Genomic DNA, 72089 nt, shown 5'->3' with positions numbered 1-72089 from the left:
TGAATGACCAAGACACATGGTTTCCTCTCCCAAATGCAAGGGCTGGGCAATATGATTCTCTCTCCGGTTGAAGTTCATGTTGTCGTGGCTCAGGTGGATAAGGTGCCATACCATAAATCCGGGGGCCTGGGTTTGATTCTGATCTGAGATCATTTCCTGATCTCTCTCTCTCCTGCTCATTTCCTGTCTCTACACTGTCCTATCCAAATAAAGGTGAAAAAAGCCCCCCCCAAAAATTGTGATAACCTCAATTGCCTTTTTGTACTACTGTGAATGCCACTGTTCAGCAAAAAGAGAAATCTATGTTGGCAGAATGAGGAATTGAAAATTGACTTAATTAAGAATTCTTAATAAAGATAACAGTGTTATCATAGTTTGGATTATCATGGGCACATCGTTGGCAAAACATAAAATTATTAATGCAGACTGTTGCCTTGAAATTTCAAGTATTCTCAACTATTCTTTTTTACAGTGCACTTCAAGCTTCTTGGTGTAACTATCTCTTTCAACCTTACCTGGAATTCCCATATCAATGACATATGTACTAAAGCCAGCAAACGGTTGTATGCTTTGCGTATCCTGAAACGCTCTGGCGCCCCACCAAAAGATCTGGTAACCGTCTACTGTGCATTCATTCGTCCTGTTCTTGAGTATGCCTGCCAGGTTTGGCACTTTGCTCTGCCACAATTCCTTGCTGAAGAACTAGAATCCATTCAACGTCGAGCACTAAAGATCGCTCTACCAAGCTTATCTTACAATGATGCTCTCTACCATACTAAGTTATCCATCCTCAGCCAATGAAGACTGGCTCAATGCCAGAGACTCTATAAAGAAGTCACTCTTCAAGAATCTAACAAACTGAGGGATCTGTTATCAGATACAAAAAAACTTTCATACCATCTCCGGAATCCACGCAACTATCAGACGTTCAAGAGCAGGACTAAGCGATTTCAAAGTAGCTTTGTACCTAGCTGTGTTAAGATATGGGATAATGATTTATAGGACTTGATTTTTTGATTATTATATTTTTATAGAGTAACAATGATTTTTAATTGTACATTTGTAAATATCTATTTTTCAAACTTATGGTTTGCAATTGATATTAATAAAAAAAATATTATTATTATTACTTTTTGCTGTGTCTCACTTGGCAGGTAGACTTGAATGTTTTATTACCTTCACAGTGAGTTGGCCTAGTGGTTAGCATGTCCATCTCTTGACTGGGAAATCATGAGTTCTACTCACGGTTGGGTCATACCTATGACGATTATAAAAATGGTGCCATCTGGCAAGGCACGCCATAATACAGATGTGATTAGGGAGTCAAACTCTCGCATTTACCAGAGGAGTAGACCCCCACTGTAACCCTGGCTACATAATAGGCAAGAGGCCGAGGGCTACTGAAACGGAGATTGGTGCCGTCCGATGTGCCTTGTGTCATGGGAAAGACTTTTATATTGCCTTCGCCAACTTTGTTGGAGGAGGTTATGTTTTCGCCTCCGTTTGTTTGTTTGCCTGTTCCCAACATAACTCAAAAAGTAGTGAACAGATTTTGATGAAACTTGGAGGAAAAGTGAGCCATGGGCCAAGGAACAATTGATTAGATTTTGATGCAAATCCAGATATGTATGTGGATCGAAGGTTTTTTTTTTATCTGTTCCCAACCTAATTCAAAAAGTAGTGAACAGATCTTAATGAAAGTTTGAGGAAAGGTGGACCATGAGCCAATGAACAATTTATTAGATTTTGATGCAAATCCGAATATGTGGCTTGGCGGAGTTATGCACTCTACCGAGTGCCCTTCTAGTCTTGAGTATATTCCCAAGACAGAGACATGACCTGAGGATTTACTTCTCTGCCCAGAATATGAATCCAGGCATTACAAATCACATAAACAATCTGCTGAATTTGAAAATCTCCCATTGTCTTCAATCCTCATGGTTCAAATTATTAAATCACATTACTGTGAGAAGTGTAAAGTGCGGAGTGCGTTTTATGACCTCAGTATTATACAGTACGGTTCTCTTCTGGTTTTTGAGATATCAGCATTATCTCAACTCGGGTACTCCGAAGATAATAAGACCTCTCATGTTCGCACTTCACTTTTAGAATGGGCGTATTAATATAAATCTTGCACCCAGGAACTGTTGCTGCTATAAAAAATTAATCAGCACCTTCTGGCTAATCAGCGCTGTGGTATGACAGCTGCTATAAAATGGGTTTAGATGTAGTACATTTAAGTCAATAATCTAATATTACAAGTAGAAATCCCCTTTGGTAGGATAGGAATATGAAAAGAGGGTTATAGTGTTATAGAGTATTAATAGCATCCTTTAATATCTTGGTGGTGGTGTTGATTAGCAGCAGCCCGTTCTTGACAGATGTTTTGGAAAATGAAGATAGGAGAAGGAGAGACGCACTGGGATCATTTATCTCTAGAGACATTCATCTGTAGCTGACAGTTTGCACATTGGATGAGATGGATGGAATTATTTGGCTTGTAAGATTAGGGATGAATGTGTATTTCTGAAGATGGTGAAATGTACGCCTATTGTAATTGAACCACTGTGCAAAATACTGGCCTTAGTCTCAGTTTCATGAGTAAATCATTATTTATCTTGCAAAATCCCCAGATGACACTACTGTTGTGAGTGAATAGGATTTAGATTTTTGGAAAAGAGCGTATTTATTCATTAAGATTTCAAGGCTGGTGGTACGGTGGTGTAGTGGTTAGTACTGTCGCCTCACAGCAAGAAGGTCCGGGTTCGAGCCTAGTGGCCAACAGGGGCTTTTCTGTGTGGAGTTTGCATGTTCTCCCCGTGTCTGCGTGGGTTTCCTCTGGGTGCTCCGGTTTCCCCCACATTCCAAAGACATGCAGGTTAGGCTAATTGGTGGCTCTAAATTGACCGTAGGTGTGAATGTGAGTGCGAATGGTTGTTTGTGTCAGCCCTGCGATGATCTGGCGACTTGTCCAGGGTGTATCCCGCCTCTCGCCCATAGTCAGCTGGGATAGGCTCCAGCTTGCCCGCGACCCTGCACAGGATAAGTGGTTACGGATAATGGAAGTCATGGAACAGCATTTGCCATCTGGCAAAATACTGTTCCTCTATAAAAAGCTTCAAGAGATGTTGTTTTGTAATTGATTTTCTTATATATTATTTGTTTATGGATGGATTTTTTTTGTGATTGTTATTTTTTGTGACTAATGGTTTGCCATCACTATTATGAAGTTTATCTTCATTATTTTCAATATATTAAAGTAAAATTTTGCAAAATGTTATTAGATTTTGTTATAGCTGGAGGCTTCAAATAAGCCTGTTGGGCATTCTGCCTCTCCCTGCACTATACTGCTTTCTTTTATCTCCTTTGTCTAATGTGTTGTTTAAATTGTTCTAAAAAAAAAAAAAAGTACAAGTCTTGTCAAACAGACCTGACAGGGAAGATGAGACATAGAACATTCATTAATGTGAATAATAAATAATGTTGATTCATATATTTTCTCTACCGCTTATCCATTACAGGTCACAGGGAAGCTGGAGGCAATCCCAGCTGATCGGGCGAGAGGCGGGATACATCCTGGACGGGTCGCCAATACATCGCAGGGCTGACACAGAGAGATAGACAGCCATTCACACTCACATACACACCTATAGGCAATTTAGAGTATCTCAGTGAACTAATCGGCATGTCTTTGGACTGTGGGAAGAAACTGGAGCGCCCGGAGGAACCCCAAGCAGGCATGAAGAGAGCATGCAAACTCCACACATAGAAAGGCCCCAGTTGGCCACAGGGCTTGAACCCAGAACCTTCTTGCTGTGAGGCAACAGTGCTAACCACTGCACCATCATGCCAATGCTAGTATATAAGAATAGCTAATATATTAGCCTTAATTACTGTCATTTCAGTGGTTCTTTACCAGCTTATCAACCAACTTGTGTGAAAGTTTTACTCGCAAAGTATTTTTGTTTTGTTGTTTTCTGAGATGATGTTAGGCCTAAAGCTTTCTGAACTGCACTGATTTCTTTTTTTAGTGTTGACCTTTACACAATGTGCAAAAAATCATAAATATTTTATTCACCTTCAGTAAGGCAGAGACGGCTACTGGATGGAATGCCAGTCCATCACAGTGCATCACACACACACACACACACACACACACACACACACACACACACACACACACACACACACACACTCATTCACACTTACAGGGGCATTTTATAGTTGCCAATCCATGTATCAACATGTTTTTTGTTGTTGTTGTTGGTGGTGGTGGTGGTTTTTTTTTTTTTTTTGGAAAACCAAGAACCCACAGGAAGCACATGTGGTATGGGGTATAACGCAATACAACATTCAGTGTTTCAAATATCCATATCTTATCTGTATTCAGATTTAAACCTGCAGTGGGTGTGGCCTAAACTGGAAAGTTTTTTTCCCCTTTCATTTTCCGTACCACGACTACCGCAACCTTGTAAAACTCAGAGGTAGAAAGTATTGTCAGCATAGTGTGTGATTTCTGCCAGTGACAGTTCCTCAACCTCAGCTACATCACTCAAGTTCATAATTCGTCTCATAAATTCTGTAAAGCAGCTTTACAGAAATTTAAAGACTTTAAACATGAGCTAATTTTATCCCTAATTTATCCCCGATGAGCAAGTCTGTGGTGACGGTGGCAAGGAAAAACTCCCTCAGATGACATGAGGAAGAAACCTCGAGAGGAACCAGACTCAAAAGGGAACCCATCCTCATTTGGGTGATAACAGATAGCGTGATTATAAATAACTTGCTTCTACAGTATAACAGTGTCCTATATACAACCCCAATTCCAAAAAAGTTGGGACAAAGTACAAATTGTAAATAAAAACAGAATGCAATGATGTGGAAGTTTCAAAATTCCATATTTTATTCAGAATAGAACATAGATGACATATCAAATGTTTAAACTGAGAAAATGTATCATTTAAAGAGAAAAATTAGGTGATTTTAAATTTCATGACAACAACACATCTCAAAAAAGGTGGGACAAGGCCATGTTTACCACTGTGAGACATCCCCTTTTATCTTTACAACAGTCTGTAAACGTCTGGGGGCTGAGGAGACAAGTTGCTCAAGTTTAGGGATAGGAATGTTAACCCATTCTTGTCTAATGTAGGATTCTAGTTGCTCAACTGTCTTAGGTCTTTTTTGTCGTATCTTCCGTTTTATGATGCGCCAAATGTTTTCTATGGGTGAAAGATCTGGACTGCAGGCTGGCCAGTTCAGTACCCGGACCCTTCTTCTACGCAGCCATGATGCTGTAATTGATGCAGTATGTGGTTTGGCATTGTCATGTTGGAAAATGCAAGGTCTTCCCTGAAAGAGACGTCGTCTGGATGGGAGCATATGTTGCTCTAGAACCTGGATATACCTTTCAGCATTGATGGTGTCTTTCCAGATGTGTAAGCTGCCCATGCCACACGCACTAATGCAACCCCATACCATCAGAGATGCAGGCTTCTGAACTGAGCGCTGATAACAACTTGGGTCGTCCTTCTTCTCTTTAGTCCGAATGACACGGCGTCCCTGATTTCCATAAAGAACTTCAAATTTTGATTTGTCTGACCACAGAACAGTTTTCCACTTTGCCACAGTCCATTTTAAATGAGCCTTGGCCCAGAGAAGACGTCTGCGGTTCTGGATCGTGTTTAGATACGGCTTCTTCTTTGAACTACAGAGTTTTAGCTGGCAACGGCGGATGGCACGGTGAATTGTGTTCACAGATAATGTTCTCTGGAAATATTCCTGAGCCCATTTTGTGATTTCCAATACAGAAGCATGCCTGTATGTGATGCAGTGCCATCTAAGGGCCCGAAGATCATGGGCACCCAGTATGGTTTTCTGGCCTTGACCCTTACGCACAGAGATTCTTCCAGATTCTCTGAATCTTTTGATGATATTATGCACTGTAGATTATGATATGTTCAAACTCTTTGCAATTTTACACTGTCGAACTCCTTTCTGATATTGCTCCACTATTTGTCGGCGCAGAATTAGGGGGATTGGTGATCCTCTTCCCATCTTTACTTCTGAAAGCCGCTGCCACTCCATGATGCTCTTTTTATACCCAGTCATGTTAATGACCTATTGTCAATTGACCTAATGAGTTGCAATTTAGTCCTCCAGCTGTTCCTTTTTTGTACCTTTAACTTTTCCAGCCTCTTATTGCCCATGTCCCAACTTTTTTAAGATGTGTTGCTGTCATGAAATTTCAAATTAGCCAATATTTGGCATGAAATTTCAAAATGTCTCACTTTCGACATTTGATATGTTGTCTATGTTCTATTGTGAATACAATATCAGTTTTTGAGATTTGTAAATTATTGCATCCCGTTTTTATTTACAATTTGTACTTTGTCCCAACTTTTTTGGAATCGGGGTTGTACCGTAATCACAAAGTATAACTGTGTAAACAGGAAATTCATTATAGTTTTAACATGAAGTCTGTTTTGTTGAAGTTGTAAACTATTCATTGATGGAAACTTGGGTGGAAAACTGTTCATGACATCTGCAGTCCAAAAGTTAGCAAGTTAACTGTAGTCGTCATCCATAAAAGCATTACTGTAAGTGACCAGAGCATCTTCCAAGTGCGACTTTCGACTGTCCATATGGGGCCGTCCTCCACAGGAGCGATGTGATGAGACTCTAGCCAAACGTAGGGCATCAGGATGGATTGGGCAGAGTTCTCTTTAATTCTTAACAATAGTTGCTTCTATTTCTGACAGATATAAATAAACTAGTGGCTTAATTTAAACTAAGAATGAATGAACAAACACTGCAAATCCATTGGACAGGTTATTATGTTAACAAATGTGGTCTTTCATTGCTGATCACTCACTCAGCCCTTGTGAAAGTAAAACTTTCCTATTTAAGCAACATTTTTGGCCTGATGATCACCTGTAGACTCCATCCATCCATTATCTATGCCGCTTATCCATCAGGGTCATAGAGCCCGGATCTCAGCTGACTTCAAGCAAGAGGTGGGGTACACCCTGGGCAAGTCACCAATCTATCGCCGGGCTAACACAGAGATGAACAACTATTCACACTCACATTCACACCTATAAGCAATTTAGAGTAGCCAGTTGACCTAATCTTTGGAGTGTGGGAGGAAACTGGAGAAAACCCACGCAAGCACAGTGGGAAAACATGCAAACTCCATACAGAAAGGCCTCATTCGGGTACAAGGTTCAAACCCAGAACCTTCTTGCTTTGATGCAACAGTTCTAACCACTGCCCAACCTCGAGACTCAACCTGTGAAAAAAAAAGAAATACAGTAGTCTGACTCATATTTCTATCTGTATTTATATCTGTTCACACCAAATAATATATTCATATTGAGTTATATGCTGAGCGGCATGGTTGTGTAGTGGCTAGCGCTGTCGCCTCACAGCAAGAAGGTCCGGGTTCGAGCCCCGTGGCCGGCGAGGGCCTTTCTGTGCGGAGTTTGCATGTTCTCCCCGTGTCCGCGTGGGTTTCCTCCGGGTGCTTCGGTTTCCCCCACAGTCCAAAGACATGCAGGTTAGGTTAACTGGTGACTCTAAATTGATCGTAGGTGTGAATGTGAGTGTGAATGATTGTCTTTGTCTATGTGTCAGCTCTGTGATGACCTGGCGACTTGTCCAGGGTGTACCCCGCCTTTCGCCCGTAGTCAGCTGGGATAGGCTCCAGCTAGAGGTCTGCGCGGGTCGGATATTTCAGTCCCGCTCCCGCCCACGCCCTCATTGTGCAGTCCCACTCCCGCCCGCGCCCGCAAAGAATTATGATTTTCAGTCTCGCTCCCGCCCGCGCCCACAAAAAAATTATGATTTTCAGTCCCGCTCCCGCTCGCGCCCACAAAAAAATTCTGATTTTTCAGTCCCGCTCCCGCCCGCGCCTGCCATATTTTGTCCCGCTCCCGCCCGCAAATCCCGCATGATGCAGACGTTCGCGTTATTTCTCAGAAAAGTTCTTGTCTTGACACAGCGTGATGGTGCCCCGCCCCCTACTTTGAGTGGATTTGAGCATAAATATCTACAGCTCATGTTTGTTATTGTTTGTCTTGTTTCTGAATTCAGCATGTAGTATCTCTAATAATAATAATTAGTGCTGTCAAACGATTAAAATATCTACAGCTCATGTTTGTTATTGTTTGTCTTGTTTCTGAATTCAGCATGTAGTATCTCTAATAATAATAATTAGTGCTGTCAAACGATTAAAATATTTAATTGCAAATCACACATTTTTATCACATGAGAAACCATTGTAATTCTCTGATCAGCATAAAAAAGTGAATAGGCTTGCTTTGTACCAATGTTTTTTTTTTTTTATTGCAACGCAGAGTTAGTAAAAGAAATGAATTGATATACTGCTTGCGTTAGTCTACAACTTTAATCAGAGAGACATGTTACACAGTGACAGTAGGCTTGACTCAATGCTATCCCAGAAATCCTTCCTGTAATATGCAAATTTGGCTGTCCGATCAGAGGCGGCCAAATTTGCATATTACAGGAAGGATTTCTGGGATAGCATTGAGTCAAGCCTACTGTCACTGTGTAACATGTCTCTCTGATTAAAGTTGTAGACTAACGCAACAAGTAAATCAATTCGCTCATGGTTCACTTGCTAGCTGGGTGTGAACTGCGAGTCATTAGAGTGATCAATAGGAATTTTAAGACGCCATTTCTCACTCAATCTGACTTTCTCTGCAAATTTAGGTATCTTAAAATGTTTTTATTAATGCCAAATAAAATATCCAGCATAAATTATATATGATAGACATAAATTAATAATTTATAAATTTTATTACAAGCACGTTTTTAGTTAGCGGGACTGCAGCTTATCACCGCTCCCACCCACGCGTGCATATGTGCACTTCCGGTCCCGCCCGCGCCCGCAATGAGCTTTCAAAATTTGTCCCGCGCCGCACTGCTTTGTGGCGGGTCCCATGAGTCCCGCGGGACTCCCGCGGGAGTGCAGGGCTCTAGCTCCAGCTTGCCTGCGACCCTGTAGAACAGGATAAAGCAGCTAGAGATGAGTTATATGCCTAACATGGACATTCACAACAACAATAACCTGAGCTCAGGATTGAACCCCAGACCTTGGACCTGCACCCCTCTGCTTAATAACAATTTATTCCATATGATCACAAGAACTATTTCCAAGACATTCCGATTATATGGTTAAAAATGACGATGTCAAAACTTTTTGAAAAAGTGATCATGGTCTGGTGCTATCCCTGATATCAGCCTCTCTCTGTCTGTCTTTCTGATCTCTATTTCTTCTATCACGTATTCTCCCCCTCATCGCTTTCAGTCTTTCTCTGGACATGTACCCAATTTCCTCACTTCTCACCTACCCGTGCAGTTGCATCTATTATTTATCCACTTCATTTTATTTCACAGAGGTCCTAAAAAAGGTCGCAGTGGCCCTCCCTGATGCTTTATTCATAAATCTGTGGTTTGCTATCATCAACATTTCTATCGATGGAAGACCCTGTGCTGTTTGAGGGGCTGCCCCCGCATGCACTTTCTGAATGTTGTAAGGAAGCTGCACTGTGACTTTTCCCATCAGCTGCCTAATATTCTTGCTTTATCTGATTAAAAAGTCAATGAAGTGTTTGGCTTTTATCACATTGTTTTGGCTGTACACATACAGTTACCTAGTGACAACGTAAACCAGATGGCATGCACTCCAAACACGTGGTTAATACTCCACACTCCCCCGCTAGAGTCCTCCACGTCAAATAAATGATAATGCAATGAGAGCATACTTCAGACTCTATCAAGGAACTCAAGAGTGTGTGTCTAGAGAAAGTTTCAGTACTGTTTTTTATACCCCCGCTCCGAGGGGGGGGGGGGGTATACTGGTTTATTTATCTCTGTCCGTCCGTATCTCTGTATTTCCATCTATCCGAAACATCCTTTTTCTCAGCAACCACAAATCATAGCCACTTGGTGCTTGGTACCAAACTTCAGCTTGGGGTTCTATACCGTGTATACTGTTTTCAGGTCTGTTACACATCAACTTCCTGTTTACTGACTGAAGGTATTTTCGAAACATACGTATAGGGTGGATTTACAAAATTTTCGAAACATTTTTCTCAGAAACTGCAAATCACAACTGCTTGATATTTGGTACTGAGCTTCAGCTTGGGGTTCTATACCATGTATACCATTTCCAGGTCTGTCGCACATCAACTTCCTGTTTACCGACTGAAGGTATTTTCGAAACATACGTACAGTATAGGGTGGATTTACAAAATTTTCTAAACATTTTTCTCAGAAACTACAAATCACAACTGCTTGATATTTGGTACTGAGCTTCAGCTTGGGTTCTATACTGTGTATACCATTTTCAGGTCTGTTGCACATCGACTTCCTGTTTACTAACTTAATGTATTTACGAAACATATAGGGTGGATTTACAGAATTTTTCTCAGCTACTACAAATCACAGCTGCTTGATATTTGGTTCCGAGCTTCAGCTTGGGGTTCTATACCATGTGTACCGTTTTCAGGTCTGTCGCACATCGACTTCCTGTTTACCAACTGAATGTGTTTACGCAACATGTAGGGTGGATTTTGACGCTATTTCAAGAAGCAAAATGCTATTTCAAAATGACAGTTTACCAGGATGCTATTTGAAATCCCTGGGGAGAGACACTGCTCTTTACTTACTTGTTTCGAGGTTAATTATTTGTTGAAGTCAACGTTCATAATAAGTGTCCTATTCCTTTGACTGCTTGCATTCTGATATAAGCGAGAGCGGGGGGGATACGTAAGTGAGCAGTAGCTCACAGTTGATCTTGTTAGCATTAATGTTTACTCATGATGTCAACAGAATCACGTTAATGACCACTACAATGAATTTTCACTAGGCAGGAAAAAAGGTGTGACTTAAGCAAGTTTCTTGCCAATTTATGTCACCGAATACATTACCGTTCAAAAGTTTGGGGTCACCCAGACAATTTTGTGTTTTCCATGAAAAGTCACACTTTTATTTCCCACCATAAGTTGTAAAATGAATAGAAAATATAGTCAAGACATTTTTCTGGCCATTTTGAGCATTTAATCGACCCCACAAATGTGATGCTCCAGAAACTCAATCTCCTCAAAGGAAGGTCAGTTTTGTAGCTTCTCTAAAGAGCTAAACTGTTTTCAGCTGTGCTAACATGATTGTACAAGGGTTTTCTAATCATCCATTAGCCTTCTGAGGCAATGAGCAAACACATTGTACCATTAGAACACTGGAGTGAGAGTTGCTGGAAATGGGCCTCTATACACCTATGGAGATATTGCACCAAAAACCAGACATTTGCAGCTAGAATAGTCATTTACCACATTAGCAATGTATAGAGTGGATTTCTGATTAGTTTAAAGTGATCTTCATTGAAAAGAACAGTGCTTTTCTTTCAAAAATAAGGACATTTCAAAGTGACCCCAAACTTCTGAATGGTAGTGTATATATTTATTATTGGGAAAGACCAGTGTTCTAAACAGATATAAGGGTAATTCTTCAGCACAGAGGTCAAAATTATGAAATTATTAAGCTTGCCTTAACTTGTCAGCTCAGTGATATTGCTAAAATATGGAATCCAAGGTAAAATGTACCGAAAACCATGTTTAAAAATCATCACCCCAATTATAGCAATGTTGCTTCAGAGAAATCTTGGTTTGAATTTTAAGAAACAAAGGTTGAGTTTTTTCCTGACATAATTCCGTTACTGACTTTTTTCCCTCATAAAAGATTTTGCGTTCAGAGTTAAACATAGCCAATTTTTCTATGCTTTCTTTAGAGTCAAAAGATACTCCATACAGTATGAAAATTTTATTTAATACCATTATCTTGAGTACTGCAACTAAAAATGATCACATTTTGCTGTGAATGTAATTCTGTTACCAAAGAACTATGTTTTTTTCCATACAAATTTTGTTCACTATAAATAGTAGAAGTCATGCTGATTACATAAAACACCACCGTGTGTGTGTGTGTGTGTGTGTGTGTGTGTGTGTGTGTGTGTGTGTGTGTGTGTGTGTGTCACCATCTGTGTGACTTCTTGTAGACGCAAAAATTGATATCAGAGTATTCCCAAGTGCATTTAATTTATTCTAGGAAGCAGGAAGGGATTATTGCTGTAATACGGTTTCTTGCTCATGATCTTTCTCATCTTCCAGAGACAAATTGAAAGAAGGAGAGACATTTCGGTTTTATGATTGTAGTGGAAAATGGATATCTCACACCAGCTGTCAAACTCAATCGTTATCAAAGTAAGAGCTATTGGTTTTGGCATTTTGCCTCCAACATATTAACTAGGGGTACTGCCTGATGACATTCCAAGATAAAGTAATTTGTACTGATAATTATTTCACAAAAATATTGTCTTGGTGTTCACTGCATGCAGATTTTGGTGAAAATCAGAGCATAGTCTTTCTTTCTTTCTTTCTTTCTTTCTTTCTTTCTTTCTTTCTTTCTTTCTTTCTTTCTTTCAAATTAACCATTCAAGTAGTTTCGACAAGTGACTACAAGCACAGATTGTCATTTATCTTTGATCATTTTTTAATGATAATATAAAATATGAAAAGCATTCATACATTATCTATGATGCTTATCCATCAGGGGAAGCTGAAGCCAATCCCAGCTGACTTCGGGTGAGAAGTTGGATACACCCTGGGCAAGTCATCAATCTATCGCAGGGTTAACACAGAGACATCTATGGGCAATATATAGTAGCCAGTAGAGCAGCCAAATTGGAGGAAAGCCACGCAGATATAGGGAGAGCATGCAAACTCCACACAGATCATCATCATCATCATCACGTTTTCCCTATTGGCCAAGCTTGGCCTTAGGGCACCGACTGTAGGTTGAGTCTTATATTTAGGAGTCGGTTCAGCTCCGATTTGCTCATTAGTGTTCTCCATGCCTGGGAGACATCTGTGCCTAATACAGAAAGGCCCCAGTTGGCTGCAAGGTTCGAACCTGGAACCTTTATGCTGTGAGGCGACAGTGCTAACCACAGCCCAAAAGCAGATACTGTGGAATCCTGTTACAAATGCCGCTTTTCCACTACCATCGCGGCTGAGTTGGGCTGAGCCGTGCCGTGCTGAGTTGGGCTGAGTCGAGCTGAGTGGGGCTGTTGGAGTTGCATTTCAACTACAACCGCGCTGAACCGTGCTGGCTGGAAGTGGGTGGACACATTGGGTGGAGTTAGCGAAAGTGGGTGGACGTCACGTGATGTCGTTAGGTGGCGCAAACAGTGACATCAGTGACCTTTTAAGCGGTAGTCTCATGACCCGGATAGTAAACAATAAACATGGAGGACATGGAGTCGTTAGTGTTGCTGGTCTTGGTGCTGTGGCTTGTTGTCACCGACAACGCCAACAGATACTGGCAAGAGCGTATAGATGAGGCGAGGCGCATAAGGCTTCAGAAATTCTCATAATAAGTAATTCTTCTTCTTCCGGGTTTACGGTGTTTACAGATCCCAGCGTGCTCACGGGGCATGTGTGGGCATGTGAGGACACGCCTCCTCACCAATCAGTGCACAGGGGAGTGTCTGCTCACACACCTAGCCCCACTCGGCTCGGTTTGGCTCGCTTCAGCCCCACTCCAAAACCGTGCGAGTTTTGGGTGCTGAGTAGGGCTGAAGCGAGCTGAGTCGTGCTGCTCTGAGGTAGTCGAAACGCGAGCCTGGTTGGGCTGAAGTGAGCTGAAAAAGGGTAGTGGAAAAGGGCCATAAGTGTAATCATGGGTGAAAAAACTCATCTTATCTCATCTCATTATCTCTAGCCGCTTTATCCTGTTCTACAGGGTCGCAGGCAAGCTGGAGCCTATCCCAGCTGACTACGGGCGAAAGGCGGGGTACACCCTGGACAAGTCGCCAGGTCATCACAGGGCTGACACATAGACACAGACAACCATTCACACTCACATTCACACCTACGGTCAATTTAGAGTCACCAGTTAACCTAACCTGCATGTCTTTGGACTGTGGGGGAAACCGGAGCACCCGGAGGAAACCCACGCGGACACGGGGAGAACATACAAACTCCGCACAGAGAGGCCCTCGCTGGCCACGGGGCTCGAACCCGGACCTTCTTGCTGTGAGGCGACAGCGCTAACCACTACACCACCGTGCCACCCCGGGTGAAAAAAATGAATTCGGATATCAATTCACAATCTTTCTCTAGGTTCTCTAAACTCTCTAGAATGCTCTGCTTGAATAACAATTTTGTATTGGTCAGAGTAGGCTTAAATTAAAGGCTTGATGTTTAAAAAGGCACAGAAAAGGCTGAGACACAAAAAGTGCAGTAGAGCACTGAGAGCCCAATCTGGAGTGCTGGGCTGAACGGATCATTCAGAAGGGCTGTTACAACACCTAACAATATAACCAACAAGTGTTGCCAGACAAAACAAACCTCGCCCGGCAGCACTTATTTTATACCTACATGTTGATCATGGGAATATTTCTCAATCATCAGCTGACAGGTTATAGTCCTATGTAAATCAATGACCTTGAGTTTGACATTTCAAAGTCATTCAAGGTCAAAGGTCATAGCGGCAATTGAAAGCCCATATGGGACTTCTTATAAGTTGATAAGGGTAAACATCTGGCTATCATGAACCATTTTAAATTTATAGCCCTTTGAAAACCCATGACCTTCAGTTTGACCTTTCAAGGTCAAAGATCATGGTGCCAAATGAAAGCCCATATGGCACTTCCTATAAGTTGGTAAGGGTAAATATCTGTCTACCATCAACCATTTTCAAGTTACAGCCCTCTGAAAATCCATGACCTTGAGTTTGACCTTTCAAGATCACTCAAGGTCAAAGATCATTGTGCCAAATGAAAGGCCATATGGGAGTTCTTACATGAACATTTGTCTATTGGCAACCGTTTTTGAGTTACAATGGAAAATATGTTATTTTGACCGAAAGGTTGACCTTTCCGGTGACCTTAACCTTCACCTTGACCCGATTACCTCCAAAATTTAAGCAGGTAATCTACAGACCATTGCCCACCTACCATGAAAATTTGAAGTCAATCGGCGCAACACACACAAACAAACCACACTGATTACAATACCTCGCCCCGCTTACTCCGTCGTGGGCGAGGTAATTAACAACTCAGGTCTCTTTGAATCAAGAATCTCAGCTAGTATCTCTTGAGATGCTCTACAACTCCATTGCTGGAGTCTTCCATAACACTCAGAAGCAGCTGAGCTCGTGCTTATTCAGAATTTATTAGTAACCAACCCAAAATCTCCAACATGGGAAACAAGAGTGACGAAACAGGCAGATGTCATAAAAAGTGCAGAAAAAGCACTGCAGGGATTCCAGAAATTAAAAGACTAAGGGAGGCAAAAAAATCACGAGAAAAACACACACACACACACACAGAACAAGGAAGATTAAATAACAAAAGGCAAAGCAAGGCTTTACAAAAAAGAACGGAATCAAAACTTTTTAAACAAACCAAGAAAGACCATAAATTAATTACAAATAAATTAGAACTAATGACAAATAAGGAAATGAGAAGGATAAGTACATAAAAAACAGGCAAGCTGAATGTGGAGAGCCGTGAGAATAAAATAGGGTGACCAGACGTCCCGGTTTTACCGGGACAGTCCCGATTTGGGGTTGTGTGTCCCGAGTCCCGACAAAAGTCTGTCGGGACACGGATATGTCCCGGTTTTCGCCACTCGCGACGTTTGCGACTGAGTAGCGTGGGAATCATGAGCGGAGAAATGTCTGCATTTACTATTTTGATGAATTGACAGGAATCGCAAACTTTCCTGGTTACTGCCCCCTGGCCCTGTGGCATGGGTGTTTATTTAGCCACATTATTCCAGACAACAGAACAGGTTGCCATGCAACAATAAAATAAACATTAACTGGCGCGAATGTTCTTTGTCTAGCAGCTAGCTGCAGTAATGCCGCAGCAATTATGCCGAAAAGAAAATGTACCTTTTCCAAAGATTTACAGGGCACCTACCCCTTCCTCCGAGAGGTGCAGAACAATGCGCATGAAGCCTACACACACTGTAAGTGCTTTGTTCTTGTACTGAGTTGGGTAGCCTATGCTGCAAATGCTGTGCGCTCCTGTGGGGGCTTTCCTCAGGCTGTCGCCCCTCTCCTCCTTTACTGCTGTTTTGTTTGAGTGTATATTTACGGAAGCCAAGAGAGGCCCTTCATATAATCTTTTTTTATTCACCTTGTTATCCCGAGATAACGACATAATTAATTCAGGATCTCGAGAAAACAACACAACTAATTCGAGATCTCGAGAAAACAAAACCGTTATTCCGAGATAACGACATAATTAATTCAGGATCTCGAGGAAACGAAGCCGGGCCAGTCTTCTGCGGAGGTGCCGCGGACTAATTTTGAAATTATCCCTTATTAAAAGACTTAATGCAGTCTCTCCCTGTGTCAACCCCTGATCAAAATATTGCCTTATTAGGTGATCGATTATTCCAGACATTCTAATGACCAAAGTTGCGTCTATACAGAATGAGAAATAGCCCCAAAGTCAGCATATCACAAGTCTCTTGGCACACCTGAATGAACCATTTCTCAGCTGTTTACTCGAGATCATGAAATAATTGTTTTGTTTTTTCGAGATCACGGAATAATTGTTTTGTTTTCTTGAGATCTCGAAATAATGGTTTTGTTTTCTCGAGATCTCGAATTAGTTGTGTTGTTTTCTCGAGATCCTGAATTAATTATGTCGTTATCTCAGGATAACAAGGTGAATAAAAAAAAGGATTATATGAAGGGCCTCTCGCGGCTTCCGTAGTGTATATTCTCAAATCACTTGTCTCTTTTTTGTTTCTGTTTAACATACCATTCTGACAGTTTGGCCATATTGCTGTGTTGAACAGCTTGTTGCACCTTCCATTAAAGTGTTCACTTTTGTACACATCTTCTTGCTTTATTCATTCAGTTGTGGGGAATGGTTAGTAAGGTTGATTCTGACCTAGGCTATGTTGAGGTCACATATCTACTTTTTAAGTTCATGCTATAGTGCATACAATTTTAGAGATATAGCCTACATGTGCATATGCATTCTTCTTGGTGTTCTCACAAACAGGTGAAATAAATCAGTTTAAATTTGGCCTATGGACATAGCCTGGCCTATTCTCAGCCATTACAAAATCTGTTGTCTGACCATAATTTAACTGATCTGTATACCACTATGCTACTAGATAACAAAATGCCTGTTTGTTTTATTTCATGTGAGATGTTGATAAATGTGAGCTTCAACAAAATGATAAGAGCACCTCTCCGAGTGTCACGTTTACGTAAAAAAAAGGTGTGCGTGCACGAGCATGGTCGCGCGCAAAAGTGTCCCGGTTTCAGACTAGGGAAATCTGGTCACCCTAGAATAAAACCAAGAAGAGAATGCGTCTCTGAGTTACGCTCATTGAATTACTGTGCTTTTTCGTCCATGGATCATTTGTTTACCTGTTTTCCAACATAAGCCATAGCGTAAAAGAATAGCTCCTCTTTAAATACAGTGTAATGCCACAGGTAGCAATATGAACATGCATTTTTGTTAATATCCATCCATTATCTGTAACCACTTATCCTGTGCAGGGTCGCGGGCAAGCTGGAGCTTATCCCAGCTGACTATGGGCGAAAGGCGGGGTACACCCTGGACAAGTCACCAAATCATCACAGGGCTCACACATAGAGACAAACAACCATTCACACTCACGGTCAATTTAGAGCCACCAATTAGCCTAACCTGCATGTCTTTGGACTGTGGGGGAAACCGGAGCACCCAGAGGAAACCCACGGGGAGAACATGCAAACTCCACACAGAAAGGCCCCCGTCAGCCACTGGGCTCGAACCCAGAACCTTCTTGCTGTGAGGTGAGAAATGTTAGCACTGTCACCTCACAGCAAGAAGGTTCTGGGTTTGAGCCCAGTGGCCGACGGTGTCCTTTCTGTGTAGAGTTTGCATGTTCTCCCCGTGTCTCTGCAGGTTTCCTCCGGGTGCTCCGGTTTCCCCAACAGTCCAAAGACATGCAGGTTAGGTTAACTGGTGGCTCTAAATTGACTGTGAGTGTGAATGGTTGTTTGTCTCTTTGTGTCGGACCTGCGATGACCTGGCGACTTGTCCAGGGTGTACCTCACCTCTCGCCCATAGTCAGCTGGGATAGGATCCAGCTTGCCCGCGACCCTGCACAGGATAAGCGGTTACGGTTAATGGATGGATGATTGCATCTGGATTCACCAGAACGAATTTGTGGGTTTCACAGCAGCAGGAGTGAATTTGCAAATAAATTTGCTAACTATATTGATTTTGTGGTGGCACGGTGGTGTAGTGGTTAGCGCTGTCACCTCACAGCAAGAAAGTCTGGATTCGAGCCCCATGGCCGGCGAGGGCCTTTCTGTGCGGAGTTTGCATGTTCTCCCCGTGTCCGCGTGGGTTTCCTCCGGGTGCTCCGGTTTCCCCCACAGTCCAAAGACATGCAGGTTAGGTTAACTGGTGACTCTAAATTGACCGTAGGTGTGAATGTGAGTGTGAATGGTTGTCTGTGTCTATGTGTCAGCCCTGTGATGGCCTGGCGACTTGTCCAGGGTGTACCCCGCCTTTCGCCCGTAGTCAGCTGGGATAGGCTCCAGCTTGCCTGCGACCCTGTAGAACAGGATAAAGCGGCTACAGATAATGAGATGAAATGAGACTATATTGATTTTTTCCCCTCCCAATTCAATGTAAACTGGTATTTTGTGTAGTTTCGATTACAGGACTTCCAAATGATCCTTAAATATATTCCAGTGTTTCTCATGCACCTCGTCCATCATCCACTCAGGTAGATAATGTGTTATATTTTAGGATGTGTATTTATTTAATATAAAAGATTGTTTCATTGGATCGGGTTTCACTGGAATGGATTGCATTAGATTCAGCCAAAGTCATTTCAATGTTTGGCTGAGTGTTTATGCGGAGGGAGGGCTGTCGACATGCCAGGAATTCACGTACGCACCCTTATCTGCTCTGATAATTGCGACAAACTGTTTTGAAAAGCTTTATGAAGCAGATGATCCTAGATGATTTTTTATTAAAGTGCCATTCCACCATTGGATGTATTCTTTGGCATAAAATACAATATATTTTATGACAACATGACTAGACAGAGAAATCTTTTAGCTTCAAAATGATATATCAAACATAATTTTTTGACAACGACAAGTATATTAATTTTGCGACCAAAGTCACCTACCCTTTTAATTTCCGCGCGGTAGTGAAACATGATGTCATCGGCAGGTTCCCCTTCTTGTGTACCACGTGTCGGTCTATTTTTAGACCAGGAAACCCCCAAAGTGAGAGAGTCATTTCTCCTCGTATATGGGGGCCAAAAAAATTGCGAAAAATTTTGAGTTAATCTTTCAGTTAGCTAGATTTATTGGTATTAGCTAGATTTATTGGTATTATTTTTATCGCGTTCTATCCGCCATTGCTGATAATCTGTGCCACGTCACACGTCACGTGGTACACAAGAAGGGGAACCTGCCGATGACATCACGCGCGGAAATTAAAAGGGTAGGTGACTTTGGTCGCAAAATTAATATACTTGTCGTTGTCAAAAAATTATGTTTGATATATTATTTTGAAGCTAAAAGATTTCTCTATCTAGTGATACCGTTTATATATGTTGTCAAAATATATTGTATTTTATGCCAAAGAATGCATCCAATGGTGGAATGGCACTTTAAGGTAATTTTTCCACAAATATTGAATTCATGCGAAATCAAATGTTGCTTCATGTTCTAAACTTAGATCATTAATACCAATGAAAAAAAGAAGACGTGATGAACGATTCATGAAGACAATTTCCTCCATGTTGAGTTTTCATGGTCTCACTGGAAGAGTTAATCCGCAATGCAGTGTTTGATGTTGAAGAAAAGATTTATAAGACCATCTGAGAGGTTCAGCGCTAAATACAGCTTGCAAACGGGTCAGGTAGAAGCCTTTCTCCCTCCATGACTCTGTATCAAAAACAAAGTGCACACCATTTGTCCATGGATCACCTTATCTCATTTATTCTTCAAGAAGATAATACTCAGTTTTCCTTACCCAAACATAGAGACGTGCACAATGGGAAACTTCCCTATATCTGGTGGACAAATTATCAACAATGTACACTGAGACATGCGATTATCTGTGTTTGCAGACCATGTGAGCAGTTACAGACATGAACTGACATTTTGAAAAACAGCATTTTTTTGGCAGAAGATAAGATTATGGTCACGATGTAAGACTCACTCAGCTGTAAACAGGATATTATCATTTGTTGCCTGTTTAAAGTGTTTCATTAACTCTATTTCAGTTTGTCAAAAAGGGAGGGAAAAAGGCAGCATGAGTGCAAACAGTCTTATTTGACATTTAATTAGGTTATTAGTTTTGCCTTATCTCTGGATCGTGTTATTAGGCCAAATGGCTATGGGTAATGGGGAACTACACCTGGAAGCAGAAGTGCAATTGTGGGCGGAATTGTGTAAAAATGGCAGCACTTTGATGGCTCATGATTTCCATCATGCTTTGGAAATATTACAGTTTAATGATTTATGCAGAAATTAATTTTCCTCCACGATATAATTGTGTAATCAGTTGCTCTATTCATTTGAGCAATAAATTCACAACTTGCGTTTTATTACGTTTGTGTCACTAAACCCAATGCCCATTGACCCTGTCTACTACTGTGCCAAGTAATGAATTAGATGTAGTTTACCTCTGTTTATTTAACAGTACCCCAGCGTTTTGTATTTGCACAGGCTTTCATGAAAACTCTACAGCCTAGCTGTAAAAATAATAATGATTGATGAGGTGTTTAAAATAAAACACAGCCTGTGCCCAAAGCTTATGTGGACAAAATCCAATATTTAACTAAGCAAAGATAACACATTCTTCTTCCTTTGGCACTGAACAACAAAAATGGGACGTTTCGATGATAATTTATGGTGAGACTGAACAGCACACTAAGCATATTCTAGTTCTTTATATCCCCTTCTTTTGTATATTCTTCCCCCTGTGAAGTCTTTCCTGCTCTAAAACACTTCATTTAACTCATCGAGTCTGGATCAAGCCCTTCACGAGGTTGAAACAGACTGTGCAAAATGAGCAGGGCAGTTTGAAAAGAGAGTGCTGGTCAATGATATGTTCCCATCTGCCATCTAGTGGAGAAAACACCTGTTTTGCTAGGGGTCTAATGGTACAGTATGAAGTAAGTTGAGTGGGTAATTATCCATCCATCTGTTATCCATAACTGCTTATCCTGTGCAGGGTCGCGGGCAAGCTGGAGCCTATCCCAGCTGACTATGGGCAAGACGTGGGGTACACCCTGGACAAGTCACCAGGTCATCACAGGGCTGACACATAGAGACAAACAACCATTCACACTCTTGGTCAATTTAGATCCACCAATTAACCTAACCTGCATGTCTTTGGACTGTGGGGGAAACCGGAGGAAACCCACGCGGACACTGGGAGAACATGCAAACTCCACACAGAAAGGCCCCTGTTGGCCACTGGGCTTGAACCCAGAACCTTCTTGCTGTGAGGCGACAGTGCTAACCACGACACCATTGTGCCACCAGTGGGTAATTATATCATTAATAAATAATTGTTATATGTGTTGTACCAAAGAGCTGTTGAATTTTCAAATCTGGTTGGTCAGAAGGTGTTGACTGGGCAGCACAGTGGTGCAGTGCAATGGTTAGCACTGTCGCCTCACAGCAAGAAGGTCCTGGGTTCGAGCCCAGCAGCCAAAGAGGGCCTTTCTGTGTGGAATTTGCATGGTTTTCCTCTGAGTGCTCTGGTTTTCCTCACAGTCCAAAGACATGCAGTTAGGTTAACTGGCTACTCTAAATTGTACACAGGTGTGAATGGTTGTTTCCCAAGACTAGAAATGGGAGGGTTGTGGCAGGAAGAGTATCTGGTGTAAATCTATACTCCAATTAATGTGACGTGGATCAATAGGGTCCACGCAGCAATGACCCCGGATACATAAGTGGGACAAGCTGGAAGGAGTGACTGGTCAGAAGGTGTTGATTAGTTTAGTTTTCTATAAAAGCAGTCGTTCCAGCTGCAAGGTTTATATTAACAAACTCATTCTAATATTTTATCACTCAAACAAATTGATTTTTTAAATGTTTTGTGGAACATGGAAAGTCGTCTCTCTTGCATACGGTACTGTACTGGAAAACTTACTGACTATTACAAATCAAGCACAAATTAAGCCATATTTTTCAAGAGCGGCCAGTTGGCGGGGCGGTACGGTGGTGTAGTGGTTGGCGCTGTCGCCTCACAGCAAGAAGGTCCGGGTTCGAGCCCCGTGGCCGGCGAGGGCCTTTCTGTGCGGAGTTTGCATGTTCTCCCCGTGTCCGCGTGGGTTTCCTCCAGGTGCTCCGGTTTCCCCCACAGTCCAAAGACATGCAGGTTAGGTTAACTGGTGACTCTAAATTGATCGTAGGTGTGAATGTGAGTGTGAATGGTTGTCTTTGTCTATGTGTCAGCCCTGTGATGACCTGGCGACTTGTCCAGGGTGTACCCCGCCTTTCGCCCGTAGTCAGCTGGGATAGGCTCCAGCTTGCCTGCGACCCTGTAGAACAGGATAAAGCGGCTAGAGATAATGAGATGAGATGAGATGGGCAGTTGGCGGTTTTTCAAAAGAGCACTCACCTCACACAAACCTGGTGGTCGACTGGGGACTTTCTGTGTGGAGTTTGCATGTTCTCTTCGTACCTCCAGGTGCTTCAGTTTCCTCTCACTGCCCAAAGACATGCAGATTAGGTCAAATAGTTACTGTAAATTGCTCATACAGTGGGGCAAAAAAGTATTTAGTCAGCCACCAATTGTGCAAGTTCTCCCACTTAAAAAGATGAGAGAGGCCTGTAATATTCATCATAGGTACACTTCAACTATAAGAGACAGAATGGGGGGAAAGAATCCAGGAAATCACATTGTAGGATTTTTAATGAATTAATTGGTAAATTCCTCAGTAAAATAAATATTTGGTCACCTACAAACAAGCAAGATTTCTGGCTCTCACAGACCTGTAACTTCTTCTTTAAGAGGCTCCTCTGTCCTCCACTCGTTACCTGTATTAATGGCACCTGTTTGAACTCGTTATCAGTATAAAAGACACCTGTCCACAACCTCAAACAGTCACACTCCAAACTCCACTATGGCCAAGACCAAAGAGCTGTCAAAGGACACCAGAAACAAAACTGTAGACCTGCACCAGGCTGGGAAGACTGAATCTGCAATAGGTAAGCAGCTTGGTGTGAAGAAATCAACTGTGGGAGCAATTATTAGAAAATGGAAGACATACAAGACCACTGATAATCTCCCTCGATCTGGGGCTCCACGCAAGATCTCACCCCGTGGGGTCAAAATGATCACAAGAACGGTGAGCAAAAATCCCAGAACCACACGGGGGGACCTAGTGAATGACCTGCAGAGAGCTGGGACCAAAGTAACAAAGGCTACCATCAGTAACACACTACGCCGCCAGGGACTCAAATCCTGCAGTGCCAGACGTGTCCCCCTGCTTAAGCCAGTACATGTCCAGGCCTGTCTGAAGTTTGCTAGAGAGCATTTGGATGATCCAGAAGAGGATTGGGAGAATGTCATATGGTCAGATGAAACCAAAATAGAACTTTTTGGTAAAAACTCAACTTGTCGTGTTTGGAGGAGAAAGAATGCTGAGTTGCATCCAAAGAACACCATACCTACTGTACTGTGAAGCATGGGGGTGGAAACATCATGCTTCGGGGCTGTTTTTCTGCAAAGGGACCAGGACGACTGATCCGTGTAAAGGAAAGAATGAATGGGGCCATGTATCGTGAGATTTTGAGTGAAAACCTCCTTCCATCAGCAAGGGCATTGAAGATGAAACGTGGCTGGGTCTTTCAGTATGACAATGATCCCAAACACACCACCCGGGCAACGAAGGAGTGGCTTCGTAAGAAGCATTTCAAGGTCCTGGAGTGGCCTAGCCAGTCTCCAGATCTCAACCCCATAGAAAATCTTTGGAGGGAGTTGAAAGTCCGTGTTGCCCAGTGACAGCCCCAAAACATCACTGCTCTAAAGGAGCTCTGCATGGAGGAATGGGCCAAAATACCAGCAACAGTGTGTGAAAACCTTGTGAAGACTTACAGAAAACGTTTGACCTCTGTCATTGCCAACAAAGGGTATATAACAAAGTACTGAGTTGAACTTTTGTTATTGACCAAATACTTATTTTCCACCATAATTTGCAAATAAATTCTTTAAAAATCAGACAATGTGATTTTCTGGATTTTTTTTTCTCATTTTGTCTCTCATAGTTGAGGTATATCTATGATGAAAATTACAGGCCTCTCTCATCTTTTTAAGTGGGAGAACTTGCACAATTGGTGACTGACTAAATACTTTTTTGCCCCACTGTAGGTGTGAAAACGAGTGTGAATGGCTATCTGTGTCTCTGTCTGTGTCAGCCCTGTGATAGATTGGCGACCTGTCCAGGGTGTACCCCGTCTCTCGCTCAATGGCAGCTGGTATTGGCTCCAGCTCACCCACTACCCACGACGAATAAGTCCATCCATCCATTATCCATAACCGCTTATCCTGTGCAGGGTTACAGGCAAGCTGGAGCCTATCCCAGTACGCCCGACTTGACTATGGGTGAGAGGCAGGGTACACCCTGGACAAATCGCCAGATCAACACAGGGCTGACACATAGAGACAAACAACCATTCACACCTACGGTCAATTTAGAGTCACCAGTTAACCTAACCTGCATGTCTTTGGACTGTGGGGGAAACCGGAGCACCCAGAGGAAACCCACGCAGACATGGGGAGAACATGCAAACTCCGCACAGAAAGGCCCTCGCCGGCCACTGAGCTCGAACCCAGGACCTTCTTGCTGTGAGGCAACAGTGCTAACCACTACACCATCGTGCCGCCCTCCTGTATGTATAATAATGTCTCATACTGTCTGGATATGGCTTCAGTGCTATTCCCAGAGACAGATTGAGAGGTTTATATCGTACTTTGTCAATTCAACTTTCTCCAGTACAGACAGATCAAACCCTATCACCTGGGTTGAGTTTCTTAAAAGCACCTTATACCAGTCAGGCTTATTATTTAACATTATGAATAGCATTTTATAATTAGGTTGTATGATTAACTTTTCCTCCCACGCAGCATTAACCCTTTGATGCAAAACATAATGCACACCCCTTCTAATGCACAGCATGGGTCAAAAATGACCCGCATTCATTTTCCAGGTTATTTCATGCTGACTGAGTTTTTCTTTGCTCTATCTTTTGAAATCAATTTATTTTAAGATTGAATATTCCAAGTATTCTTTAAATATCTTGTTTTTAATTACCACAAATTATTAATTTAATTTTTTCTTTCATACTTTATGAACAAAAATACTTTTTATATTACTACACATGGGTCATCCAAGTGTGATTTAAAATTAAATGCCTTAATACTATAATAATAATTTGTTTCAAGTAATTACTTTAGCAGTGAATGGGGCCAGTTATTTATTTATTAACTATGTAGTTAGCTAAGCCAACTACAATAAAATTAGCTAACTAAAGTAGAATATGTCAACAGCTTGGTAGCTAATAGTAATTACTTGTAACTTTCTGACAAGTAATCTATTCACTCTCAAGGTAACCTAAACATAATAAATTTTTTTCTAAGGTAATGTTAGAACAATTGAAAAACATTACTTGCATGTATTAGATGGGCAAAGGGCGCTGTGCTGAGCTGTGAAACGTCTGACACAAGCACAATTCACAGTTCCCACCAAACGCTGTAGTAAATGCATGCGGGTCGTTTCTGACCCATGTGTGTAAACTTGATGTAGAATTACAAAAGCTGTGCTTGTTCATAACTTAAGAAAGGAAAAATAAAAATGATGATTTGTGCTAAACAAAAACAAGATATTTACTGCATCTTTGGAAAAGTAAATGACAAAATGAATTTATTTCAAAAGTATATCCTAGAAACAGGGCGGCACGGTGGTGTAGTGGTTAGCGCTGTCGCCTCACAGCAAGAAGGTCCGGGTTCGAGCCCCGTGGCCGGCGAGGGCCTTTCTGTGCGGAGTTTGCATGTTCTCCCCGTGTCCGTGTGGGTTTCCTCCGGGTGCTCCGGTTTCCCCCACAGTCCAAAGACATGCAGGTTAGGTTAACTGGTGACTCTAAATTGACCGTAGGTGTGAATGTGAGTGTGAATGGTTGTCTGTGTCTATGTGTCAGCCCTGTGATGACCTGGTGACTTGTCCAGGGTGTACCCCGCCTTTTGCCCGTAGTCAGCTGGGATAGGCTCCAGCTTGCCTGCGACCCTGTAGAACAGGATAAAGCGGCTAGAGATAATGAGATGAGATCATAGAAACACTCAGCTATACATGAAATAACCTGGAAAATGAACGCAGGTCGTTTTTGACCCATGTTGTGCATTAGAAGGGTAGTGATACAAAAAGGGTTTTTATTCAAAAAGTAAGAAAGGAAAAAAATAAAATAAGGATCAAAAACAAGTTAATTGAGGAATACCTTGAATACTGAATGATGGAATTAATTTATTGCAAAGATATAGAAGATAAAAACTCAGCCGGGTCACTTTTGACCCATGTTTTGCATCAAAGGGTTAAGAAACAGGAGCAGCAAGCCACTGAAGCACCACTCCCACACTGAATCCACTATTACCCTTGCAAATTCCTCATGAGTGAAGTTACACCTCAATTGTGTCTGATTGGTTAGTGGAGCACTTCCGGCAGCGTGATGCTGCATTGTGATTGGTACAACGTTTACCTTGGTAACAATGAGAGCGCTCTGATTGGACAACCGCTCTGTAATCGGAATACAATGTAGGTTGTTGCTGTGAGTTTTTTTTTTCTCTTTTCCTTTAATAGGGATGTTTGTAGTAGTGAACTCGTATGTAGGTAATAAATTGTCTGTGTATTGTAAACGCAATAGTGTAAATAATTTTATTTCGCGCAAATAATGCGAAGGGTTACGCTTTTTGTAAACGGGTCCTCCAAAAACGGCAAGGTGAGTTAGCTCTGAGTTTCAGTTCATTCTTAGCGGTGTTTTAGAATTAGCTTAGCTTAGCTAGCACGTCTATGTTTTGGTTATGTATCCTGAAACATAACCGGTTTTGTTTGTATTATGGGTGTGTGTGAATACATTCTTATTCTTCTAGTTCAGCTACAGTATGTGGGAAGGTGATCCGCTAAACACTAAATGCTGGCTAAAGTAATGGCAGCTTTAATGGCTAACTGGTTGATGGTGAAACGTTAGCGTTATCAATGCGCGTGACTTTTCACAAATAACTACAAAATTCTACTTTCTTCCGAATTAAACTAGCTGAGTTCTATGCCTACGTTTTGTGGTGTTTTGTCTGTTTCATGCCTGTTAGCTAGCTAAACCTAGCTAGCTGGGTAACTAACTACGGTCCTGGCAAGCGCACAGTTCATTATTTGAAATCTCGCGAGATGTAACTATGTTGCCCGAGATTCACGTTACCATAGCAATGAAGTCCAATTACTCCACAGGGGTGGGCAATTATTTTTTCTATGGGGCCACATGAGAAACAGAAAATTTTGTGGAGAGCCGGACCAAAAGGCTGAACTAAATTCTGCATAATATTCATTGTATTTCTTTATATAAAGCAATAAATCACATTGTTTTTACAAGCTGGTAAGAGTATGGAAAAAACGAGGTTGCCTTACAAAAAATGTCATTTATTCAATCAAATTTCCCAAAACAATGGTTAACAAAATGTGAACGTTTGTACCATTTTATTTTCAGTCACATTCACCCCAAAACACAATAAAGACATCACAATATTGTCTTTCTACTCCAAATATCAAGCAAGATACATCATATTATAATAATGGTGCCCACATTTGTAGTCTAATCACCTCATTTGGTGTCTTTCAGTTTTTTATTTGTTCAGTGAGAGAAATCTAGTCTCTGTTGGTCTTTAACGAGTGCATCAGAGTCAGGTTGAATGTCTGTCTGAGGTGGAGATGCGAAGCACAGCTGACAGATGATCATCAGTCGATTCGGTGTAGGTATCAGATCGGCTCGGGCTCCGGCGCCTGCTGGTGATGTCACGCTATGTGATTGGCTGGACCGTTTGAAGGATGACGTACAAGTTTGTGGTTGGTCTGGACAAATTACGGAAGTAGTTATCGCGGGATTAGGTTTCGTGGGATTTCATGTCCTGTTCATGTCGCGTGCATTGCGTTTTTGTTGAACACAACTTCAAAATAAAAGCAATGCACATTCAGTCCATGCATGAGGTAAAATTAGAAAATACGTTTATTTTGTAATTTCTAATTAACCTTACGCCGGCCGGTCAGAATGAACCAAAGGGCTGGATGTGGCCCGCGGGCCGTAAAATGCCCAGGTCTGCACTATAGTATAGATTCCCACAGAGTGCAGAGCAGATGCTCTATATTTGCTTTACATTTTTGGAAGGAGTCTCCAGTGTCAGGTTTTCCGGCACAGGAAAGTCTTCATGATGGAAGGATTTGGTGGTATTTATTTATTCATTCATTCATCCATCTATCCACCCTAACCTAAAGAGGCTGGCAAGATAACAAATATTGATAACCATTGTAGTGTGTGTGTGTGTGTGTGTGTGTGTGTATACACGAGCACAAAGTAACTTGTTTTGCGTACAACTTTTTTGTTCTTTAATAAAGTGTTATTAATTTAATAAAGTATTATTAGTTTAAATACGTGCCTTAGCAGAGCTAAGAATATTATCAAGGACAGCTCCCACCCTGGCTTTGATCTGTTCGACCTGTTGCCCTCAGGTAGGCGCTACAGGTGCATCAGGACAAAGACAAATCGATTAAAAAACAGCTTCTTTCCAAAAGCCATAACCGCCCTGAACTCGGATATGCTCTGACTTTTTATAGTCTATTTTATTTTACTAATTTATAAATGTGCAGTACTTTATAAGGTGACTCTCTATGCAATACTTTTATAATGTGCAATACCACACTCCATAATGTGAAACGCAACACATTCACCTCAGGACTGTGCACCTTACACACAACACGTACACCTCAAGTCTGTGCACCTTACACACAACACGTACACCTCAAGTCTGTGCACCTTACACACAATACATACACCTCAAGTCTGTGCACCTTACCTTGCAGTAATTCATAATGTGTAATATTTTATCTTATAATGTGACTCTCTCGTGCAATAATGTATAATGTGACTGTCTCTGTGCAATACTTTTATATGTGCAATACCTCACTCCATAATGTGTAACACAACACATACACCTCAGACTGTGCACCTTACACCCCCCTTTTTTTTCTCCCTCCCTTCCTTTCTCTCTCCCTCTCTACACGCTGTTTGCACTGTTATTGGAGATGCTTTAATCTCATTGTACATGTGTATAGTGACAGTAAAGGCATTCTATGCTATTCTTTGTTGTGGTATAAGATGAGAGAAATATCTCATGCTGTCATAGGAAAATTTATTAACTTCAGGATGGTAGCTCACTTCTCATTGTACCGGATCACGCTCATTATGACCATGTCATTGATTTGATTTGATTTTTTTTTCGATAACATCCTGTCCTGTTTTACTCATTACACACAATACAGCACTGTTTTAAGAAAAATCAAATGACCCTATTTATCAGTGCAAAGTTTAAAATTTGACAAGTGGGGATTCCTATTTTATTAGTCTTTTCCTTAATTATTATTATTTATACGTTTCTTTATAACGACATTGACATGCAAACACCATCCATAGCTATAATTACTTCAAGGTAAGAACAAGTTTTGCGAAACCTTTGATGGTGTTGTGAAATATAAGTTTGTCTGTGCAGCTCAGACCAGTGTTGTAGTCGAGTCACTAAACCTCGAGTCCCCAGTGTTCAAGTCCGAGTCGTTAAAAAAAATTTCAGGTCGAGTCCGACAAAACGACTCCAACCGCACCATTTGACGGTGGCTGTTTCAGCGCCGTTAACGTTTAGCTTGTTCCTGAACGTGACGTATGAACAGGTGAATGTGCTTCTCTTTGTCAGGGAGCGTGAAGTATTCTATCAGAGATGGTTAGGAAACGGATGTGAATGCAGAAGGTGTGTTTATTAATACAGGTGAAGACAGGTAAACAATCCAGAACGGCAGGCAAAATCGTGAAACGGGCAATAGGTTGAGCGAGGCACAAACAGGCTATCGTAGACTCGGCAGAATCAAAGACGAGAAACAAGAAATCAGGGATCAGGAAACCAAACAAAGAAATACGGCTCGGTAATGTCAGCAGTGCAGCTCAATATTTCGCAAAGTAAGTGCGTTTTCAGTTTTTATATAGCTGCACTGATTTGCGCCTTTTAATCCTGTGCAGGTGCGAGTCGTTTACAGCGTGCACGCAAGAGTCCGCTTGGCACGTATGTGTGCTGTCCGGAGCGCGCCCGAGAGTCTATCTGATACACACGCCAAGCTTGTGCAAAATTAGTGCAAAAATTTTAATGCAGATATAAATATCTTATGCCAAATTATTATGGCATGTTACAAAAAATAAAGTAAAAATCCAAGTCCTCGTCTCCAATTTACGAGTCCTAATGCAGTTAATGCACGAGTCCTTAAAATTAGGGCACAAGTCTGACTTGAGTACTAAAAGCCTGGTTCAGACCGAAGAAAGCGTGAACTTTTTTTTTTTTTTCCTCTTTCCCACAGGTTGTAGCAGTGTACGGGACTCTGTCTGATCTCTTATCTGTTGCCAGCAATAAACTGGGAATCAGGGCCACTAATTTGTACAATGGAAAAGGCGGCCTCATTGACGACATCGCCCTAATTAGGTAAGAACCTTAGTTGGAAAACTTGCCAAACTTCTAATAATTTTCTCTCCCCTCGCAGACATCTCATCTCGTCATCTCTAGCCGCTTTATCCTGTTCTACAGGGTCGTAGGCAAGCTGGAGCCTATCCCAGCTGACTACGGGCGAAAGGCGGGGTACACCCTGGACAAGTCGCCAGGTCATCACAGGGCTGACACAGACAACCATTCACACACTCATTCACACCTACGGTCAATTTAGAGCCACCAGTTAACCTAACCTGCATGTCTTTGGACTGTGGGGGAAACCGGAGCACCCGGAGGAAACCCACGCGGACACGGGGAGAACATGCAAACTCCACACAGAAAGGCCGTCGCCGGCCACGGGGCTCAAACCCGGACCTTCTTGCTGTGAGGCGACAGCGCTAACCACTACACCACCGTGCCGCCCACCTGAATTATTTATTTTAATTTTTTTTTTATTCTTATTTTCTTTTACAGAGATGATGACGTGTTATATGTGTCAGAGGGAGATGCCTTCATTGGTGAGTCATCATGATTAATGTCTCCTGTTCCCTTTTTAATCATCTTCCTCCTTTTGTATAACCTGAAACCAGACATGTCCGCTGAAAACACTCCTAGTGCCATGGAATTGATGTCCTCATGTAATGATGTTTTTGTTTGTGCTTTTGTACATTTCAGATCCTCAGAGTGAAGGGAGAGCTGCTGATGACCGCTCAGGTTCTCACAGCGATTGGCTGACTTTGAACATCGGCGGGCGGCTCTTCACAACCACACGGTACAGAGTTTATTCCTAACGACATGTAAGGAATATATGAGCCATTCCACCGAATCGGTGCCATTTCCATCCCTAGAAAATAATATATAAAAATGTACTTTAAAATGCATTTCCTTATTACGCAGAATGTCCTGCACATTGATCTGATTTCAAATTTAATATATATATATAATTGTAAGGATTAATAAAAACTACCTAAAACACTGAAAAATAGCATGTGTTACCTGTCCCTGCACTCTAACTTTATACTTAACTGTGAAATATTATGATTAAAATCCTTCAGAAACAGTATTTCTTTTGCACTGTTGTGTGACTCCATATCCTATCCATGGTTTAAATATATTTTTTTCATAAGAAATCCACAATATCTTAGTTAAAATACACATTTTACTCGTGTCCCTGAGTTTTCACTCAGTCCTGCAGTGTTTTCCCCAGAAAAAAACTAAAGCCCTAGATTCTGGCATGATAAAACAGACAATTGAGTGCCAAAGGCGCGAAGCGAAACTAGGGGGGTGCGGGGGCATGCCCCCCTGGAAAATTTTTTGAAAATAGATGCTCTCAGGTGCATTTTCAGGGTCTCGGAGGTTTTAGAATAGATCGATGATTATAGGATAGGTTTTAACAGTGCTTCAATGATTTCTGACCTAAATAGTATTATGTAGACTACGGTTCAAAAGTTTGGGGTCACTTTGAAATGTCCTTATTTTTGAAAGAAAAGCACTGTTCTTTTCAATGAAGATCACTTTAAACTAATCAGAAATCCACTCTATACATTGCTAATGTGGTAAATGACTATTCTAGCTGCAAATGTCTGGTTTTTGGTGCAATATCTCCATAGGTGTATAGAGGCCCATTTCCAGCAACTCTCACTCCAGTGTTCTAATGGTACAATGTGTTTGCTCATTGCCTCAGAAGGCTAATGGATGATTAGAAAACCCTTGTACAATCATGTTAGCACAGCTGAAAACAGTTGAGCTCTTTAGAGAAGCTATAAAACTGACCTTCCTTTGAGCAGATGGAGTTTCTGGAGCATCACATTTGTGGGGTCGATTAAATGCTCAAAATGGCCAGAAAAATGTCTTGACTATATTTTCTATTCATTTTACAACTTATGGTGGTAAATAAGTGTGACTTTTCATGGAAAACACAAAATTGTCTGGGTGACCCCAAACTTTTGAACGGTAGTGTATACACATTTGAAATTTCACCTTAAAGTTCAACATGCAAGTTAAACTGTTTTGTTATAGATTACTTAGGTATATGATAGATTTGAAGATCTATGGGGATCCCTTGCACTTTAATTACCTATGATCAAGTTGTGTTGTAACAAAAATGTGCATGAAAACATGAGCAGTGGTTTTGCTCCATCTTATGCAATCCAATGAAGAGAATCGATCATCATGACCTCCTGTTGATCACAAAGGGATCTGAACCTAAGAACTGCCGCCTTAAAATAAGTTGCTGTATTACTATAACTGTAATGATTTAGAATGTTTTGGATGCAATTACCGTAATATATGTATAACTAAGATGCACTGAAAAGAAAAGTAAGGCAACTGCATATTATAAAGTTTAAATTTTGGCACTTTATTAAATGGACTAGATTAAGATTAAAACATATTTAAAGGAAAAGAAAACTTAATTCATACATTTTAAGTTTGCAGAAAGATTATGTATTTATAAAAACATTCATGAAGAGATTGTGTTAAGTGTCAAATGTAGCATAATTGCGAATAATAATAAGCGTATTTGGCAGTGTGATGTCACTGTGAGTCTTTAACAAAAGAATAATCCAGAGCCTTCTTTTGTTAAATGGATCCCAGTGACATCACACTGCCAAAAATGCTTATGATGATTATTTGAAGTTATGCTATATTTGACACATTTGGACAACTTCACTTCGTGAGAGCGTTTATAAGTACATAATCTTTCTGCAAACCCAAACTAATGAATTAAGTTTTCTACTCCTTTAAAGCAGATTAATTCTCCTTGGCTTTTGCTTGGCCCAATGTCGGGCAACCCTCTCATAGTCCATCTCGCTGTCATCCATGCTGATGTGGATTAATTTGTCCAGCGAGTCTTCTCCTAGCTTATTAAAATCAGTCGGCTTTGCCCGTCTGATGGGGGACAACATCGGCAGCCAATGAGATCACTTATAATGAATCGGAAACTTCCGGGATGTCTGACGTTTTCTTTCGATATTTTTATTGGACAGTTTGAACACGTGATCTTGCCGTAGCCAACAGATTACAGTTTGTTTACATCATACCACGCGGACATATTACTTTGACAGAATCAACACACACATTGGGGGGGAAAAAAAGACCGCTTGTTTAACACAAATATCAATCAGGATGTAATGGCCCTTTTCCACTACCCTTTTTCAGCTCACTTCAGCTCACTTTAGCCCGACACGGCTCGCGTTTCGACTATCTAAGAACAGCACGACTCAGCTCGCTTCAGCCCTGCTCAGCCCCCAAAACTCGCACGGTTTTGGAGTGGGGCTGAAGTGAGCCAAACTGAGCCGAGTGGGGCTAGGGGCGTGAGGAGACACTCCCCTGTGCACTGATTGGTGAGGAGGAGTGTCCTCACATGCCCACACACGCCCCGCGAGCACGCTGGGATCTGTAAACACCGTAAACCCGGAAGAAGAATAATTACGAGAATTCTGAAGCCTTATGCGCCTCGCCTCATCTATACGCTCTTGCCAGTATCTGTTGGCGTTGTCGGTGACAGCAAGCCACAGCACCAAGACCAGCAACACTAACGACACCATGTCTTCCATGTTTATTGTTTACTCTCCAGGTTGTGAGACTACCGCTTAAAAGGTCACTGATGTCACTGTTTGCGCCGCCTAACATCACGTGACGTCCACCCACTTTCGCTAACTCCACCCAATTTGTCCACCCACTTCCAGCCAGCACGGTTCAGCGCGGTTGTAGTCGAAATGCAACTCCAACAGCCCCGCTCAGCTCGACTCAGCCCAACTCGGCCGCGTTGGTAGTGGAAAAGCAGCATAAATGGATCTGTTATTTGCTCTCCTATGTATCTAGTTACTTGTGGGTAGGAAATTTAACATATCGGTATAAATCTTAAGCGTATCGGATTTTAACTAAAGCGACTAAGCGTATCGGCAGGCAGAGCAAGCGTATCGGGCCCGATACGCTAAAATGCTTTGGGGAAAACCATGGTCCTGTTACCCAAACATATTGCCCCATCTGACAAATTTGGAGCATTCCATAAATCACATGCTCAACAGGAAGTTACATCAGTTGTGTCTTCTGAAGGCCATGGGAAGACCAAAAGTTAGTTCGCTCATTTACTTTTCTGTATTTTTATTTTTTTTTTAAACTTTGATAAGGTCAATGTCAACATACTGTCCTGTTACTTAAATTATTTCTTAGATATTTGTTTATTTTGAAAATACAGATTTTTGGTAAGTCACTAGAATGTGCTAAGTGTGCTCATGCTATTAGCGATGATGCCATGTGGCTTAATTCCATGTATTAGCTAATCCTAGGCTAAAAACTCAGTCCTGTTACTTTCAGAGTTTTGGTAACAGGACTGAAGAAAATGCAGCCATCTTTGACTTCCAAACCTTGTAATGTAGCCTGAGGTTGACCAATACACATTTTGAATAGTTAAATATGTGTGTTATTATAATCAGTGTTGAAAAGATATAACAAGTTAAGTTTAATTTGGGAGTGGTACAACAAGCAAATGGCACCCATTCGGTGGAATGTCCCACATCCATCCATCCATCCATCCATTCAAGATGTACTGTTGTGATGCGGCCCAGGGTTGATTTCAATAACCTCATGCCCTAAAGTGTTTTATTTCTCTTATACCACGTCAGTATTTTATTTATTTAAATTTAAGAATGTCATACTGGTCATTCATTTGTAGTTAGATTTAATATTAAGGAATGCCCTCTTGAAAGTAATAAGACACAAAAATACAGTGTGTCAGACTTTTTTCTTTGGCAGAATACACAGCTCTGTTATGAAGCGCATTCCTCTGAATTACAGTGGCATGCAAAAGTTTGGGCACTCTTGCTGAAAATGTCTGTTACTGTGAATAGTTAAGTGAGCAGAAGATGAACTGATCACCAAAAGGCATAAAGGTAACCATGGGACATTTTTCTTTTCAGTGTTTTCTGCAAGATTTGGGTATTTTTTTGTACAATTGGAGAGTGAAAAAAGAAAAGGAACACCATGTGAAAGTTTGGGCACCCCAATACATTTGAGTTCTCAGGTAACTTTTACCAAGGTTCCAGACCTTAATTAGCTTATTGAGCTGTGGCTTGTTCAAATTCTTTGTTAGGAAAGGTCAGATGATGCAGATTTCAAAGCTGTATAAATTCTCTGACTCCTCAAACTTGTCCCTAAAATCAACAGCCATGGGCTCCTCTAAGCAACTCCCTCACATTCTGAATAATAAAATAATTGATGCTCACAAAGCAGGAGAAGGCTACAAAAACGTAGCAAAGTGTTTTCAGGTAGCTGTTTCCTCAGATTGTAATGTTATTAAGAAATAGCAGTCCACAGAAACAGTGGAGATCAAGGTGAGGTCTGGAAGATGAAGAAAACTTTCTGAAAGAACTGCTCGTTGGATTGCTAGAAAGGCAAATAAAAACCCCTGTTTGACTGCAAAAGACCTTCAGAAAGATTTAGCAGACCCTGGAGTGGTGGTGCACTGTTCTACTATGCAGCGACACCTGAATAAATATGACCTTCATGGAAGAGTCATCAGAGGAAAACTGTTCCTGCATCCTAGCCACAAAATTCAGCGTCTGAAGTTTGCAAATGAACATCTAAGCAAGCCTGATGCATTTTGGAAACCAGTCCTGTGGACTGATGAAATCAAAATAGAACTTTTTGGCCACAATGTGCAAAGGTATGTTTGGAGAAAAAAGGGTGCCAAATTCCAGGAAGAGAACACCTCTCCAACTCTGAAGCATGGGTGTGGATCGATCATGCTTTGGGGTTGTGTTGTAGCCAGTGGCACAGGGCACATTTCATTGGTCGAAGGAAGCATGGATTCGAATAAATACCAGCAAATTCTGGAAGCAAACATCACACCATCTGTAAAAAAGTTGAAGTTAAAAAGAGGATGGGTCTTACAATAAGACGATGATCCAAAACACACCTCAAACTCTACAATGGAATACCTCGAGGCACAAGCTGAAGTTTTGCCCTGGCCCTCACAGTCCCCTGACCTAAACATCATTGAAAATCTGTGGATAGATCTCAAAAGGGCAGTGCATGCAAGACAGCCCAAGAAACTTGTAGAACTGGAAGCCTTTTGCAAAGAGGAATGTGTGAAAATCCCCCAGGTAAGAACTGAAAGATTATTAGCTGGCTACAAAGTGTTTACAAGCTGTGATACTTGCCAAAGGGGGCGTTACTCAGGGCTTTGAACCGGTTCAAGGAACGAAAACCGGGAACTCTTTCTATTTCACATGGAACAGAAACGAAACCAGAAACTTTATTATTTATGTTCCGGAACAGAAACGCTTATTAAAAATAATGGTAACCGGTTAATACCGGTTATTTCGTTCCTCAAAGTTTCCGTAGCCTATAAATAAAAAAGCCATTCTTCTCCTGCACAAGTTTCTATGACCCGCTGGGGTTCACTTCCTGTGTGACGTTCGCTGACCGAATGGAGAGCGCGGGAAGGTGGACTGTTATCACGTCTCCACGTGATAAAGTGAGTAATTGCATTACTGAGTGTCTGAGCAAAGAAGAGCCTGAACGTTGCAACCTCCCTATTGGCTGTTTGTAAAAATGTATCAATTGTTGCCCTTCCCACGGGAATCATCGCGGGCTCGAGAGACGAGACCTGACGAGTTAGTTCGTTGGTAGCAGAACAAAATGTCTGGACACAAATCGGGTTTTCAGAAAAGGAAAGAAAATAAACGGAGGGTCGAAAATACAAAAAAGGAGGCAGAAAATGCAAAACGAGTTTTAAGGTAGGACAAATGGTTACTTTTTAAGGCAGCCCGCCGTGGCTGCAGGCTTTCAGTTGTCATTGAATGGTTACTTTTCTGAGGCAGCCCGCCGTGGCTGCCTGCAGGCTTATTTATTATAGCCCATTTAGTTAAAATAGTTGATAAATGTTTATAGTTATGTGATGGTTGTCCTGATTTAGACTTTTTTTTTGGGGGGGGGGTTGCGCGATGTTGCACCCGGGTCCAGATTAGGGCAGAACCGGCCCTGGCTACATTTCAGGTGTAGGTTGTTTTATGTATGTATGTACTTGCATAGATGTGTACTTGGTCTTCCAATATGGCGCCTAACAAAATCTCGCGGCGCGGTGACGTCATGCGGTAGCCCTCTATAGGGCCTGACTAGCCTTTGGTGTAACACTAAACGAATTCTCTTTCATTTTTGGCACTTTTTCTGTTTGTGTAGATGGGAAGACATACTGAGAATCCAAATCGCCAACATTTGAAATAATTGTTTTGAATTATTTCTTGTCTTATTTAATGAAGGTTGTAATAGAATTAGCCTACATTTGGCTTAAGCTGGATGAGACAGAGACATAATTTTATAGCCATTTGTTAAACAGCTGACAGGGAACTTAATTAACCGTTCCGGGAACGAAATTTTTTTTGTTCTAACCGGTTCGGGAACGTCTATTTAATGGTGGAACCCAAAACCGGAAACGTTAAAATTCCGTTTCTGTTCGGAACGAACCAATAGGAAAAAAATTCTGGTTCAAAGCCCTGGTGTTACTAGGTACTAACCATGCAGGGTGCCCAAACTTTTGCTTTGGGCCCTTTTTCCTTTTGTCATTTTGAAAATGTAAAAGAAGAGAAAAACATTGTTTTTGCTGAAAATGTAAAGTGAATGAGTTATCTTTAACTTTATGCCTTTTGGAGGTCATTTCATCTTCAACTTGCTTAACTGTTCACAGGACCAGCAGTTTTGACCAGGGGTGCCCAAACTTTTGCATACCACTGTAGCTGTTATTATTGAACCAATAACCTCTAGAATGTGTGCTGTTAGTATACACACCCACTGGCCACTTTTAATAGGAATTTGTTCTTAGCTGGCAGGAGTGGAACCCGATGTGATCATCTGCTGTTGCATGCTGCGATGCTTTTCTGCTCACCACAGTTGTAAAGAGTGAATATATGAGTTGCTATATCCTTCCTGGCAAAAAAAAAGCTCAACCCAATCTGGCCATTTTCCTCTGACCTCTCATCTATAGACCCCTTCGCATGTTTGTAAACAAACCGACCGTTGCCAGGATGCGCGCGCAGCCTGGACCCAGAAACAATGGCGCTGCCCATAGACCAGCATTATGAGCTGTCAGATTATGCCAAACAATTGTCGTTACAAGATCGAGAATACTACATAAATAAGTTAACTCTAACAAGTGGACATCGCCTACCGGATCCGTATTTAATTAAAGAGTGGACGGACGATGTTAGTAAGTTCCCTGGTATACAATGGCCAGATATATACTCGTACCTTATTGACAAGACTTCAGTGTACACCCACGAAAAACTTCGTGCCTACAAGTCTTTAGACGCATATGATTGTTATATGCGGGCATGTACAACTTGATTAACAATGGGCCATTCATATTCATTTTGTTTTAATCAAATTATGCCAGTGATGTGATGGCAATGTGGCTTTAGCTACAACAGCAAATACCAACACTAAACAGCAATTTGCAGGAGGTGATGGCATGAAAGGAATGATAGTGTAAAGAGTGCAGCTAAGAGAAATCAGAGCTGCGTAAAAAGCGAGAGGCAGAGACCAGAAATGAAACTGAACAGGGCGGGAGCTAGGTTAGAGCAGTCAACGTAAGTTGGCATTTAGAGTGAGGGCACACAATTTTACTTTTCCATCCTTGCTTTAAAATTGTGATTTTCGGCATACGCAAATAACGATGGCACAAAATCTGGACTGCTTGAGTCAAGCGAGACCTCTCCTACAAACAAAATTGCATGCAAAGCTAAGTTAACATGCTAACAATATTCATTACATTGTGTAACTATGACCCAGCTAATCAGGTAAACGTTACCTAAGTATTTTGCTACATCAGTAAACGAAGACTAGAAAGAATAAAAAAGAAAGATTTAATAAATAGCCTGATCTTACCTGTGATGAAGTGGGCGCTGCAAACCTGCACATTTTTGATGGTGCTTTCATTCCAGTCTACACGTTTGATGGCTTGTAGTCATAGATGTCGGTGATTTTTTTTTTTTTTTTTTTTTTTTGGAATGGGTGAGATCCTGCTGGAATTCTGAACATTGTAACCCCATCACTGCTACGATTCTGACACCCGAAAACACAACTAGGCATTTCTGAGTCTTTTTTTGGGTCCAGGCTGCGCGCGCAATTTCCGTTTACGTATGAATGACGTTTACTGCGAAGGGGTCTATAAGCCGTTTGTTTTCAGCCACAGAACTGTCACTCAGTGTTTTTGTTTTTCACACCATTCTGTCTCTGTAAACTCTAGAGACTGTTGTGTGTGTGAAAACCCCAGGAGATCAGGAGCAGTTTCTGAAATATTTCGAACCAGAAATACTCATCCGGCTCAAACCAACACCCATGCCACAGTGAAAGAGGGTCACGCTTTGAGATCACAATTTTTCCCATTCTGATGTTTGAACCTTGTGAACATTAACGATTTGTATCTGCATGATTGTATGCATCGTGCTGCTGTCAAGCGATCGGCTGATTAGAGAACCGCATAAAACAATCATGCAGGTGGAGGTATAGTTGTTCCTAATAAAGTGGCTGGTGAATGTAAACCTGTGATTACATTTTTACATAAGTTGGAAAGGTTTATAAATAAAATAAAAATGCACATACACTACCATTCAAAAGTTTGGGGTCACCCAGACAATTTTGTGTTTTGTGTCAAATATAGCATAACTTCAAATGATCATCATAAGCATTTCTGGCAGTGTGATGTCACTGGGATCCATTTAACAAAAGGCGCCTCCGGATTATTCTTTTGTTAAAGGCTCACAGTGACATCACACTGCCAAATACGCTTATTATTATTTGCAATTATGCTACATTTGACACTTGACACAATCTCTTCATGAATGTTTTTATAAATACATAATCTTTCTGCAAACTTAAATGTATGAATTAAGTTTTCTTTTCCTTTAAATATGTTTTAATCTTAATCTAGTCCATTTAATAAAGTGCCAAAATTTAAACTTTATAATATGCAGTTGCCTTACTTTTCTTTTCAGTGCATCTTAGTTATACATATATTACGGTAATTGCATCCGAAACATTCTAAATCATTACAGTTATAGTAATACAGCAACTTATTTTAAGGCGGCAGTTCTTAGGTTCAGATCCCTTTGTGATCAACAGGAGGTCATGATGATCGATTCTCTTCACTGGATTGCTTAAGATGGAGCAAAACCACTGCTCATGTTTTCATGCACATTTTTGTTACAACACAACTTGATCATAGATAATTAAAGTGCAAGGGATCCCCGTAGATCTTCAAATCTATCATATACCTAAGTAATCTACACTAAGTAACTTTAAAAACGCACATTGATAAAACTTGCTGAATTCGTGCTGAGTTTATCTCAAGAAGAAAAGAAATGTATCACAATGGAAAAATAACTTCGTTCTGCCCGAATAAGTTCCAAATCTGTGCTCAAATCAGAATTTAAGGGAGTTGTACTCAATAACGTACAATATGACTCGGGGAGTCAATGACATGGACAGGCTTTAATTTTCAAACAAATTTTGCATACACTGTACACACACAATCTTGCCTATAAATACCCGGGGGAAATGATGGGAAAATTGTCATTATTGAAGATGCCATGCCTAAGCCAAAATCAACGTGAACAAGCCATCGGGATGTTGCGTGCCGGAAGTACACAGACAGAGGTCGCCCGGCAATTCGGTGTTCATCATTCGACCATTTCCCGTTTGAGTCAGCGTTACAGACAGACAGGGAGCACCAGGGATCGTCCACGCCCTGGTCAGCCTCGAGTCACGACGCCAGTTCAGGATCAGCACACCAGGCTAGCTCACCTCCGTGACAGATTCCTGACACCCTCAGTCACTGCTGCTGAGACCCCTGGACGACACAGACCCAGAATCTCCAGCATGACGGTCCGAACATGGACCAACTGTCACTTTGAATTTTTTTTTTTTTTTAATTGTGAATTAATTCTTGAGTTTGACAATAAATGTCCTTTATCGATGTTTCAAGATGTGTGTGCATTACATACAATATCATAAATTTCAAATGTATGCATGGATCTAAAGTGATATAGTGTTGAATTCCATTGTGCGTTTTTAAAGTTACTTAGTATATAACAAAACAGTTTAACTTGCATGTTGAACTTTAAGGTGAAATTTCAAATGTGTATACACTACCGTTCAAAAGTTTGGGGTCACCCAAACAATTTTGTGTTTTCCATGAAAAGTCACACTTTTATTTACCACCATAAGTTGTAAAATGAATAGAAAATATAGTCAAGACATTTTTCTGGCCATTTTGAGCATTTAATCGACCCCACAAATGTGATGCTCCAGAAACTCAATCTGCCCAAAGGAAGGTCAGTTTTATAGCTTCTCTAAAGAGCTCAACTGTTTTCAGCTGTGCTAACATGATTGTACAAGGGTTTTCTAATCATCCATCAGCCTTCTGAGTAGGGCTGGGTATCACCAGATACCTCACGATACGATACTATGGCGATATTTTGCCCACGATAACGATAATATCACGGTACAGCGATTCTGCGATAATCGATATATTGCAAGAAATTTCAACCACATCACAATATCTGTGTCACTGAAGAAAATCAGAATTTATTGACCACTGTAAAATTACATTTCACATACATAACTACACACTCTTGCCAGACATATATTTGTCTCTATTCCACTGCTGGCAAAACCAAGAGTTGCTTCACTACAACATAAAGAAAATTCCCATTTCTGTGCTAGTATTCTCAACTTTTCTGTAAGCATGGACACATCAGTGCTGCTTAACAAGCAGAATCAAATTGTTTTATGAAAACTTAAAACTTGCACTGCAGACTGCACATACATTTCAGTGCTAACACTAATATCAATTTGTTCTTTGTAAACTTGAGAACATTTAACTTGTGCTTATTTTCAGGGATGCAAACAGCGCGCCTTTTGGCGGATGGCGCCTTTTTCACGGCTGAATCGCGCAGATCCGAGTTTTTTTTGGGGGGGGGGGCGTTGGAGTGTCTGATTATAATTCAAAGTAAATTCTGTATTAAAATTACTAAATAAGCAAATCCGTTACAGTCCATGAAACAGGAAGTATAAGGATGAGGAAAAAACAGTTTAAATCGGGAAGCTGCGCACATTTGTGCAGCCTGAGCGGCAGGACTGCGCAAATGTGCGCAGCTTCCCGATTTAAACTGTTTTCCTCATCCTTATACTTCCTGTTTCATGGACTGTAACGGATTTGCTTATTTAGTAATTTTAATACAGAATTTACTTTGAATTATAATCAGACACTCCAACGCCCCCCCCCCAAAAAAAAATTCGGATCTGCGCGATTCAGCCATGAAAAAGGCGCCATCCGCCAAAAGGCGCGCTGTTTGCATCCCTGTATTTTGCAGGAACAACGCACTGTCTGAAACACATTGAAAAGTGCACTGGGCATCTTAATTGGAGCATCTTAATTTAATTGGAGCGAAACAGGTTTTGCAAAGTGCATTCTCTTTGTCCGGCTCACTTTTTTTTTTTTTTTTCTCCTTTCCTTTGGAATCCAAAGTGGCTCCAAACATCTGCCTTAAAGTTCGGCGGCGTCTCTAGGTTTACGTTAACAGCCATGCTTGCCTGTTTTTTTTTTTTTTTCCTCACTGCAACCGCCGGGGAAAAAAGAGAAGACGAAGAGTGCCTTGCAGTGAGGTAGCGGCACAGCGACACCTCGCGGAGCGGAGGTACGGAAGTCGTACTGGATTTACAACCCGTCTGAAACATGATTTTATTATTTGAAAAAATATCGATATTCAAATTTTAAGTATCGATATTGAATCGGAAGCCAAAGTATCGCGATATATCGCCGTATCGATATTTTTGCACACCCCTACTTCTGAGGCAATGAGCAAACACATTGTACCATTAGAACACTGGAGTGAGAGTTGCTGGAAATGGGCCTCTATACACCTATGGAGATATTGCACCAAAAACCAGACATTTGCAGCTAGAATAGTCATTTAGCACATTAGCAATGTATAGAGTGGATTTCTGATTAGTTTAAAGTGATCTTCATTGAAAAGCACAGTGCTTTTCTTTCAAAAATAAGGACATTTCAAAGTGACCCCAAACTTTTGAACGGTAGTGCATGCATGTGCAATTAGACAGGGATTATATTTGGGACTCTGTGTCAATTCCTCTTGAGTGCTTGAGGTTTATTGCTAATGCTACTGTTGATCCATTTTGCTCACTTTAGGAGTACACTTGTGAGCAAGGAGCCTGACAGCATGCTCGCCCACATGTTTCGAGGGAAGGGTAAGGCTCTCATACACGCTTCATTAAGCGTCTTTTACGAAATCGTCAAATATGACGCACATGCAATTTGTCATTTTGCGCTGTTGTAGACGTGTGGGGTAACAAGCGAGATGAGCAAGGCGCTTACCTCATCGACCGCAGTCCTGAGTACTTCGAGCCCATCCTGAACTACCTGCGACACGGCCAGCTTATTGTCAATGAAGGAATTAACTTGCTAGGTAGGTGTGTGTGTGTTAGCAATCAGGTCCACAGTATAATATTCAATCATATTCTGTTTTTGTTGGGTATCAGAATACTAGGATTTTGGCTTCTGAATATTTGATTTATCTTCTCATGACCTTCACTAAAAGTGTAAGGCCGCTTATATGATGCTATAGATAGATATACACACAGCGCCTTCTAGAATTATTGGCACCCCTCATTAAGATGTATGTTCTTCGGCTTCTAATTTTTTTTTTTTAAATAATATAGGACAACAATGCAAAAAAGAAAAAAATCCAACCTTTTAATTCAAGTGCATTTCTTCAGTGGGGGGGGGGAAAATCCCACATTAAGAAATTAATTCTTTTACATGAAATCATGTGTGCCACAATTATTGGCACCCCTGATGTTAATACTTTGTACAACTCCCTTTTGCCAACAAGACAGCACTTAATATTCTCCTATAGCATTTCACAAGGTGGGAGAATACAGAGAGAGGGATCTTCGACCATTCCTCTTCGCACAATCTCTCTAAATCATCCAGAGTCCTGGGTCCTCTACTGTGCACTCTCCTCTTCAGATCACCCCACAGGTTTTCAATTGGGTTGAGGTCTGGGGACTGAGATGGCCATGGGAGGAGCTTGATTTTGTGTCTGGTGAACCATTTTTGTGTAGATTTGGCCACATGTTTCAGGTCATTATCTTGCTGAAAGACCCAGTGACGACCCATCTTCAGCTTTCGGGCAGAGGCCACCAGATTTTGATTTCAAATGTCCTGGTATTTCAAAGAACTCATGATGCCATGCATCCTAACAAGGTTCCCGGGGCCTTTGGAAGAGGAACAGGCCCACAGCATCACCGATCCTCCCCCATACTTCACAGTGGGCATGGGGTGCTTTTCCGCATACTCCTCTTTTGTGATGTATGAGTGTTTGTTGCCAAAAAGCTCTATCTTGGTCTCATCTGACCAAAGCGTATGGTCCCAGTTGAAGTCCCAGTACCACTTAGCAAACTCCAGACGTTTATGCTTGTAAGTGAGAAAAGGCTTTTTCCGTGCATGCCTCCCAAACAGCTAGTTGGCATGTAGATAGTGCCTGATGGTTGTTATGGAGACTTTGTGACCCCAAGATGCTACTCTTTGATGTAATTCTCTAACAGTGAGCTTTGGAGAACGTTTTACTTCTCTTACCATCCTCCTCACTGTGCGTGGCGGCAAGATAAACTTGCATCCTCGTCCAGGCTTGTTTGCCACTGCTCCAGTTGTTTTAAACTTCTTGATGATTCCTCTGACTGTAGATATGGGCCGGTGTAGGCGAGTGGCTATTTTCTTGTAGCCATTGCCTGACTTATGAAGGTCAACACACATCTGCCTTACTTGAACGGTGTGTTCGCTTGTCTTTCCCATGTTGAAGAGTGGATAAGAGAAATAGGCCTCTGTGTCACATCATATTTATACCCCAGGGAAACAGGATGTGATGAATTATTAATTAAAGGTTCCTAGATACTCTGATCAACTTCATAAACTACAGTAGAAATGACAAATGCTTCAATTACATTTATTTTCAGGGAATTATGGGTGCCAATAATTGTGGAACAGGTGATTTTATGAAAGATTTCTTAGTCAGGGATTTTATTTATTTATTTTTAATTCACTTGAGTTAAGGGTTACATTTTTCTACAATTTTCAGTGTAAGATTATGCTTCTGCAATAAAAATTGAATTTATTTTAAGGCTTTTAACACATCTTAACCAGGGGTGCCAATAATTGTGGAGGACAATTTATTTTTTTTTGAACATCAAATCAAAAGACCAATCAGTAGCCAATTTGCACTGATGTTTAGGCTTTGTGAATTGTTTCAGTCGTCAAGTGTACACATGGCATCCCAAGAAGCAGAACACACCATCTTAAACTAGAATTAAAGGGGAACTGAAAGCGGCTTTTTTTTTTTTAAATCAAAATTCTATTTCTCATTTTATTAAATACAGGAATGCATTTTTGATCGCTATTTTGTCACTGCTGTAGCAAGTTACGAGTGTTTGAAATGCGCTATGTAATATCCGTCCATATGTCAAAGCAATGGGCGTAAACGAGATTCGCTGAGGCCTGTGTGAGACTTCATAGGATGGAAGTAAAACGTACAGCGGAAATCAAAGTGACCAACATCTGCCAGCATTGTCAAGACGCGTACGCCCTCTTTCGAATGCTGACATAATCAAGCTGGAAGTTTTCCGTGTCTGAAATCGCTCCCTACTCACTATATAGGGCACTATATAGTGGGGACGGCGTTTTGTAGTGCTGTCCAAAAGCTTGCTGAGGATTTATGTGGGAAATACACCCAGTATAATGTGTATTTATCACAAAAATACATGCATGTACTTATTATTTTGAAAACCCACCAGCCGCCTGATCTGGCATATTAATTGTGTGACAGTAATGATGTAAATACCAGCGCGACGGACTAGTCCTTATCCTGTCATCTTTCCAACTCTTCTCTACTCTACATTGCTTCGAAGTCGTATGGAGTAATCTCCATGTCATACAGTGAGACAATATACACAGGCAAGCAATCCAAAATGGCAGGCTAGATCAAAAACGAGAATACAGGCAAAAGGGTCGGTTGAGGCGCAAACAGGACATCAAAGGCTAAGCGAGGACAAGAACGATAAACAGGAAATCAAGACAACGGGTAGAAAGGCTCAGTAACGCGTACACGCATGTTGTAATACTTCGCGATGCAAATGGGTCAGCGCGGTCCTTAAATAGGCAAACAGTTCCTTAATTGATCTCAGGTGTGCCTTGTTCACGGCGCACCTGCTGGGGTCCACTCGACGCGCCTTCAGGCGCACGCGCCACAGCGCACAGGACTGACACTCCATCACTGATGAAGCTGGCAAATCTCGAAATTAATCTAAACTGGAATGATATGGCAATCTGGCTGCTGTGTAAACAGTCTTCAAAATGGCAGCGCTGAAGCTTCACGTTTGAAGTCTCGCACAAGTCTCGTGAAGATTGTGCGGATAACTGACGCCTGCCATGGACCAAACGAACTCCATTCAACATGGCTAAAAACCGAAAAGGCCGATAAGCATAATATAATATGCCAATATGAGTCACGATATAAGGTTACTAAAACCGAAAACGTAATTGAATAACACGTTAATTAAGAAATAAAGCAAGTTTTAAAATGACTTCAGTTCCCCTTTAAATGTGTTGTAAGTTGAGTATTGATTTAGTTCCCACTCTATAGAAATTAAAGAAATGGACATAAAGGTGTACCTCAGGGATCGGATGCTCTGTCGTTCCTGAGATTTGAACTTTCTGGTTACTAGTACAGAGCATGTTCTACAGGAACTGGTCAGTCATATAGTTGTTTAAATGGTGGTGGTGATGAATTGAGTGGTTTGTTTTGTTAATTCCGTGTGTGTGCTGCAGGTGTACTGGAAGAAGCTCGTTTCTTTGGAATCGAGCAACTCGCCGAGCAGATAGAAGTTGCCATTAAGGTAAAGCCATAATTTGGATGATTATCTCGAGATCCTTGTCAGTTCCTCTGAGTGTATTTTCTGATTTTTGCATCCTCCCAGAACTCCCATCCCCCAGAGGACCACTCTCCCATCTCCCGGAAAGAGTTTGTACGGTTTCTGCTCGCCACGCCGACCAAGTCAGAGCTGCGCTGTCAGGTACAGGCATTTCCACCAGGTCATGTGGAGCCACCTGAGAGAGAATTGTCTAATCTCTCTCTCTCGTGTACGCCCAGGGGCTGAATTTCAGCGGGGCAGACCTGTCTCGGCTGGACCTGCGCTACATCAATTTCAAGATGGCCAACTTGAGCCGCTGTAACCTCACCTGCGCCAACCTGTGCTGCTCGAACCTGGAGAGGGCCGACCTCTCTGGGGCCAACCTGGATGTATGGATCTCACTTTAGTTTAACTCTGTATTGAAACCATGCCATGTTCATTAGTTGTTTTCTTTGATGAAGGGGCAATTCATGAATAATTAATGAACATTTGTGACTTCATCCAATCACAGAGCACAGTGGTTGTGCCTTAAACCAAACGTTTCTGATGTTCCTTTAAAGGTACAATAGGTTTGTTTTTATTTATTTATTAAAGTTCCGTAGTTGTACAAACGAGACCGTCAATGACGGCGTAGCTCACTCCGGCCCTGTCTAGTCTAGAAGGAATGATCTAAAGTGGGCCACCTTGTACATGTTACAAGCTATATACAGTTGGGTCCATAAATATTTGGACAGAGACATTTTTCTAATTTTGGTTCTGTACGTTACCACAATGAATTTTGAACAAAATTCAGATGCAGTTGAAGTTCAGACTTTCAGCTTTAATTCAGTGGGTTGAACAAAATGATTGCATAAAAATGTGAGGAACTAAAGCATTTTTTAAACACAATCCCTTCATTTCAGGGGTTCAAAAGTAATTGGACAAATTAAATAATTGTAAATAAAATGTTCATTTCTAATACTTGGTTGAAAACCCTTTGTTGGCAATGACTGCCTGAAGTCTTGAACTCATGGACATCACCAGACGCCGTGTTTCCTCCTTTTTAATGCTCTGCCAGGCCTTTACTGCAGCGGTTTTCAGTTGCTGTTTGTTTGTGGGCCTTTCTGTCTGAAGTTTAGTCTTTAACAAGTGAAATGCATGCTCAATTGGGTTGAGATCAGGTGACTGACTTGGCCATTCAAGAATATTCCACTTCTTTGCTTTAATAAACTCCTGGGTTGCTTTGGCTTTATGTTTTGGGTCATTGTCCATCTGTATTATGAAACGCCGACCAATCAGTTTGGCTGGATTTGAGCACACAGTACGTCTCTGAATACCTCAGAATTCATCCGGCTGCTTCTGTCCTGTGTCACATCACCAATAAGCACTAGTGACCCAGTGCCACTGGCAGCCATGCATGCCCAAGCCATCACACTGCCTCCGCCGTGTTTTACAGATGATGTGGTATGCTTTGGCTCATGAGCTGTACCACGCCTTTGCCATACTTTTTTCTTTCCATCATTCTGGTAGAGGTTGATCTTGGTTTCATCTGTCCAAAGAATGTTGTTCCAGAACTGTGCTGGCTTTTTTAGATGTTTTTTAGCAAAGTCCAATCTGGCCTTTTTATTCTTGAGGCTTATGAGTGGCTTGCACCGTGCAGTGAACCCTCTGTATTTACTTTCATGCAGTCTTCTCTTTATGGTAGATTTGGATATTGATACGCCTACCTCCTGGAGAGTGTTGTTCACTTGGTTGGCTGTTGTGAAGGGGTTTCTCTTCACCATGGAAATTATTCTGCGATCATCCACCACTGCTGATTTCTGTTGGTGTCCAGGTCTTTTTGCATTGATGAGTTCACCAGTGCTTGCTTTCTTTCTCAGGATGTACCAAACTGTAGATTTTGCCACTCCTAATATTGTAGCAATTTCTCGGATGTTTTTTTTTTCTTCTGTTTTTGCAGCTTAAGGATGGCTTGTTTCACCTGCATGGAGAGCTCCTTTGACCATGTTTTCTTCACAGCAAAATCTTCCAAATGCAAGCACCACACCTCAAATCAACTCCAGGCCTTTTATCTGCTTAATTGAGAATGACATAACGAAGGAATTGCCCACACCTGCCCATGAAATAACCTTTGAGTCAATTGTCCAATTACTTTTGGTCCCTTTAAAAACAGGGTGGCACATGTTAAGGAGCTGAAACTCCTAAACCCTTCATCCAATTTTAATGTGGACACCCTCAAATGAAAGCTGAAAGTCTGGACTTTATGTCCATGTCCATTATAGAACTATAATTTGAATATGTTTTCAGTAAACAGGTTAAAAAAAAAACAAAATTTGTGTCAGTGTCCAAATGTATATGGACCTAACTGTAGAGAAGTTATATCCACCCTAGGAATACCGGCCTATTTGCCAGAAAGAATCCAAAACGGCGAGGAATTGACCAACAAGAGGCAATTTTTGTTGAACTGCTCATTAATTAGTCCATAACTTCATTAATATTTGTAACTCAGCAAATCTGGGTAGAAGTTATATGCACCCTAGCTACCCCTACCTTCATGCCAGAAAGAATCAAAATCGGTGAAGAACTGAGGGAGAAGAAGCAATTTGTGTGGAAACTGCTCTATAGGGCTTAATTACTCCATATCTTCATTATTAATTGCAATTATGCAAATTTGGGTAGAAACTACAGTATATGCACCCCAGGCAGACCAACCTTCCTGCCAAAAAGAAGAAAAATCAGTGGCGAAGCGATTTTCGTGAAAAGTGGACGACGACGGACAACACATGATGGTATAAACTCCTCGCCTGTTAGCTGGATGAGCTAATAACCATGAAAGATTATGTCAAACATGATAAACAGTGAATTAAGTTATTGCATTAGCAAAAGTGTATTAAATCGCTGAAGAGAAAAACTGAATGGGAAACGTGAACTCCAGTCTGGAATTGTTAGTGTTTGGATGCACTTCGTCAGTAATTTTATCAACGCTATATGGGCCAACACAGATCCTGGGGGTGGAGCTTTGTGAGTATGGGTGGGAATCATTCAAATGTCAAACCAACCTAACCATTAGAGACCTAATTTTAGGGGGGGAGAATCTAATCTTACCAAAAGCACCTTGAATAGCAAAACTTAACTTCACTATGAAAATGTGAGCATTTTGACAATACATGATGAGTAGGACTTGAAGTGAGTGAAGATCACGTGACTTAATTCAAGGAAGAAGCCTAACCTTGAAAAGATTATATGGCTGTCATTCTTTTCTGATTTTTATCCCCCGCTGGCCAAAAGGCCTGAAGGGGGATTATGTCGTGACGATGTCTGTCTGTCCGTCCGTCCCAGGAAGGGTACTCGCCTTCTGAAATCAACCCCTCACACAATTTTTGGAGGAATTTCATGAAACTTGGCAGGATTCTTTGTTATATTTCGGTAATACGCATATTGCAATTTCGTTAAATTCGGTCGCATTTTACCAGAGTTACAGCCCTTGATTAACAATTTTTAATTTGCCAATTTCCTGAGTTTTCCTTTTGAAATCAACTCCTCTCTCAATTTTAGGAGGAATTTCACGAAACTTGACAAAAGGCATTGTTATATGTCGGTAGTACGCATGTTGTTTTGTTCAATTCGGTCACATTTTACCAGAGTTACAGCCCTTGATTAACAACCTTGTACTTTCACAATTTCATGAAGGTGTGCTTGCCTTCGGACATCAACTCCTCTCACAATTTTTGGACGAATTTCTCAAAGCTTGGCAAAAGATCTTGTTCTATGACGGTAATGCGCATATTGCGATTTAATTTCATTTGTGAAAATTTTACCAGAGTTTTGAACCTTGATTAAATAACTTTGACAATTTCATGAGGGTGTACGTTCTTCTGAAATCAACTCATCTCACAATTTGTGGAGGAATTTCACCAAACTTGGCAAAAGGCTTTGTTATATTACAGTTACTGTATATGCGTATTGAAATTTTGTTTAATTTGGGCAAATTTTCCCAGAGTTATGCCCTTGATTATTAACAAACTTGTACTTTGGCAATTTCATCAAGGTGTGCTTGATTTCTGAAATCAACTTCCCTCACAATTTTTATGCCCCGCTCGTTGAAAGGCCCGAAGGGGGATTATGTAATGGCGATGTTTGTCTGTCTGTCCATCCCGGGAAGGGTACTCGCCTTCTGAAATCAACTCCTCTCAGAATTTTTGGGGGAATTTCACGAAACTTGGCAGGATTCTTTGTTATATGTCGGTAATGCGCATATTGCAATTTCGTTCAATTCGGTCGCATTTTACCAGAGTTATGGCCGAGTTGCCAGTGGGGGATTTTGTGCTCTTAGAGCACTCTTGTTGTTTAATACTATAGTTCGCTTACTTCCTAGTTAGTGTCTTGGAGGACAGAACCAGCACACTTGCATTGAAATAACTTGGCCTGTGATTGGATAAAGCCATTCTCAAGCTTCCCAAGAATTTCCTCAGCTCGCCATAAAGAGAAAAAAAAAACAGAGGGTTATTCTGGGTCTCAAAAAGGCACTGTGAATCATGGGTACCCCATAGCGACTCGGCTTTACTTTTGAGTCAGTGGGTCAGTGTTTATTCTCTGCTATATGACAGACGTTCAGTTTAGTGAATTGAACTCGCTGGATAATGTGTTGTGGGTTTTTCTCTTCCCCTTTTCTCTTCAGGGTGCAAACCTGCAGGGCGTGAAGATGCTGTGTTCGAATGCCGAGGGCGCCTCACTGAGAGGCTGTAACTTCGAAGACCCATCAGGACTCAAAGCCAACCTGGAGGGTAGATACACTTCTACAGCATACACCGTTTTCACAACAAGCTCAACAGTATTCTTGACTTGTGTGTCCTGAGTTTTGGCCTGTTAACGTGTTCGAAGTGTTTGGGCCCAAAATGTTAGGCTGAGTCTCATTCTCTAGCCGCTTTATCCTGTTCTACAGGGTCGCAGGCAAGCTGGAGCCTATCCCAGCTGACTACGGGCGAAAGGCAGGGTACACCCTGGACAAGTCGCCAGGTCATCACAGGGCTGACACATAGACACAGACAACCATTCACACTCACATTCACACCTACGGTCAATTTAGAGTCACCAGTTAACCTAACCTGCATGTCTTTGGACTGTGGGGGAAACCGGAGCACCCGGAGGAAACCCACGCGGACACGGGGAGAACATGCAAACTCCACACAAAGTCCCTCGCCGGCCACGGGGCTCGAACCCGGACCTTCTTGCTGTGAGGCGACAGCGCTAACCACTACACCACCGTGCCGCCCTTAGGCTGAGTCACTTCCACTTATTCTCAAATCTGACTTTTTTTTTTTTTTCCCTCCTTCCCTCCCTCCTGGAGGTGAAAATCAAACCCTAACACTCAAGAAGTGCTGCAGAGCTTGATAATGTCTACATACAATATAAAATGATGCTTTGGAAAATACTCAGAAGACAGTGCTGTGGTATAACCGTTATTATTTTAAGTGTCCTAATTTAGTGTGTGTTGTAGGTGCCAATCTGAAGGGTGTGGATATGGAAGGCAGTCAGATGACGGGGATAAACCTGCGTGTAGCAACGCTGAAGAATGCCAAGCTGAAGAACTGTAACCTGCGAGGAGCAACTCTAGCAGGCACTGATCTAGAGGTGAGGGGTGCTTCAGCAAGCTCGTAATATCGAAATGTAAGGAGATCTCAAACAGTTTGCAAAATTAATTTATAAATAAAATTGTAAAAGTTGCGATTGCGTAAGTATTCGCCCCCAGTGCTGTGAAACCCATAAATTGGTTCTCTTGCACACAGTTGCTGTCTGGCTAATATTCTCTTTATTCATTCACTATGCTCCGTTTATACATCTATATATACATGCAGCGCCTTGAAAGTGTTCATACCCCTTGAACTTTTTCACATTTTTCCACCTTACAACCACAAACTTAAGTTTTTTTTATTGAGATTTTATGTGATAGACCAACACAGAGTAGCACATAATTGTGAAGTGAAACGAAAATGATAAATGGTCTTCAAAATTTTAAACAAATAAAAATCTGAAAAATGTGATGTGCATTAGTATTCAGCCCCCCTGCGTCAATACTTTGTAGAGCCACCTTTTGCTGCAATTACAGCTGCAAGTCTTTTGTGGTATGTCTCTACCAGCTTTGCATGTCTAGACACTGAAATTTTTGCCCATTCTTCTTTGCAAAATAGCTCAAGCTCAGCCAGATTGGATGGAGAGCGTCTGTGAACAGCAATTTTCAAGTCTTGCCACAGATGCTCAATGGGATTTAGGTCTGGACTTTGACTGGGCCATTCTAACACATGAATATTCTTTGATCTAAACCATTCCATTGTAGCTCTGGCTGTATGTTTAGGGTCATTGTCTTGCTGGAAGGTGAATCTCCTTCCCAGTCTCAAGTCTTTTGCAGCCTCCAACAGGTTTTCTTCCAGGATTGCCCTGTATTTAGCTCCATCCATCTTCCCATCAACTCTGACCAGCTTCCCTGTCCTTGCTGAAGAAAAGCATCCCCATAGCATGATGCTGCCACCACCATGTTTCACAGTGGGGATGGTGTGTGCAGGGTGATGAGCAGTGTTAGTTTTCCGCCACACATAGCACTTTGCATTTAGGCCAAAAAGTTCAACTTTGGTCTCATCTGACCAAAGCACCTTCTTCCACATGTTTGCTGTGTCCCCTACATGGCTTTTTATGCCTGTCTTTCAACAATGGCTTTCTTCTTGCCACTCTTCCAAAAAGGCCAGATTTGTGGAGTGTACGACTTGTAGTTGTCCTGTGCACAGATTCTCCTACCTGAGCTGTGGATTTCTGCAGCTCCTCCAGAGTGATCATGGGCCTCTTGGCTGCTTCTCTGACCAGTGCTCTCCTTGCTCGCTCTGTCAGTTTAGGTGGACGGCCATGTCTTGGTAGGTTTGCAGTTATGCCATACTTTTTCCATTTTTGAATGATGGATTGAACAGTGCTTCTTGATGTTCAGAGCTTGGGATTTTTTTTTTATAACCTAACCCTGCTTTGAACTTTATCCCTGACCTGTCTGGTGAGTTTTTTGGTCTTCATGATGCTGTTTGTTCTTCAGTGTTCTCTAACAAACCACTGAGGCCTTCACAGAACAAGTGTATTTATGCTGAGAGTAAATTACACACAGTAGAACTCTATTAACTAACTAGATGACTTCTGAAGGCAATTAAAGAGAAATTAAAAAAGCCAAGGCGAACCATAGGCTGCGTATAGAGTCCCACCTGTCCAGCAACAACACATGGGAGGTGTGGCAGGGCATACAAGACATCACGAACTCCAGAGTCTGTGATGCATCAACAGGAGACTGGAGTGCGCTGCTGGCAGAGGAGCTAAATTGCTTCTTTGCTTGTATTGAAACATCTCAGCAGCACTCATCTGCTCCAGCCCTGCCCCCACCACCACACAGTTCCTACACCACTCCATTCACTGTACAGGAGCACGATGTCAGACGGGTGCTCCTGGCAGTGAACCCCAAGAAAGCTGCCGGCCCAAATGGAGTACCTGGTGAGGTGCTCAGAGCGTGTGCCCACCAGCTCGCCCCTACTTTCACCCGGATCTTTAACCTCTCCCTGGCTCAGGCAGTCATCCCGCCCTGCCTAAAATCAGCTACAATAATCCCGGTGCCAAAGAAGTCTCCTGTCACCAGCCTGAATGATTACCGTCCTGTAGCCCTCACTCCGGTAATCATGAAGTGCTTCGAGAGACTAGTTTTTCAGCACATCAAGGACGACCTCCCCCCAGACTTCTACCCCTACCAGTTCGCATATTGCGCGAACAGATCCACAGAGGTCGCCGTCGCGCTACACTCTGCGCTGAACCACCTGGAGCAGCAGCAGAGCTACGTCCGCATACTCTTTGCGGATTACAGTTCAGCTTTCAACACAATCCCGGACATCCTCATCGGCAAACTGGACACTCTCGGCTTCCCCCCTCACATGTGCCTGGATAAAGGACTTTCTTACCAACCGGCCCCAGTCTGTGAGACTTGGACCCCACTTCTCCTCCACCCGCACGTTGAGCACCGGCTCTCCACAGGGCTGTGTGCTGAGCCCCCTCCTGTACTGCCTCTACACCCACGACTGTAGTTCGACCCACAACAACCACCTCATCGTCAAGTTTGCTGACGACACCACAGTGGTCGGACTCATCTCAAAGGGAGACGAGGCAGCCTACTGAGAGGAGGTCCTGAAGTTGGCAGCCTGGTGTTCAGAGAATAACCTCGCTCTGAACACCAAGAAAACCAAAGAGCTCATTGTTGACTTCAGGAAGCACAGCACCGACCTAGCCCCCCTTTACATCAACAACGAGTACGTGGAGAGGGTCTACACCTTCCAGTTTCTCGGCGTCCTCATCTCCGCTGACATCTCCTGGTCAGAAAACATGACAGCAGTCATTAAGAAGGCTCAGCAGCGGCTACACTTCCTGAGAGTCCTCAGGAAGCACAACCTAAACTCCAACCTGCTGCTGACCTCCTACCGCTCATCCATCAAGAGCCTGCTGACGTACTGCATCACAGTATGGTACGGCAGCTGCACTGCTGTAGACAGGGAGAGGCTCCAGAGAGTAGTAAAGGCAGCACAGAAGATCATTGGCTGCCCTCTCCCCTCCCTGATGGACATTTACACCTCCTGCTGCCTTAGCAGAGCTAAGAACATTATCAAGGACAGCTCCCACCCTGGCTTTGATCTGTTTGACCTGTTGCCCTCAGGGAGACGCTACAGGTGCATCAGGACAAAAACAAATAGATTCAAAAACAGCTTCTTTCCAAAAGCCATAACCGCCCTGAACTCGGATGTGCTCTGACTTTTTATAGTCTAACCCCCCTGTGCAATACTTCATAATGTGCAATATTTTATTTTACAATGTGACTTTTTGTGCAATAATTTATAATGTGCAATACTTTTTATAAGGTGACTCTCTGTGCAATACTTTTTAATGTGCAATACCTCACTCCATAATGTGAAACGCAACACGTACACCTCAGGACTATGCACCTTACAAACAACACATGCACCTCAGGACTGTGCACCTTACACACAACACATACACCTCAGGACTGTGCAGCTTACCTTGCAATACTTCATAATGTGTAGTAATTTTTTTTTTTTATAATGTGACTCTCTTCGTGCAGTAATTTTATAATGTGCAATACCTCACTCCATAATGTGAAACACAACACATGCACCTCAGGACTGTGCACCTTACCTTTACTACCCCCCCCCCCCCCCCCCCCCCCACACACACACACACCCCTCTTTTTTTTTTCTCTTTTCTTCTTCCTCCTCTACACGCTGTTTGCACTGTTATTGGAGTTGCTTTTAATCTCATTGTACATGTGTATAGTGACAAAGGCATTCTATTCTAATTGATTGCACTGAATTGTATTTAGAGGTATTAGAGTACAGGGGGCTGAATACTAATGCACACCACTTTTTTTTTTTTTTTTCAGATTTTTATTTGTTTAAAATTTTGAAGACCATTTATCATTTTTGTTTCACTTCACAATTATTTGCTACTCTGTGTTGGTCTATCACATAAAATCTCAATAAACTTTTTAAGTTTGTGGTTGTAAGGTGGAAAAATGTGAAAAAGTTCAAGGGGTACGAATACTTTTTCAAGGCACTGTATGTAATTTTATATTTTGTAATATACCCTCACTGGCCACTTTAGTAGGAACACCCATATTCTCCACCTGCTGTTTGATGCAGTTCTCTAATCAGCTGATCCCTTGACAGCAGCACGATGCATAAAATCACACAGATACAAATCAAGAGCTTCAGTTAATGTTCACTTCAAAAATCCGAATGGGGGGAAAAATCGTGATCTCACAGCGAAAGAAAGTCACACTTTGGCATGGGTGTTGGTTTGAGCCAGATGGACTGGTTTGAGCATTTCAGACACTGCTCCTGATCTCCTGGGGGTTTTCACACACAAGTCTTTGCACAGAATGGTGTGGAAAAACAAACAGGGTGAGTGACTCAACATGGGTGGAAACAAACGCCTTGTTGATAGAGGTCAGAGGAAAACGGCCAGGCTGGTTCGAGCTGCCAGGAAGGATATAGTAACTCGTATTAGTGTTGTAGTCGAGTCACTAAACCTCAAGTCTGAGTCCAGTCTCAAGTCCCTGGTGTTCAAGTCCAAGTCATTTAAAAAATATTTCGAGTCTGAGAACAAGACTCCAACCTCATCATTTGACGGGGGCTGTGACGGCGCCATTAACATTAGTTTGTTCCTGAACATGACGTATGAACAGGTGAATGCGCATTCTCTTTGTCAGGGAGCGTGAAGTATTCTGTCAGAGATGGTTGGGAGATGGATGGAAGTGCAGAAGGTGTGTTTATTTATTAATACAAGTGAAGACAGGTAAACAATCCAGAACGGCAGGCAAAATCGTAAAACAGTGAAACGGGCAATAGGTCGAGCAAACAGGCTATCACAGAATCAAAGATGAGAAACAGGAAATCGGGGATCAGGAAACCAAACAAGGAAGTAAGGCTCAGCAAGACAACTCAATACTTCACAAAGTATTCACGCGCTGATTGTGCCTTAATCCTGTGCAAGTGCGAGTCATTTACGGCGTGCACGAGTCCACCTGGTGCGTATGCGCACTGCCCGGAGCACACCTGAGTGTCTTTCTGATGCACTTACCAAGGTGTGCAGGTGTGACACTCTTGCATGAAATTAGTACAAAATTAATGTAGCCATAAATATCTTGTGCTATAATAATTTGGCATGTTACAAAAAAAAAATAGAGAAAATCCAAGTCCTCGTCTCCAATTTACAAGTCCGAATGCAGTTAATGCACGAGTCCGAGTCCAAAACCAAGTCGTCATTGCTCAAGTCCAACTCGAGTCACGAGTCCTTGAAATTAGGCCTCGAGTCTGAGTCCTGGACTCAAGTACTACAAGCCTGACTTGTATCCTAGCAACTCTTTACAACCGTGGTGAGCAGAAAAGCATCTCAGCCTGCAACAGCAGGAGACCACATTGGGTTCCACTCCTGCAGCCAAGAACAGGAATCTTATGCCGCTTTTCCACTACCAACGCGGCTGAGTTGGGCTGAGCCGTGCCGTGCTGAGTCGAGCTGAGCGGGGCTGTTGGAGTTGCATTTCGACTACAACCGCGCTGAACCGTGCTGGCTGGAAGTGGGTGGACACATTGGGTGGAGTTAGCGAAAGTGGGTGGATGTCACGTGGTGTTAGGTGGTGCAAACAGTGACATCAGTGATCTTTTAAGCTGTAGTCTCACGACCCGGATAGTAAACAAAATAAACATGGAGTCGTTAGTGTTGCTGGTCTTGGTGCTGTGGCTTGTCACCGACAACGCCAACAGATCCTGGCAAGAGCGTATAGATGAGGCGAGGCGCATAAGGCTTCAGAAATTCTCATAATTCGTAATTCTTCTTCTTCTTCCGGGTTTACGGTGTTTACAGATCCCAGCGTGCTCGCGGGGCGTGTGTGGGCATGTGAGGACACTCCTCCTCACCAATCAGTGCACAGGGGAGTCTCTCCTCACGCCCCTAGCCCCACTCGGCTCGGTTTGGCTCGCTTCAGCCCTACTCCAAAACCGTGCGAGTTTTGGGAGCTGAGTAGGGCTGAAGCGAGCTGAGTCGTGCTGTTCTGAGGTAGTCGAAACGCGAGCCGTGTCGGGCTGAAGTGAGCTGAAAAAGGGTAGTGGAAAAGGGCCATAAGACTCAAGACAAGTTCCTATGTGGCCAGTGAGTGTATAACATAAATAGTGGTTTAAATAATAATGTTGGTACCACTTTACTGTAGAATAACAAATCTTTAATAATTGAATCATGTAACATAACAGTTCTTGGTGGTTATTAACGCTGAGACTTACTGAAGGTGATCTTGTTAAAATCTACATGGATGCAAACGGCGCGCCTTTTGGCGGATGCTGCCTTTTTCACGGCTGTCTGGGGGACTTGTGTGAATCGCGCAGATCCGATGAGTTTTTTTTTTTTTTTTTTTTGGGGGGGGGGGGGGGCGTTGGAGTGTCTGATTATAATTTCATCAAAGTAAATTCTGTATTAAAATTACTAAATAAGCAAATGCTGTTACAGTCCATGAAACATAGGAAGTATAAGTATGAGAAGAAAACAGTAAATCAGAAAGCTGCGCACGTAAAGCCAATTGGCTGCGCGCCATTATCTGTTGGACTGATGGAAATCCTTGCGTGTGCAGTGAAGTGCAGCCAGCAGCAGATAATGGTGCGCAGCCAATTGGCTTTACGTGCGCAGCTTTCTGATTTACTGTTTTCTTCTCATACTTGTACTTCCTATGTTTCATGGACTGTAATGGCATTTGCTTATTTAGTAATTTTAATACAGAATTTACTTTGATGAAATTATAATCAGACACTCCAACGCCCCCCCCCCCCCCCCCCCCCCAAAAAAAAAAAAACTCATCGGATCTGCGCGATTCACACAAGTCCTCCAGACAGCCGTGAAAAAGGCGGCATCCGCCAAAAGGCGCGCCGTTTGCATCCATGCATCTAGGTCATGGCATTGCCTACCTCAATAGCAGCTTCATCTTTATAATTTGTGCATCCTTTTTGTTTTTGTTACCAGAACTGTGATTTATCCGGCTGTGACCTCCAAGAAGCCAACCTCCGTGGCTCAAACGTGAAGGGAGCCATCTTCGAGGAGATGTTGACTCCGCTGCACATGTCCCAAAGCGTGAGATAACAACCAATCGTGCCGCTCCTACCCAAGCAGCCTATCGAAGCTGTTTGCTTACGAATGTTAAACGTCCCCCCCCATCGGACCCGTATGCAGTATCGTCATTCCATGTTTTCACCCCACAGCTTTACTCTCTTGCACTAGTGCACATGCAGGGTGTTTTTTAATTAGCACAGGTCTCTTGTAGGATTATCAGTACACGTACATAATTGTCCATCTTGACCTATGTGTTCTACCAAACCGAGTTTATGTATGTATGTTTATTTATATTTATGTCGGATTTAATCCACAGAAAGCGTCAGCTTCCTGTATCAGTGCTAATGCTCTGGAGGTTTAAATTATATCTGGGGATATGGATCCCAGCTGAATGAAGTTTAGTGAATGTATATCGGCTGTAGAAGTCACAAAGGTGAACGCAAGCAAAAGTGTGTTCTATTTGAGTTTAAAAAAGGCCTGGGGAAAACCCTTTCCATGGCGAAATTTGACTTTCTTAAAAGTAGCCTGCCTTTCGATTTCATCAAATTGGTGAAATTTGGTTCCCTCTGAAATTTGCTCATTGTGATATGTTTGTTTGTAATATCTAAAAAAAAAAAATTAATTTGAAGGGATTCCCGAGCAGATAACGTGCATGAAATCGCTCGCTTCGCGCAGTCAAGCAGACCGAGGAAGTCCGTGTGCACATGCGCAGGTTCACCTTTGACCGTGCACTTTGACCGTTCGTTTAGCATTGTTTTATCGCTAAACGAGCAGCTGATCACACCGAGGTGCTCGCTGACGTTTTATTAGTTTGGTCCTGCATTTCCTTTCCTTCACAACATAACGTCTTTTCGTCTCGCTTTCCATTACCGTAGTAGGTCTTTCACGTTTCATTTGCATCCTCCATTTTTCTCTCTCTCCTGTTTCAAATTTGTATCCCACAATGCCTTGCGCGGACAGGGAAAGCCCACCACGTGACGCATGACGTAGAATTGCGTCATGGTGAAGCAGGAAAAAATAGCGGTGAATTTAGGGCCATGTGGCTCTAAACTCCATTAATTGTTCTGTTTTGAAAAAAAACTAATAATAATTTGGAAGCCTCCGATTCGAATTCAGTAGCTTTCAGTCCACTAAACAAAAATAATTGGGTATTGAGAGATTCTTCTTATGACCTAAATCTGAAAGGCAGTCTACCTTTAAGTCTCAGCAACATCTGGAGGTTTTTCCAGGCCGAAGCACAAATATGAAGACGTTTCAGCTTTGGTAATGACTGGACTTGCTCGAGTTCGACTCTGAAATCTGAAGAAGGAGCCGTTTTTAAAGCTCTTCTGCTTTCGCTTTAGTATTTCCGTACCATATCGTAACATCTATAGCATGTATGCATGCTTAAAACGGCAAATTACTACCCGTATACCATGTGTAACAGGTGAAAGGGTTATGAAAGGATTCTGAAGTTGGGTATAAAAGTACATATGCAATGTAAATGTATGTTTATTTGTGCTCTGTGTGTGCTGTTCAAACGGAAACAGGATTTTTTTTTCCCTTTTGTTTACCAGTTATTATTTCAGATCTACCTCCCAGACAAAACTGACTTTTTTGCTCGTCAATCCTGTGGATTTCTTTCAAATGCTCATGAGAAGGCGAGAGAGAAATTGTTGAAAGAAGGAAAGAAAGATGGTTTACCAAAATGCAGTCGTGCCTAAAAAAAAAAAAGTGGTTGGTTGTGGTGCAATGCAACCAGTAGCAAGCTTCTACTGGTTTGAATTCATTCATTGTTGTATTCTGTGACTCTATCTTGAAACATCTCCGGATTGAGTTTTTTTTTTTTTTTTTTAAATAATTTTTGACACCAAAAAGGGTTAAAAGGGTGCTTTAGTTCATCCAGTGCTTCCTTATGTATTAGTGCGTGTATACAGTATATACAGTACAAGCTGTCATTCCTTACTTAGCACTTTTTTTTTGTGTGTGTGTATCGCTTATTTGTTGTAGTACAACATAACAGCCTTCATGTCACGTGTCACCCGGATCATTAATATCAACCCAAGTTATTGCTGCATGGTCAAATACTTGACCGATTCAGCCAAATAATTTCTGACATGAGCTTAAAGCTAATGATATTTCTTTTCAATGTAATATTAGGTACTCATTAAATGAAGGCAATCAGAAGCAAACTTTGGCACTTTTTGAGTGCAATTCTCTGATGATCACACCCTCACCGAAAGGGCACAGGCTATTTATTTATGTAAGGTGCAAGAGAAGAGGAGTCTTCTCTTGCCTCGCTGTTACGGAAATGTGTTTACTATAAACGGACTGTTATAAACAAACTGAGTTGTGGTGTGTGGTTAATTTTGTTGCATTTATTTCACGCTGTATAATTGTACACCGAGTTCAGATTTGCACAGGACAGGACCACTACATCCTTTCTGTATACGTACATAGTTAGGTCCATAAATATTTGGACAGAGGCATTTTTCTAATTTTGGTTCTGTACATTACCACAATGAATTTTGAACAAAACAATTCCAATGCAGTTGAAGTTCAGACTTTCAGCTTTAATTCAGTGGGTTGAACAAAATGATTGCATAAAAATGTGAGGAATTAAAGCATTTTTTTAAACACAATCCCTTCATTTCAGGGGCTCAGAAGTAATTGGACAAATTAAATAATTGTAAATTAAAATGTTCATTTCTAATACTTGGTTGAAAACCCTTTGTTGGCAATGATTGCCTGAAGTCTTGAACTCATGGACATCACCAGACGCTGTGTTTCCTCCTTTTTAATGCTCTGCCAGGCCTTTACTGCAGCGGTTTTCAGTTGCTGTTTGTTTGTGGGCCTTTCTGTCTGAAGTTTAGTCTTTAACAAGTGAAATGCATGCTCAATTGGGTTGAGATCAGGTGACTGACTTGGCCATTCAAGAATATTCCACTTCTTTGCTTTAATAAACTCCTGGGTTGCTTTGGCTTTGTTTTGGGTCATTGTCCATCTGTATTATGAAACGCCGACCAATCAGTTTGGCTGGATTTGAGCACACAGTACGTCTCTGAATACCTCAGAATTCATCCGGCTGCTTCTGTCTTGTCACATCAATAAACACTAGTGACCCAGTGCCACTGGCAGCCATGCATGCCCAAGCCATCACACCTGCCTCCGCCGTGTTTTACAGATGATGTGGTATGCTTTGGATCATGAGCTGTACCACGCCTTCGCCATACTTTTTTCTTTCCATCATTCTGGTAGAGGTTGATCTTGGTTTCATCTGTCCAAAGGATGTTCTTCCAGAACTGTGCTGGCTTGTTTAGATGTTTTTTAGCAAAGTCCAATCTAGCCTTTTTATTCTTGAGGCTTATGAGTGGCTTGCACCGTGCAGTGAACCCTCTGTATTTACTTTCATGCAGTCTTCTCTTTATGGTAGATTTGGATATTGATACGCCTACCTCCTGGAGAGTGTTGTTCACTTGGTTGGCTGTTGTGAAGGGGTTTCTCTTCACCATGGAAATTATTCTGCGATCATCCACTACTGTTGACTTCTGTTGGTGTCCAGGTCTTTGTGCATTGATGAGTTCACCAGTGCTTGCTTTCTTTCTTAGAATGTACCAAACTGTAGATTTTGCCACTCCTAATATTGTAGCAATTTTTCGGATGGGTTTTTTTCTGTTTTCGCAGCTTAAGGATGGCTTGTTTCACCTGCATGGAGAGCTCCTTTGACCGCATGTTTTCTTCACAGCAAAATCTTCCAAATGCAAGCACCACACCTCAAATCAACTCCAGGCCTTTTATCTGTTTAATTGAGAATGACATAACGAAGGAATTGCCCACACCTGCCCATGAAATAGCCTTTGAGTTAATTGTCCAATTACTTTTGGTCCCTTTAAAAACAGGGTGGCACATGTTAAGGAGCTGAAACTCTTAAACCCTTCATCCAATTTTAATGTGGATACCCTCAAACGAAAGCTGAAAGTCTGGACTTTGTCCATGTCCATTATATAACTATAACTTGAATATGTTTCAGTAAACAGGTAAAAAAAGAAAATGTGTGTCAGTGTCCAAATATATATATATATATATATATATATATATATATATATATATATATATATATATAATTAGACCTAACTGTAACTCAACCTGCTGAAGTAGAAAGAGTTTGGAGGTAATCAGGTGATGAATTGATGGGTGAAATAGTACTTTTATTTTTATTTAAAAATAAAGCAGGGGGCCAAACTTTTTGGATCTAGGAACCTCGAGCTGTAAAATAAATTCCAGACCTGCTCAGTACACAAGCATTTTATGAACATTTATTATTCAATTTATAACTCAAATAGTCAGATTATTATTTAAACGACACAGTGGTTTGACTTGCAGTGCCTTGAAAAAGTATTCCTGTCCCTTGAACTTTTTCACATTTTTCCACCTTACAACCACGAACTTAAAATTTTTTTATTGAGATTTTGTGTGATAGACCAACACAGAGTAGCACATAATTGTGAAGTAAACGAAAATTTTAAACAAATAAAAATCTGAAAAATGTGGTGTGCGTTAGTATTCAGCCCCCTGTACTCTGATACCTCTAAATACAATCCAGTGCAATCAATTGCCTTCAGAAGTCATCTAATTAGTTAATAGAGTCCTACTGTGTGTAATTTACTGTCAGCATAAATACACTTGTTCTGTGAAGGCCTCAGTGAGTTGTTAGAGAACACTAAAGAACAAACAGCATCATGAAGACCAAAGAACTCACCAGACAGGTCAGGGATAAAGTTCTGGAGAAGTTTAAAGCAGGGTTAGGCTATAAAAAAATATCCCAAGCTCTGAACATCTCAAGAAGCACTGTTCAATCCATCGTTCAAAAATGAAAAAAGTATGGCACAACTGCAAACCTACCAAGACATGGCCGTCCACCTAAACTGACAGAGCGAGCAAGGAGAGCACTGGTCAGAGAAGCAGCCAAGAGGCCCATGATCACTCTGGAGGAGCTGCAGAAATCCGCAGCTCAGGTGGGAGAATCTGTGCACAGGACAACTATAAGTTGTACACTCCACAAATCTGGCCTTTTTGGAAGAGTGGCAAGAAGAAAGCCATTGTTGAAAGACAGGCATAAGAAGTCCCATTTGCAGTTTGCCAGAAGCCATGTAGGGGACACAGCAAACATGTGGAAGAAGGTGCTTTGGTCAGATGAGACCAAAGTTGAACTTTTTGGCCTAAATGCAAAGCGCTATGTGTGGCGGAAAACTAACACTGCTCATCACCCTGCACACACCATCCCCACTGTGAAACATGGTGGTGGCAGCATCATGCTATGGGGATGCTTTTCTTCAGCAGGGACAGGGAAGCTGGTCAGAGTTGATGGGAAGATGGATGGAGTTAAATACAGGGCAATCCTGGAAGAAAACCTGTTGGAGGCTACAAAAGACTTGAGACTGGGAAGGAGATTCACCTTCCAGCAAGACAATGACCCTAAACATACAGCCAGAGCTGCAATGGAATGGTTTAGATCAAAGAATATTCATGTGTTTGAATGGCCCAGTCAAAGTCCAGACCTAAATCCCATTGAGCATCTGTGGCAAGACTTGAAAATTGCTGTTCACGGACACTCTCCATCCAATCTGGCTGAGCTTGAGCTATTTTGCAAAGAAGAATGGGCAAAAATTTCAGTGTCTAGATGTGCAAAGCTGGTAGAGACATACCACAAAAGACTTGCAGCTGTAATTGCAGCAAAAGGTGGCGCTACAAAGTATTGACGCAGGGGGGCTGAATACTAATGCACATCACATTTTTCAGATTTTTATTTGTTTAAAATTTTGAAGACCATTTATCATTTTCTTTTCACTTCACAATTATGTGCTACTCTGTGTTGGTCTATCACATAAAATCTCAATAAACACTTTTAAGTTCGTGGTTGTAAGGTGGAAAAATGTGAAAAAGTTCAAGGGGTATGAATACTTTTTCAAGGCAATGTAGCACTTAGGTTTTATGCCCCGCTGGCTGAAAGACCCGAAGGGGGATTATGTCATGGCGATGTCTGTCTCTCCATCCATCCCGGGAAGGGTACTCGCTTCTGAAATCAACTCCTCACAATTTTTGGCAGAATTTCACGAAACTTGGCAGGATTCTTTTATGTTTTGTTAAATCAGTTCATTTTACCAGAGTTACAGCCCTTGATTAACAAAATTATAATTTGACAATTTCATGAGAGTGTGTTTTCCTTCTGACATCAATTCCTCTCAATTTTTGGAGGAATTTCACGAAACTTGCCAAAAGGCATTATGGCAGTAGTACGCATTTTGTTTTGTTCAATTCGGTCGCATTTTACCAGAGTTGCAGCCCTTGATTAACAACCTTGTACTTTCACAATTTCCTGAAGGTGTGCTTGCCTTCGGACCTCAACTTCCCTTTCAATTTTTGGACGAATTTCTCAAAGCTTGGCATAAGGCCTTGTTATATGATGGTAATATGCATATTGTGATTTAATTTCGTTTGTGAAAACTTTACCAGAGTTTTGAACCTTGATTTAAATAACTTTGACAATTTCATGAGGGTGTACATTCTTCTGAAATCAACTCCTCTCACAATTTGTGGAGGAATTTCACCAAACTTGGCAAAAGGCTTTGTTATATGACAGTCATATGCATATTGAAATTTTGTTTAATTTGGGCAAATTTTACCAGAGTTATGCCCTTGATTATTCACAAACTTGTACTTTGGCAATTTCATCAAGGTGTGCTTGCTTTCTGAAATCAACTTCCCTCACAATTTTTATCCCCCACTGGCCGAAAGGCCCGAAGGGGGATTATGTCGTGGCGATGTTCGTCTGTCCATCCTGGGAAGGGTACTCACCTTCTGAAACCAACTCCTCTCACAATTTTTGGATGAATTCCACGAAACTTGTCAGAATTCTTTATTATATGTCGGTAATACGCATCTTGCAATTTCGTTCAATTCAGTTGCATTTTACCAGAGTTATGGCCGAGTTGCCAGCGGGGGATATTGTGCTCTCAGAGCACTCTTGTTAATCCTGATGTAATATTCGAGATTTACAATTATTTATAGTTCTACTCATTTCAGTTATTAAGCTTTTATTATGCTAATAATTAAAAGCTCAATAGTAAAAATAACTATGTGGAAAAAAATTAGTTGTAATTTCCTCAAATGTATCAAAATTTTAAATCTAAAAGGGCACTCTGTAGTGTGTATATCTTCGCCAAGCCACATATTCAAATTTCTGTCAAAATCTAATCAATTGTTCCTTGGCCCATGGCTCACCTTTCTTCAAAAGTTCATCAAAATCCACTCACTACTTTTTGAGTTATGTTGGGAACGAGTAAACAAACGGGCACAAAAATATAACCTGCTCCATCAAAGTTGGCGGAGGTAAAAATCGTGGACTCCCCTGGGTGCTCCTGGACCCCTTTAAGAACTACTGTTTTAATCTTTAGTGGACATCCAGAGAGCAAACTTTGACTTATTGGCACCCAAAACAGCAGTGTGCCAATACTTTAATCTTGAGCTTAACTTTTGAAAGCGGAAGTGTGTGTCAGTTATAGCTCACTAAATCCCCTTTCTCATCTTTTAATACACGTGTGGCATTTACTGACTTAAGAGATTAATAAGTGGTAAAGATGCTCAGCAGGGGAGTGTCTGAGTGTCCTCTCATTTTGTTCTTAGAGTCTCCTGCAGTGCAGGGCAGGACAACAGTGTGTAAAGTGTGTGTGAGAGAGAGAGAGACACACACACACACACACACACACATTCTGGAGTGCTATAAGAGGCCTGCTGCTGAAAATGTATCAGATTGTAGAGATCATCACAGTGAAGAGCAGAAGAACTTTCTGTAGGGCGACTGATCAAGGTAGGTACATGTAAGTGACGGGACATCTTAACCTTTGTTAACGTTTTCAGATTGGGGTTTGGTTTTCGGTGAGTACGAAAAAAAGATTTTCAGAAAGGAAGTAGCCAAGTGATGTGTGTAAAAGAATAGCCAAGCTGAGCAGTCTGCTGTTACCTGAATGTAGTGTTGTAGTAGGCTACTTGAGACCAGGCTTGATCTCAAGACCACTTTTTGAAGGTCTCCGTCTTGTCTCAGAATCAACCACATTTTTACATGGTCTTGTCTCGGTCTCTGACATGGAGGACTCGGGATTTTATTTCAAGACCAGAACTGCAGGGATTTTATTAAATTGCCTGTGTATTGTCTGATTTATTTGTTAACATTGTTACTGTGATTGGATGTAAAACTTCCTGCTTTAAATGCAACCAATAACGTGACTCCTTGCTAATTTGAAATTTTCATTACTGTTCATGGCTCCCACCCCCTTCACACACACTGGCCTGGTCTTGGTCTTGACTTGGTCTCCTTCTGCTTTGGTCTTGACTTGGTTTCACTCTACCTTGGTCCTGGTCTTGTCTTGGTCTTGGTCTTGACTCTGTCTCCTTCTGCTTTGGTCTTGGTCTTCACTTGTTTTTGCCCTGCCTTGGTCTTGACTTGGTTTCATTCTACCTTTGTCCTGGTCTTGACTTGGTCTTGGTCTTGACTCGGTCTCCTTCTGCTTTGGTCTTGACTTGGTTTCACTCTACCTTTGTCCTGGTCTTGTCTCGGTCTTGACTCGGTCTCCTTCTGCTTTGGTCTTGACTTGGTTTCACTCTACCTTGGTCCTGGTCTTGACTTGGTCTTGACTCAGTCTTCTTCTGCTTTGGTCTTGGTCTTCACTTGTTTTTGCCCTGCCTTGGTCTTGGTTTCACTCTACCTTTGTCCTGGTCTTGACTCGGTCTTGGTCTTGACTCGGTCTCCTTCTGCTTTGGTCTTGACTTGGTTTCACTCTACCTTTGTCCTGGTCTTGACTCGGTCTTGGTCTTGACTCGGTCTCCTTCTGCTTTGGTCTTGACTTGGTTTCACTCTACCTTGGTCTTGACTCAGTCTTGGTCAAGACCCTGTCTTGGTCTTGTTCTGCCTTGACCTTGGCTCGGTCTCGTCTTGCTTTGGTCTTGCCTCGACTTTGTCTCACTCTGCCTTGGTCTTGTCACAGTCTCAATACACTCTGGTCTTGGTCATGACTACAACACTACCTGAATATGACCCAGTTGGATTAAATGTTGAGAGAGAGGGCAAGAAATAGGAACAGAAAAACAGATACAAAAACAGATTAAGACAGAGTGGAACAGAAAGCGAGAAAAAGAAATGAAAGCAACAAAAAATTAGACAATCTGGGAGAGAAAAATGGAGGGACAAAAACCGATAACGAGAGAGAGAGAGAGAGAGAAACGGAGTGTTTGTGTCCAAGACAAATTTCCTCCGGGACCATAAAGTATATCTTATCTTAACCCTGACCAAGATAAAGCACTTACTGAAGAAGAAGAAATGATCACAATATTGTTCAGTTCTTTGCAGTTTCAGGGTTTTCATGCTTTAAGGCTTCTTTCTCATCTCATGGGCTGCGAATCCAGGATTTACTACTCAACTTTTATTAGAATATTCTATTTACGTGCCTGAGAGGTAACAATGAAAACTGCCTTTGTTTTCCTGGTTCTTCAGGATGTGTGTAAAGCGAGCATTCTGGTGGATGGTGGTGTGTGTTGTGGTGCTGCAGGTAAGCTCTCAGCACTGGTCCCATGGCCTCAATCCTGGAGGAAAGCGTGCAGCGTTGCAGGAGGTAACCTCCACTCAACAATCTCTAAACTCACTGATTGTGTTCTGCTAAGCTGAGCTAGCAAACCGATTCACTTGATTCCTTTTAAACATGCGTTTGACATTTTTCAGACTGTTGAAGAAATGCCGAGGACCTCCAGCTACTCGTGCGATTACGTCGATGTTTCACCTCGGAATAAACTCGACAGACTGAAAGATCTATTGGTGCGCAATTTATACCGTAGTTTTCTTTTTGCTCACAGACAAGCAGCGTCTTGATATTTGTCTTTTGTCTTCTCTTATAGAACAGCATTGCTGAGAGAGACGTCGGACAGTGAGATGAGAAACAAAACGGATCAAGATCTTCAATAAAATGCTTCGCCTTTATTTTGTGCATGTGTGTGGTCTTTTTTAGTGCAGATAATTATTGGGCTCATAGTCAAAATGACAACTCATTTCCCACTGTAAAAACACTAAACCAACAAGAAACCAATGCCTACTGTGGATTAAATCCAATAAAAATATCAACAAATAAGTCTTATGATTGTCAGTGGAGTTACCATCTCTTCAAAGATGCCTCACTTCATGTCCAAGCCATGCACATTGGGTTCCTGGGGGTCACATCCAGATAACACACGTTTATATAACAGTTATTCCATGAAATCGAGTCGTACATGAGCTGATAGCTGACAAGGTGCGTAGCACTGAGTTGGCTATAAGCCATGTACTACAAGATTGAGTGGAATAACTGTTTTATTCTATCCACATTCACTGGATTTTGGAGAAACAAAGCATTTTTATTTTTTGCAAATTCAATAACGTCCGACAAAATCATTTCCGCTTAGAATGTGACCAAACCGGCGAAATGACAGTAGCAATTTGTGAAAAATGCGATGATAATTCTTGAAAAATAAAAAAGATACTTTCTTACCATCAAATACTTTTATTCCATATTTTGTTGCTTTTTTGTATTTTGGGGGTTTTTCTTCTTCTTTAGGGTTTTTTGGCGGTTGGCAAACCAAATTAAAGGTGCATTACCACCACTGACTGGGCTGGAGTGTGGAACAGGAGATTTTTTTTTTTTTTTTTTTTGGGGGGGGGGGGGGGAGACTATATTCTTTTAGCCATTTCTGTTTCTTTTAAAACCTTGATAATTTTGGGGGGTTTGTTTTTAAGTAGAATTTTTTTTCTCTACTCATGGTATATGAGCTGATAGCCTAGTAGTAGAGTCGCCAATCAGAGCACACGATTGCTCATATATAAAGTTTTATAAAGATGAAGCTGCTAATAAGTATCACGGTTTGTCAATTTTCCATTCATTCACTTTCTCAACTTGAAATGAAAACTGAAAAACAAACAAAAAAAACACTTTTTAAAATTGTATTCCTTAGCACTCACTATCATAACAAAGTCATGAATTAATTTTTTTAAATACTCATTTTTCATTCAGCCCTGTGATGACCTGGCGACTTGTCCAGGGTGTACCCCGCCTTTCGCCCGTAGTCAGCTGGGATAGGCTCCAGCTTGCCTGCGACCCTGTAGAACAGAATAAAGTGGCTACAGATAATGAAATGAGATGAGATTTTTCATTCATTTTCATTCTTGCCTTTCAGGCTCTTAATCATTTACTTGGATATATTTTTAACCCATCCATTTTTCTTGTCCACACCAAAAGCGTTTTCAAAACTATTTCAAACGACGTAAAAAAGCAAAAACAGTTTGAAAGTGCTGCATACTCTCTACACCTGTAAATAATCTGCTCTTTGCAGCTAGAGGTCACATGCTTGGATACCACATAGCAACGCCATGCTGGAGAGCAAGCTTTCAGGTAAGTAAAACCTTCAACAACACCAAGCACAAAAGTTTCAGCACTTTATAGCATTTAATATGTAACTAAGAATAGCAGTGCTATGAGGTGTAAGAGACGGATGTAAACGATTGATATGTCGATGAAAATATGCAGACCGA

The 72089-nt window shown here is 41.6% G+C and overlaps 2 protein-coding genes across 3 annotated transcripts; both read left to right on the top strand.

The window, feature by feature from the left end:
* The first annotated feature begins 26882 nt into the window (after window positions 1-26882).
* Window positions 26883-62826, top strand: kctd9a (potassium channel tetramerization domain containing 9a). The gene is made up of 12 exons (XM_060931338.1): window positions 26883-27075; window positions 30738-30859; window positions 31337-31380; window positions 31538-31634; window positions 44073-44131; window positions 44221-44349; window positions 47766-47833; window positions 47915-48010; window positions 48088-48237; window positions 52506-52611; window positions 53325-53458; window positions 60416-62826. The coding sequence occupies exons 1-12, from the start codon at window positions 27028-27030 to the stop codon at window positions 60530-60532; spliced, it is 1170 nt and encodes a 389-aa protein (XP_060787321.1). The 5' UTR covers window positions 26883-27027; the 3' UTR covers window positions 60533-62826.
* A 4765-nt stretch (window positions 62827-67591) lies between these two features.
* LOC132892430 (progonadoliberin-1-like) lies at window positions 67592-70546 on the top strand. Of its 2 annotated transcripts, none has more exons than XM_060930702.1 (4): window positions 67592-68348; window positions 70029-70146; window positions 70254-70346; window positions 70427-70546. In XM_060930702.1, the coding sequence occupies exons 2-4, from the start codon at window positions 70030-70032 to the stop codon at window positions 70457-70459; spliced, it is 243 nt and encodes an 80-aa protein (XP_060786685.1). In that variant the 5' UTR covers window positions 67592-68348; window position 70029; the 3' UTR covers window positions 70460-70546. The 2 variants fall into 2 exon arrangements, with proteins under 2 accessions (XP_060786685.1, XP_060786686.1); XM_060930703.1 differs by having other exon boundaries at window positions 67592-68352.
* Window positions 70547-72089: the final 1543 nt, after the last annotated feature.

Source organism: Neoarius graeffei, chromosome 10, assembly GCF_027579695.1.
Source record: "Neoarius graeffei isolate fNeoGra1 chromosome 10, fNeoGra1.pri, whole genome shotgun sequence".
NCBI classification, from domain to species: Eukaryota; Metazoa; Chordata; class Actinopteri; order Siluriformes; family Ariidae; genus Neoarius; species Neoarius graeffei.
The sequence above is the reverse complement of the archived record's forward strand: the minus strand, read 5'-3'. Positions and strand labels throughout refer to the sequence as shown.

Bases quoted from the DNA above. Each gene is read 5' to 3' on its own strand.
- LOC132892430 (XM_060930703.1), top strand. From the start codon at position 68,282: ATGTATCAGATTGTAGAGATCATCACAGTGAAGAGCAGAAGAACTTTC. The intron at 68,353-70,028 runs GTACATGTAAGT...CTGGTTCTTCAG, and splicing joins AGGGCGACTGATCAAGGTAG to GATGTGTGTAAAGCGAGCAT. The intron at 70,147-70,253 runs GTAACCTCCACT...GACATTTTTCAG, and splicing joins AGCGTGCAGCGTTGCAGGAG to ACTGTTGAAGAAATGCCGAG.
- kctd9a (XM_060931338.1), top strand. From the start codon at position 27,028: ATGCGAAGGGTTACGCTTTTTGTAAACGGGTCCTCCAAAAACGGCAAG. The intron at 47,834-47,914 runs GTAAAGCCATAA...GCATCCTCCCAG, and splicing joins AGATAGAAGTTGCCATTAAG to AACTCCCATCCCCCAGAGGA. The intron at 48,011-48,087 runs GTACAGGCATTT...GTGTACGCCCAG, and splicing joins AGTCAGAGCTGCGCTGTCAG to GGGCTGAATTTCAGCGGGGC.